The 72,089-nt window shown below is 33.4% G+C and overlaps 5 protein-coding genes, 1 non-coding gene and 1 pseudogene across 6 annotated transcripts; 2 read left to right on the top strand and 5 right to left on the bottom strand.

Moving 5' to 3' along the window:
* Nucleotides 1-7,660: 7,660 nt before the first annotated feature.
* Nucleotides 7,661-11,144, bottom strand: LOC105780621 (probable inactive purple acid phosphatase 28). Its single transcript, XM_012605050.2, has 3 exons — nt 10,795-11,144; nt 8,948-9,372; nt 7,661-8,383 (listed from the first exon to the last, which is right to left on the bottom strand). Exons 1-3 carry the CDS (start codon nt 11,114-11,116, stop codon nt 7,919-7,921), a joined length of 1,212 nt encoding a protein of 403 aa, XP_012460504.1. The 5' UTR covers nt 11,117-11,144; the 3' UTR covers nt 7,661-7,918.
* Nucleotides 11,145-26,753: 15,609 nt separating this feature from the next.
* LOC105779708 (glucan endo-1,3-beta-glucosidase 6) lies at nt 26,754-31,471 on the top strand. The gene is made up of 2 exons (XM_012603600.2): nt 26,754-27,696; nt 30,248-31,471. The coding sequence occupies exons 1-2, from the start codon at nt 27,353-27,355 to the stop codon at nt 31,356-31,358; spliced, it is 1,455 nt and encodes a 484-aa protein (XP_012459054.1). The 5' UTR covers nt 26,754-27,352; the 3' UTR covers nt 31,359-31,471.
* Nucleotides 31,472-31,709: 238 nt separating this feature from the next.
* Nucleotides 31,710-34,442, bottom strand: LOC105779709 (flavonoid 3-O-glucosyltransferase). The gene is made up of 2 exons (XM_012603601.2): nt 33,877-34,442; nt 31,710-32,848 (listed from the first exon to the last, which is right to left on the bottom strand). Exons 1-2 carry the CDS (start codon nt 34,355-34,357, stop codon nt 31,977-31,979), a joined length of 1,353 nt encoding a protein of 450 aa, XP_012459055.1. The 5' UTR covers nt 34,358-34,442; the 3' UTR covers nt 31,710-31,976.
* A 7,559-nt stretch (nt 34,443-42,001) lies between these two features.
* LOC105778776 (flavonoid 3-O-glucosyltransferase-like) lies at nt 42,002-44,439 on the bottom strand (annotated as a pseudogene).
* A 5,454-nt stretch (nt 44,440-49,893) lies between these two features.
* Nucleotides 49,894-51,912, bottom strand: LOC105778786 (flavonoid 3-O-glucosyltransferase-like). Its single transcript, XM_052629013.1, has 2 exons — nt 51,428-51,912; nt 49,894-50,951 (listed from the first exon to the last, which is right to left on the bottom strand). The coding sequence occupies exons 1-2, from the start codon at nt 51,906-51,908 to the stop codon at nt 50,068-50,070; spliced, it is 1,365 nt and encodes a 454-aa protein (XP_052484973.1). The 5' UTR covers nt 51,909-51,912; the 3' UTR covers nt 49,894-50,067.
* A 9,108-nt stretch (nt 51,913-61,020) lies between these two features.
* Nucleotides 61,021-61,633, bottom strand: LOC105779997 (pathogenesis-related protein PR-1). Its single transcript, XM_012604047.2, has one exon. The coding sequence runs from the start codon at nt 61,613-61,615 to the stop codon at nt 61,115-61,117; it is 501 nt and encodes a 166-aa protein (XP_012459501.1). The 5' UTR covers nt 61,616-61,633; the 3' UTR covers nt 61,021-61,114.
* A 7,727-nt stretch (nt 61,634-69,360) lies between these two features.
* LOC128040822 (small nucleolar RNA R71) lies at nt 69,361-69,464 on the top strand. The gene has a single exon (XR_008195628.1). It is a non-coding gene; the product is annotated as a small nucleolar RNA R71 (small nucleolar RNA).
* The last annotated feature ends 2,625 nt before the right edge of the window (nt 69,465-72,089 follow it).

Here is a 72,089-nt window from a genome sequence, read left to right as displayed (position 1 = left end):
ATGAAATGACATTTAAGGCACAATCCAAGCGTTATTATGCAATGTTCTAAAAATAACTTAAAAATACAAATATATCTACTTAAGTACAAGCATTTAATCAAGCATAAAGGTTCGAAATATAACTCTTTTCAAGAGTTATCAGTTATTCAATGGCTAGCCATCCACATGTTCCATACCACCCGTAGGAAGATCATCCATCCCTTACCACTCAATTGGGCCCTCCCCACAAGGGATCATTTAAGGACCACTGAGGTCTAACAACCTTGTATTACTTCAACAAAGGAAATGTCAGAGCCATACATGACATGAAACCTTATTCCAAGATTGCTGCTAACATGATGTAATTAGGCACGAGACTCCCCACCTATAAATATCCCAAGGCATAACACCGTTTTTGTAAATATTAAATAGGAATATTTATGGGGTTAATATAAAAATATATTGAAATTTAGTTAGTCAATTTAGCTAAAATTGTGGTTAATTAAGGTCTAAGGACTAAATTGTAAACGTTTAATCGCTACAAATTTTTAATTAGAAAAAGGCTCGGGGACTTAGATAACAATTATTCGAAGGGAAAAAATGATTAATAAACCATTTTAAATAGGTGTTAGTGGATGGTAATGATGAATGTCACTAAACTTAACTAATTAAAGATTAATTAACTAAAACATAATCAAATTGGTTAATTATGATTAATTATATATAACCATAGTATAAATAGCAACTAAAGTGGGAAGAAAAATGAAAAATCTTCTTCTTCTTCCCTCAAACCGTGGACATAAATAAAAAAAATAAAAGGAAAAGCTTTAGGCATTTTAACATTCAACCATCTAATTTTAAGTAAGTCCCTAGCTATTTTTTTATGGAAATTGAATCATGAGAACTTGATTTAGCTAGCCCATGTGTCAGTTTAATTAATTTGTGAAATTTTGATAAGTTATAATTGTTGAGAATTGGATGAATTAGGTATGAAATTGATAGAAATTAAGCTTAAATTATAAGAAGGGATAAATTGTATACCTTAATTGTTAGTTTTGTACATTAGGGACCAAATTGAGTAAAATGAAAAAATGTTATGAAATTATAGTAGGAATAGAAAGTACAAGGTCCCTATTGAGTAAATGTGAAATATGAAGCTCTATACTGAAAGTTATGCTTGTCTTGGGTTTAAGGACTAAATTAGATAAATTGCAAAATATGTTTGACTTTGTATTTGAATGTAATTTGGATAGAAATTGATGTTGTGTCATTTTTGAATTATTATTTGTAGCTTAAAATGACACCAAGCTGTCGAGAGGGAAAGGAAAGGCAAGAGCCGACAACGAGCGACGCAAGTTTTTGGTTTATATTTCTGTGATTCGAGATCAATTTAATTGTTACATATTGTGATATTTTGCATAATATGATATTGAGGTGAGTTTGTAATGATTATGTGAATGAAATTGCTATGTTTGAATAGAATAGAAATTTGCATGAATTTATTGATATTGAGGTGAGTTTGTAATGATTATGAGGTGAGATTGAATATTGAGATAGATGACTAAATTGAATAGAATAGAAATTTGCATGAATTTATTGATATATGTATTTGATATAGAATTGGGCTAAAATATGATATATGAAATTTTGAAATAGAAATTGGTGATGAATTAAGAAATATAGAATGTGAAATGAACTATATGATGAAATCAAAAATTGGTTACTCTATTGTTAAATATATGTGACCCAAATCCATATAGAAGTATGCTTTCTCAATTTGATGTTGATTAGAATAAGGTGTTTTAACCTTACTGCATTACTTCTATCTGACTTTGATTAGAATAGTTTTACAAACCTATAAATAGACATAGTCTTCTTTCCTATTGTATCATTCAAATTCGACATAGTGAATTTTCTTCTCCTCCGCCTGTGGTTTTTTTCCAAAAGGGTTTCCACATAAATCTGTGTGTTCTATTTTTTTCTATCTTTTCTTGCCATTATCAACATTCTATTTTTACATTTATTAATTGTTCGGGTAGAGTCGGATATAGTTGGCATGCCATAAGATAGATTGAGTACGGGTTGCTTTGACTATATGTCAATGAGCGTTAGGTGCATTTTCCTTTAGACTTTCTGATGAATGCTACACACAACCTTTACTTTGATTATATCAATGAGCGTTGGGCACAATTTTTATACTTCGGACATTCCGATGAGGCACTGGGTGCCAAATTGGTGTGTACTTAGGTTGATTTGGTTTTGGGCATAATAAGTAGTCATGATTATATTGAAGCTTGAAATGGTAACTTGGAAATGGTCAATGGTTGATTTGCATATGTGAATTTGTTACCTAGTTAAGTTGTATGAAAGGTTGCAATATTTGAGAGTTATATGTGAATGTATATGTCAATTTTGGTAAATGATTGGAAAATTGTCATAAGTGTCTAAGCCAGTATGTATGTTTAGGTAATACATACATATATATATATATAATGAGATATGTTAGGAATGAACAATTGAAATGACGCATTTGACTAAAATGGTGAATGGTTGTGATGAAATTGTTTTATAGGTGAATCATGTTGGTACCATTTAGAAACAAATGGTCACGTAGTGACATCGAACCCTTTTCATCGCGATGAGCTTAGTTAGTATATGGCGTTGCAACAAGGAACTCCCGTAGTTGCGACGTCAACCCAGTACTTTGAAATATTTAGAACTTGGTTCGATATCGGGTTAGCAAAAGAGCTTTTGTAAGCTCATGTAAGACCCGAAAATGATTGCATATCATATTATTCACATGTGTTACTTGTATTTGAATGTTTAATGGTATTAAATTAAATATAAATAATTGTAGTTACTCCGAAAATTAATGTGGCATCTTATAGCTCAGACCCGGTGATCAGGTTAGGTATCAGGGTGTTACATTTAGTGGTATCAAAGCTAAGGTTTAGCCGGTTTTCAAACTAAATTGAGCTCGAAATTAAGTGTAGAAGTACATGCCAAGATCAAGTCGAGTCTGAGTTGAGATTTAGATGCTGAATATTGATTATTTTGTTATAAAACTGATAATGTCAAGCGAATTGAGAAATGCTATTAGAGAGGAAATTAACAGCAGTAATCACTCCGTTGAGAGTGAGAGTAGAGTGGGAATCGAAACATGCAATTTGATCAAGTTGGTGCTTGACGCAAAAATAGAGTTATTAAACTTCGTCATGAGGGTTGAGGTGATGAGGATCTACTCTGCACAATAGCGGATGTACTCTTGAGAGTAGTAGGAGCTGCTCAACAAGTTGCACCAGTAGCTACAACTTGGAGAGCTTGATAAAAGAGTTGCAAAAGTAAGAAGCAATTGATTTCTAAGGGTTGAAGGTGTTGACCCTTCCTCGGCTAAATTTTGGTTGGAGTTAACCGAGCAAGTTCTTCAACAATTAGAATGTTCACCGCCTGTGTGTCACGTGTGTAAGATATCTTCTAAAGGGAAAGGCATATTAATGGTGGCTAACTATCACCCATCACGTGTCAGTAAATCAAGTCACTTAGATATTCTTCTAGTCTAAATTCCAAAATAAGTATGTTGGTGAGTTGTATTTGGGAGATCGAAAACAAGAATTTATGATGTTGTAGTAGGAAAATTTAAATTTGAGTTGTTAAGTATAACAATATATATGTTCCAAGTCTTTGTGACAAATTGTACTCATTGATCAAGTTAAAAGTGATGCTCATTAGAAATCCAAAATAAATCATTCCCAGATGATCTTTTAATTATGTCGTTTGTTGATTCTGATGTAATTCTGGGAATGAACTAGTTGACCGAGTATAGTGTGATTTAGGACTACAGTAAGAAGAAGTTCTCTATTCATGTCTTGAAATGGAAATTATTGAAGTCAAAGGCATAAGATTGAGTGATTCTACTTGTATCATATCATCAGTTCGAGCTAATAAGATTTTGAATTAATACTGTGAAACATATTTGGCTTATGTTATTAACTTGAACTCGGATGAAAGTTAAACGAGTAAGATTCGAAGAGTATGTGAGTTCCCGGAAGTATTTTCAGAAGCATTGTCAGGATTACCTCTTAACAGTGAGATTAAATTTGCAATTGAGATTTTCTCAAGTATAACCCTGTATATATTATTTCGTACCATATGATGCCAACGGAGCTAAAATAGCTAAAAATTCAATTGCAAAATCTCTTGGTCTATAACTTTATACGTCCGAGTATATCACCCTAGGGAGCTCCAGGGCTGTTCATTAAGAATAAAGATGGGTTGATACGACTTTACATTAATTATTGAAAATTGAATAAGCTGGCAATCAAAAACTGATATCCGTTTCTATGTATTGATGATTTGTTCAATCAATTGAAGGGTGCCTCAGTCTTTTCTAAGATTTATTTGAGGTCGAGATATTATCAATTGAAGGTCAAGGACATTATACACCAAAAAAATTATTTCGTACGCGGTATGGTCACTATGAATTTCTAGTGATGCCATTTGGGTTGACGAATGTTCTTATGGTGTTCATGAATATTATGAACAACATATTTCAGTCTTATTTGAACCAATTTGTAATTTGTTCTTCGATGATATCTTCAAGATCAGAGCCTGAGCATGATAAGTATTTAAGAATCATATTGCAAGTTGTGTGAGAAGCAACTTTTCGAGAAGCTTAGTAAGTGTGAGTTTTGGTTATTTGAAGTGTTCTTTCTAGGTTACGTTATTTTGACGGAAGGAATCCGAGACGATCCTAAAAATATTGAAGCTATTCTACAATGGAAAGTACCAATCTTAAGCTTACCTGAATTAGGGAAATAATTTGTGGTATTCAGTGATGCTTCGCTGAATGACTTAGATTGTGTTTTAAGACAGGATGGTAAAGTAATTGCGTATGCATCCCGACAGCTAAAGACACATGAATGCAATTATCTGACGTACGATTTAGAACTAGTCACAGTGGTGTTTCCTCTAAGGAATTGAATGCACTATCTATATGTTGGATCTGGTGCCCTGAGTGTACTATATTCACTTGTAAACTTGTAATTTTTTTCGAATAGATTGGTTAATAAAACGAATTCATTGATTACATTAATATAAATTTTATAATTTTCCTCATATGATTTTTGCACGTAAAGTAAAATGGAAGCAAATGCTGCTCATTGGTTGTCTAAAGTTTAAACTAATACTAAGCGGTATTACGTGGTTAAATCGTAATACAGAAAGACAACTTATATTAGTAGACGAACATAAACATGTCCTTAGTCTAATCGAAAATGAACAAATTAATTGAAAGACTAATATGTCGTCTATCAAGTTCAATTGGGGAGATGTTTTATCTTGGGCATCGAAGCGGATAACTCCCAAAAGATAGAGAAATAGATGTGACTAGCTGGATTGACAGTACATAATATTGGACCCAAGAAGAATAGATCCTGAATTTGTTTATGGATTTATTCATTTGTGACGTTTATGGTGTGACATATCTAAATCATGAGAGGATGTCAAACTATGTAGATGCGACTTGTACACTTTGGTATAAGTAAAAGCCTGAGTTCGAATAGATAAATAATTGAAAGCTAGTGCGTTAGGTGTACAACTTCTGCAATATGTAGCGTCATTCACAACAGTGAAACTCATAGACCAAGACATGGATAAATGATATCCTCTCGTTGGCATTACATGGTTGATGAAAAGTAAATGTGGCCACAGGTTGTTCATCTTTGTGATGGATGACTTGATTACTATTTGATAGTAATTGACTTTTCATTTTCATAAAAGAATATATAATGATTACCATGAGATAAAATAAGATCATATTAGGAGAACGATTATTATCCCAAATAGATTAATGATATCATATGAGGGTAACACACTTATGACAATATTATTGGACGAGAGCTGACCAAGTTGCTTTTGTAATGGTATGCCATTAGGGAAAGCTCAATCACGATACTATAGTGGAATGACTTCGTGACTAAATGAATTTATAATTAATAGGCGAAAAGTTAGAACTTAATTATAAATCATTTGAACTTCAGTTGCTTATGTCCAATCGGTCTTTCCACTAGCTCGTTGAAACTATAAATGAATTGCATGTTGAATCAAATGAACAAAAATGAATAGAAACTGTGAAATAGAGAAATATGAAACATTTGGAAATGATTATGGTTTTCTCTAAAATGAAAATGAAGAAATTGAATCATTTGGAAATTAATTTGATTTTCTCGAAAAAGAAAAGAAAAGAGAAAATGACTTGAAAAATGAATTTATGTTTTTCAAATTAAATAAAGTTCGAAAATGAAAATAAATCATTTGGTCATAGTGAACTGTTGAATGTAAAAATATTAAATATATTTTCTCATAAATTCTTTTACGGTAAAGTCATCATGATTTTAATGGAATTAGAATTGGGTTGAGAAAATTATTTAATTGGATATATATTGAAGTTTATTTTGGGGAAATAGAAAAATAAATATTGAGTTGGATAAAATTATACAGTATTGAGTTCAAAGCCCAAGAAGTACTTGTAATTGGACCCGATATAAAAGAGACCCAAAAGCCCCTTATGTTATAAGGTGGGAAGGCAAACCTTAGTATTATTAACTAGGGTTGTCGGCCCCTACATCTTAGTTAAACTAGGATTTTAATTTTTTAGTTGAAATAAACTTTTACAATTCAACAAAGGCTCTACCTTCTCTCCTTATAAATAGATGGCATCGGTAGGGCTATTTACACAATTTTAAGATATTGTTACACTACAAAAAAAATAGAGAGAATTTATTCTCAGCTATTAAATATTTTTTTTTTCAAAATTATAATTCTGTCAATTTCTATTTGAGAAGAGAATTTTCGTTTTCACTCAAAAGAAAAGAAAACTATTTGTCGTTCTATGTTTTTATTCGATTTGTTCGAGCCCACAGTTGAAGCAATTCGTGGTACGAGAATAGTGAATAAGTTCTGTCTACGTTTTGCACTAACGGAAACAATCCACTAAGCATTGAACGAAGTATAGCAAGGATAATAAATTTCTATAAATACTTTCTACAAAAATTCTTTACAGAACAATCTAGGAATATAAAAGATGGTGTGAGAATAGAAAGAAACTTTGTTTCTATATTTTTTGGTGTGTCATACAAATGAAAATTCGTTCTTATTTATAGGAGATCTCATGTCTCTTCATAAGGACATAACTATCCAAATGGACAGTCATATCTTTAGCAATAAACATAAGTATTCAATACAATCTACTTGAATAATTATGATTATTTGTTAATAATCAAGTGATATAACTTTTGAATTTAAGAGACATAACTCATCACTATAAATAGTGACAACTTTTCATTAATAATCGAGTGACATAATTTTTGGTTACTTATAACTTTTCATTTGCAACTATTGAAACACTGTATATTTCGAAAATATTTCAACACTAAGTGGTCCTCTTGGATAGACACTTAAGCATAACATTAACTAGGCATCACTCCAAATTATCAAAGCTAAGCTTAAGTCAACAATCAACAAATACAATCCCAAATAAACACAAATGATATAGGCTAAGCACTTAACCTATTAACTTTGAGCAAAACTCAACCACATAAACAATTAGCACATAATGGAATTAAGGAGTTAGAATATAAAATACGAAGTGCATTATAACAAGACAAATGTGTAAGCTAACTCATTGAATCACAAAGATCCTCTAAATCTTGAATGTCATTTATATATATTGAGAATATAATTCCTTGTATATTCAAAAGGTTTGAGAGAAAAAGGAAATAAATGTAACAACTATAAAATAGCAAATCTTAAACTATTTAAAAAAGAGGAAAATAAAGAAAAAGAGACTATAAAAACAATTAAATCAAAAGAAAACCACAGCACATATATTACAGCATGATTTGGTTACAGATATGAAGTACCTCACTACTTGGAAAGAGAATCATCTAGATGGCGACAACTCCCACAGGACTTGCTCATCAATCTTGCTCAGATTCTCGTCATCAAGACGCTTCCATGTCTTGATCCTCTCCACTCCCATCCATTCCTTATCACCCTTCCTAAGTTCAGCCAATATGACTCTAGCTCTCCTTGCCAAGCCAATTCTTCCATAGCCATGGTACCCAAAGCCTCCACCATAACAAAACCATATTCCCTCTAAATTCCCGCAAAAGTCATTAGTATGATCGTGGCCTATGAAAACAGCTTTTACATCTTTGATGGAGACCAATGTCTTTAAGACCCCTGAGTTCACCGATGAACAAGCCACACCCTCCCCAAACCGACCAACAAACTTTTGGTAGTATAATTGCCGAACCTCTGGAATTGGAATGTGGAAAAATGCCAGCGCTGCTGACGCATCCACAGGCTGAGTTTTTATTACATATTTGACCTCTTCATTTTGAACCTGTTAGTAAGTCAACTGCAGCATGTTATTGAAATCTAAATCTAATGAACCTCCTTTAGGAAATTGTAAGAACATGCCAAGTAATGGTGGTCAGGATTAACAACGGAATACATATGCATATGATAAGAGTTCTAGGAAAGCCAGTAAAGGATAATATTTGGCATTTATCATTTCTAATGGCTTAAAACATTTTATATTGGAAAGAAAAAAAGAACAAGGTTCGTCTTCTTTCTTCCTCTTATTTGGGCCAAGGAAAAAAAATCACCCTTCGAGTATTAACAAAACATACCCAGGTTATCATTTCAAGCTAAAGGAATATCATTTTACTTCTAATAATAATAATAATAATAATTAGGAACAATGTTCTTCCTCCCTTTTTCTTCCTCTTCTTTAGGAAAAGGAAAGAAAAGATCACCCTTCAATTATCAACAAAACATACCCAAGTTGTTTCTCAAATGTGTCAATAAAAATTATTTGAAATCCACCACATGAAATGAGAGAACTTTTAAAGAAAACAAATGAGAATTAAAGATTGTTTCATAATCATTGCTTAATTTATGCTACCTGAAGTTCCCGTGAAGCACTGCGAAGCCAATTAAGTTGAGATTCCTTAATCCATCCATAAGTTCGAACTCCTTGAACCGTCTCCCTGTCTCCACTATCAAGAAAGAAAAGGTTGAGGACACTACTGTTTGCCAAATGGGAACCTGGAGCACCATAAACACTGAGATTATAATTTCCAAAGCCATCAATATCTAAGAACATGCCTCTTTTGACATTATTGATATCTTTAGAAGGTGGATTAGTTTGTGACAGTGAGTAATCCATTAGTGAGATGAAAGACATCAGTTCTTCACGAGTCATCGAAGATTCTTGGTCATGGTTTCCTAATACAGCTGCCCATGGGATTCCTGATTCCATTACTGGACCAAAGGCACTTAGTAGAGATTCAGCAGCATCAGTTGTGCTTGGACCAAATATGTTGTCCCCTGGTTTAAAGAATACAAAGTAGATTTTCAGGGACTAACATGACCCAAAAAGAGTGGTAAAGAGAAAAGGTTTTAAGCATCAACCAAGGAAGGTCTCTTGTTACCATGCTTAAACAACAAAAAAGATTCAACATATATGAGAAAGGTATTTATACTAGGTATGTGATTGAGTTGGTACGTTCGCAACAAATAAAATTTTCTTTCATCTGAGTTTATTACATCCACTTTCTTTTTCCGAAAACATGAAATTAGCTTCTTTGAAGAACTAAAAACTTATAGAAAGCCAATTGAGCCTTAGCTCAGTTAGCAAGATGTGGGTTCGAGTGGGTTTTTCCTCTGATTTAAGGGTTAAAAGGATTACGGATAGAGGTAGGCATTGTATTAAAAGAGAAAAAGACATATAGAAAACAAGCGTCTTCGTTATTACATTAATTGCGACTTTCTTTTCAGAAATATAACAATTATTAAGATATTCCTACTTAACACAAACCTTTAAGCTTCTAACAATAAATTACATGCTGACAAAACAGAGAGAATGGTCAAAATCCAGAAGAAATCGAATCAAAGTTAACAAATTGGTATAAATAAATAGTTTTGAAAAGGATAATAATTCAGATGACTAGATTGAAGAATTGTGATTATTTCAATTTTGTATAAAACAGACGAGATCAAGAGAAAGTTTATGTTTTGCATTCATCTCAAAGTCAAAATTTATAGAAGCTATTGTATGCCTAAAAGGAAAGAATATAAAATCTCTCTAAATCCCTTCAAATTAGCTATTTAAATCAGCTATGTACAGGCTATTAACACTCCCATCAAGTTAGAACATAGATATTAATTATGCCAATCTCGTTATACAGATGTTCAACCTTAGCTTCAACCATATTTCAAACCTAAAGAAAATGGAATTAACATTATACTAGGAAATTTCATATTTAAATGTGAATCCTACTTAGAGTCAACAGTTGGTCAGATTCCAAAATATTACAACTTAGAGATTTCCAAATCTCAAAACATTTCCAATGCAAATTTGTATCCTATATTTAGATCAAGAGTTTTGTTTGAATCCAAACAAAGCAACTAACAAATTTCCTCATCAGTTTCAGCACTTAGATTGTGAAAAAAATTAACAACTATTAGATCCATTTAGAAATAGAATGAAACCCCAGATTAAGATTAATTCAACTGAGCTCATGAATGCTCATTTTACGATACAAACTTGTTAGCTAGTCGGGGAAATTGAATTAAATTCCACTTTCTAAGCACTCGACGTGTTAGCCTATTTTACTTAATTATCCTTTTTAAACTTCTTAAGTTGATAAAATTTTTGCTAAAGCATTCCAAAGTAAAGCTTAAATCAAAACTTATGCATAATCAAGTAAAAATAAAAATAAATTAAAGAAAGAAAGAAAGACAAAGTACCCGTAAAGGCAACAAAGTCAGGTTTTTCAAGCTGAATCATGGTTTTAAGAAATCGAGTTGTGTTGAGATCGGAACAGTAATGGAAGTGGGACGGCAGCACGTCTCGGCAGCGGGAGAGAAGACCAGAGCCGAAATGCATATCGGCGACCTGGAGGATCTTGAAAGTACCATCGTGGCGGAACCTGAGAGGAAGATGAGGCCACTTCTTGATGCGAATAGGTCGGTTGTTGAGCAGTAAATTGGTGTGGAGAAAGTAGAGGATGGCATAGATGAAGGCGAGATAGAGAAAATAGTGTTTCCATTTCACAGTTTGAGATTCCATGTATGTATGTATGTATGTCCACAATAATAGATCTTCGGACACAAATATCTGATGATCTTAGTTTTGACTTTTTACTTAATTTTATGTTTAATTATAACTATTAATTAATTAAACTCTTGAAATTATATTTTTCATTTAAGTTAGGGTACCTTAGGTTACGTTTTAGTCATTTATGTTTGAAATGTTACGTTTTAGTCATTTACGTTATCATGCTGTAACATTTTAGTCACTGAGCCGTTAATCGTCGTTAATGGTGTAACGGTAAGCTGACGTGGCACGTTAAATCATCATTTCAAACAAAATTTTAGGTTAAATTATACAATTAATCCCTATATTTTTTTCATTTTAAGTAGTTTAATTTTTTTTCTTTTATGTTCTTTAAACTTTCTTCTTTTTTTCCATTCTTTTTTGCTTCTCCCTCTGTTTTCATATCTTTCTCATTTCTTTTAACATATTAGGAAGTCGAATTGGCAGTGAAAAAAGAAGTAGGAAGTCGACTATCATCATTTGCCTATAACCAAAACCCTATAATCAAAACCCATAAACTCATACCATGCTTCTTTCTTCACTACCAATTCGACTTCCTGGTATGTTAAAAGAAATAAAGAAGGTAGGAAAACAGAGCGAGAAGCAGAAGAGAATGGAAAATAAAGAAAGAAAGTTAAAAGAACATAAAAGAATTAAATTGCTCAAAATGAAAAATTATGGGGACCAATTGTACAATTTAACCTGAAGTTTTTGTTTGAAATGATAATTTAACGTGCCACGTCAACTTACCGTTACACCATTAACGACAATTAACGGCTCAGTGACTAAAATGTTACAACACAATAACGTAAGTGACTAAAACGTAACATTTCAAACATAAGTGACTGAAATGTAACCTAAGGTAAACAAAAGTGACCATGGGTGTAGTTTACCCTTTAAGTTACTCATGATATTGTGCTGACTACATTGAAGACGTAGACGGATGATATGGTAATTAAAATATATATTTAAAAGGCAAAAAAAATTCCTAAAAACATTTAAAATTTACAAAAATTTCTTCAAAGATTAAAATTTATTAAAATTATTTTAAAATACAAAATATACAACTAAAAACTATAACATTATTATAAAATTATAAAACATGTAAATTAATTCAAAATTTAGGTTAATTTATGTTGAAAAAATTTGAGAAACTAGGCTGATTTTTGCAAAAAGTTATTGATTTATGATGTTTTTCTTCTCTTTCCTGAAAATGCGTATTACGGGTTGCGTTTTTATACACCAGTGAAAATGCGCCCCGTAGGATGCATTTTCAAGATAAAGTGAAAACACACAATTTTTTTCTCCTGAAAATGCGTATTACGGGGCACGTTTTTACACACTAGTGAAAACGTGCCCCGTAGGACACGTTTTCAGGAGAAAGAAGAAAAACACGTCATACAAGGCGTGTTTTCACTTATGTGGCAGTGAAAACGCACCATGTAAGATGCGTTTTCCTTTCAACGGTGACTATTCCAACGATAATTTTTCCAATGGCTCGAACAGCCATAAAAATTCATATATAAACCTCTCCAAACTTCATTCTTTTCAACCAAATACTCCATACTCATTCTTTCTTCCTAAATTCTCAATCCTCAATCTTCAATCTCCAATTTTATATTTTCAATCTTCAAATTTAAATATTCGATATTCAATTTCAAAATTTCAATCCTCAATTATTTTTAAATTCTTTTTTGAATTTTATTATCTTTGATTTTATTATTTTCGTTATAATTTTTAAATGGCAAATCAATTTATCCGTTTGGATGACAAGCATATCTCCGACGTTCAATTACAAATGGTAAGAAAATTTATTAAATTATTTAATTTTAAATAGTTAATTGTTATGCTATTTAGATTATTAATTTTTATGTTTATATACTCAGCCCGAAAATCGAATTTTGGAGACGTATATAAACAATTTAAGCGAAGGTGCACCGAATGTCATTCATGGACACTTGCGAGATGCAAGCCTTTTATATGTGACGAGCATGCTCGAGGGGACTAAATTGAATCCCCCACTTATCAATGCTTTAGTCGAGAGATAGAGACTGAAGACATACACATTCTATTTTCCCTATGGTGAGTGTACAATTACACTTGAGGGCGTTAGTTTACAACTTGGTATACCGGTTGATAAGGATGTTGTTACGAGGCCAGTTATTAGTGTCGATTGGAGTGCAACATGCGAGCAATTACTAGGGAAAGTTTGTAACACCCCAAAATTGGGCCTAGAAATTTTGAGGGTAAAATAGGAATTTTAGCTCAATCGTGTTCGAAATTTCGTAAACATTGTAACCGGTAATGTTTTCAATTATAGATTTTATAAAATTAAATCAATTTTTGAAAAAGATGTTCAAAGGACCTTTAATTTGGAAAGTGGATTAATTTATAAAAGAGTCTAAATTTTTAGCTTTTAAAAGGCAAATAAACCAAAGTTTAAAATCAGCCCATATTTGCCTCTTTTCACTCTAGTTTAGGCGTGAATAAAAGAAAAGAAAAGAACATAAGCATTCTTTCCTTTTTGTTGTGCCGTCTCTTTGAGACCCCAAACCTCAATTACTTATTTTGATTTTCCGAACTCTAATATTTTGATTTCTATCATCACCCAAGCCTTAAACTTCCATAAAATATTAAAAAAAATACTCAAAACACCATAAATTTCTCCATTGTCAAGTTTGTGAATTTTCTGAATTTTCGACAAAAGCTTCGTTTTTCTTCCATCGAAGGTAACTGTTCGTCTTTCTATTAGTTTTTAATGTTATTTAGTCTTTAAAATAGAGTATTTAGCCATTGAATTGCATTTTTTTTAAAAAGCAAAAAATTGGGTCGTTAATGGTAAATTTCGGGATTTTGGGTATAAATGTGGTTTCAAAGTGTTTTCAATTTTTTACGAGATTAAAAGGTTTCTAAACTTATTTTGAAGATTCGATAAGTATTTCTTGGGTTTTAAATAAATTTCGTGAAAATAGTTATAACTTATTGAAAAATTTTGATACCATCAATTTAGTAGTTTTTTATAGTTTAAAGGTTGAGAATCAATTGTAGGTGAATAATTAAATCAATGGAATCAGTTTTAGGCAAAACGATTGAGTATAGAGCGAGATATTTGGAATTCAAGTTTGTTAAGTCGAATGTTTTGGTTGCATGAGAATTTAGCTTAGTCTTATATTTTTTATTGTTTAAAGAGAATCCTTAACTGATTGTTGATTGCATTATTGTGTGAATTATTGTGTTGAAGCTTCAAATTCATTAGGACCTTCTATGAGTTAATAAAAGGCTACTTTGAGTTTTTGGCATTTCGATGAAAGCGTATTGGTGAGTGTTTAGAATAGCTGCTTTGTGGACACAATTCAATTCATTAATTGAGAATTTGATAGTAGCCTAAACCTCTACTTTAAATTTCGGCTGTAATCTTTCGCATACTCATGAATTTATACGTGAAAATGTGTTGTTAATTTATGGATTATAATATAACATTGTGATATGTGTGATATGTGTAATATAACAATGAATATGTTCTGCTTATAATATGATTATGCAGAGATAAAGTGCAGTGAATGATAAGTAAATGTGTGTTAATAACATATATTTTGACCTTGTGAACCTTAAGACCATTGGATATAGATGACATGCCATAGGATTGTGAGTACTCACCTATATGTGTTATGTGATTTGGGCATTAAGGCCTTGGGACATATTGGAGAGATAAGAGAATGTGAGCTAAGCTCCATTCAACGAGACATATTTGGTGTGATGAAGAGTGTTAGCTATATGCTTCACTTATTGGGATATGTTCGACTCTATGAGTTTTTTGGTGTGTTGGAGATCCGTGTATCTGATGAATGATGATAGAACTCACTTTTACATTTCATAGCTCAAGTGCCAAATTACTTATAAATATGTTTATGAGTATTGTGATATATGCTTAAATGTTATGTGATTATATGTATAATGTGATATATGTTTAAAAGTGAATGTGATTACCATGTAAATGAGCTAGTAAATAATGTATGAGTGAGTATAATATGATACTAGAGTTGAAACTACTGAGGTTGTGCTATATGATTTTTTCGTTAATACTTGATGAATTGTTTGCATGATAGTTGTTCTAGGTATTCACTGAGCTTGTTAAGCTCACCCACTCCTTTTTAATCCATTGCAGACTATAAGTCGTTCTGATGTGAGCAGTGTGGTTCCAAAGGATTGATCCAAACGAGACTCTAGTAATTCTTAATAGGTGATTTATTATTTGTTTATGATTTGGGAAATAAAGGCAATGTGGTAGACTTTTTGCTGGTATTTTTCATGATACTTTGGATGTTTTCATACCTTATTTGTTATTAGGATTTAAAGATTTGAATTGTGATATGTTGATTATTGCTCGGACTTATTCTCAATGTTTGAAACCGTTATTATAGTCGTTTTGATGTTTATTTGATATGGTAAAAGATGCATGTTGAATAGACTTGTGTTAGATTGACTTGTATGTTTAAATATGCTGTATTTTTGTGGTCTGAAGTAAATGTATCGATATTTGAGTTTAAAAAACGATACCTCTGTGATATTTTTTTATGCAAGAAGTCAGTTTTGTAATTTGATATCAATACCTTATCGTGAGTATCGATACTCGGGGTAAAATAACTGATATTTTTTAAATGTACCGATCTTTTCTTGTGTTTTGCTTTTAGGCGAGAAACAAAATACTAATTTGGTACCAATTTTATAGGCAGTATCGATACCATGTAAGAAAATTATCGTTACCTTAGTTTCAATATTGATACATATGTGGCTTGCTTTAGAATTTTGCTAAATAGTCCCTATGCATGTTTAATTATTGTTATAAGGCTATTTGTTGTATGTCTATCACGTATCAATGATGATTAGAGTAAGTTTGACTTAAAATTTTTATAAATGCTAAAATGGAAGATGTTTGCTTAATAATAAGACAATATGAATTGCATGTGATGTATGACAGTGGTGTGACATTCTTAATATTTGGGCTCAGTGATTGGGCAGGGTATAGGGTGTTATAAGGTGCTGAATAGGTTTAGGGTTAGCCGGGTCGAGATGAGATGGTTAGAGGATAACTTCCAAACTATCGAGGCATCTGCAAGTGACGTTGAAAAGGATTTAACTTCATGTTATAGGCTCGTAGAACAACAAAAGCTTCGGACAAATCCTGAATATGCTCCTTCAAAGTAGAGCTTTTCACCAACATGTCATCAACATAAACCTCAACACGCAACCAAGTTGCTCTCTAAAAATCATATTAACCAATCTCTTGTAAGTTGCACTTGCGTTTTTCAATCCGAAAGGCATAACTCTATAGCAAAACAAGCCTTCTTCTGTGACAAAGATTGTTTTATCCTAATATTCTAGAGCCATGGAAATTTAGTTATAACATGATAATGCATCCATAAAACTCATGAATTTATGGCCCGAGTATGCATCTACCAGCTTGTCGATCGAGGGTAAAGGAAAACTATCATTCGGGCAAGCTTTGTTCAGACTGGTGAAATCAATACACATTTTTCACTTTCCGATAATTTTCTTCACCATCACAACATTTGATACCTTGTTCAGGTATGCTATTTCCTTGATGAATCCCATTGAAAGCAGCTTTCCTACCACTTGCCTAATGGCTTCTACAACTTGTGAAGCAAACATTCTTCTTTTCTATTTGACTGGTTTGATATCATAAGACACGTTTAACCGATGAACAATCGCTTTAGGATCCACACTAGGCATGTCTGTAGCTGACCATGCAAAAATTCCTGAATTCTCTCTCAAACACTGAACCAAGTCCTCTTTTTCTTCTTTTGCTAACACTGATAAAATTCTTATCAACTTATTCATGTTATCATAGAACAACTGCAAAGTTTTTGTGACCTCTGCTGGTTTTGGCTTGCAAATTCTTTCCTCACTTCTAACATCCAAAATATCCAAATTTAAAATTTAACTAGCCATTTCTACCTATTCCGAACTTTGCCCTTGCGATCTCTACTTACGTGTTTGCTTAACTGACAACATATGACACTGTCTGACTGTCTATTGGCCAGACTTCATGAAACTTATTCTAATCTAGTGGGAAACTTAATCTTCATACAAAAATTTGCGATAATCATTTTAGCCATTCTCATAATTGGACTCCAAAAAATTGCATTATAAGCCATTGAATGGTCAAGCACAAAGAACTGAATATACTTTGTAGTGGTGTGCTTGCCATCACCCAATGTAATAGGCAGGTTAATACATCTTTTCACCTCGACTGGATGGTCTACAAAACCATACAAAGGGCTTTCCTTCTTTAAAGCTTATTCTTTCAGCCCCATCTTCTGGTATGCGTCCCAAGTCAACACCTCTACAACACTTCCACTATCAACCAAAATTCTCTTCATATCAAATATTACTATAATTGTTGACACGACCATTGAATCATTTCCTTCTCATCACATACGGAATCCTCATCCTCATTACTAAACTTTACCTTTCACTTTTCTTATTGACGCAACCTCTTCGGTGAATTGTGATGTGATCCGGCTTGATGATGTAGAGTCGAGTCATTTGTTTGCCCGATCGTCGACGAGAAGAGTCGTTTGTTTGGTGAGAAAAATGGATTTTGATTAACTTTAAGCGGAAGTTGGAAAAAGGGTTCAAAGGATAGGTGAAGTTTGATGATTGATGTTAGGTTTGGGTTTTATAAGAAAAATAAAGCTTATAATTTTAAAGTTAAAATGGAGATGGTAAAGTGAACTCAAGCTGAAGAACAAGTCAATACTATATGAAGTATTGCCCCGGGACTTATGTTGCTTAAGGTGAATTTGATGGATAGTCGAAGATGGATCTTGACCCGTTACCTATATGGAGGTAAGAACCAAATGTATAAAAAAAAGGTGGGGAACGCCACACCAGAATGGTGATAAGTTCAAGGAGTCGGGTTGACGCCACTAGCGAGCTAGATAAGTCAGAACGAGACTCGTACGAAATAGGATAGGAAGATACCTCTCAATCAAGTTTTCAATAATCAAATTCTGTAACCTTTTACAATAAACAAGTAAGCTATTTATAAGCCTAAAATGCCTATTGATATTCGGCATCTATGTTGTTCACATTAACTTAAACTGCTCACATAGGTATTTAACATGTTCACACAAAAGCATTAAAATTCGGTTCATGCTTGAAAATGGTACATGAATTGGCCGAACCATCATGATGCTTCACTTGATGCATTCATGCATCCTTAGCCTTGAAGAATCTCCATAATTCCATGAATGTGCAGCCCTTTAATGATCCTACATCTCCTTGGTGAATGAGGCATTAATGTGCCTAAAATACTTGAATGGTCATCTTGAAAATGCATGAATCATGCATGAAACGTCCCATGTGTTTTCCCCATAAATATGATCCATGAATCTTCAAATACATGAACTTTCAAGAACTCCTCTTGCATGAACGTCCCAAATGCATGTGCTCCTTTAAATGCCATCCATTGAACCTCAATTGTGCATGCACACTCCCATACATTGCACCAATCCATTCATGAACTCAGAGCAAATAACATCAAGAAGTTAAATGCTCTTCGACACATTAAATTAGTAGCATATGAACTCAATAATTTGCACATTAAATTGGCCCATACATATTAACAATTTCGACATATTTAAAACATCATAATTGATTAAATATTTAATTTAGATATAATTAAAACACTTAATTAATTATTTGTCCGATTTTAACAAATTAATTAACTTAAAATAAACAACTAATTCACCAAGACAAATTAAATGGTTTATTTCAAAGAAAATAAATGCAAGCTAAAGAAAGCTAAAAATAAGCTCATTGGGTTGAGGTTGAGTGAATTCAACTCGAATGAGTGACTTGAGCTCGAGCGAAATGGAAACGAGCTAAATGGAGCTCAATGAGAAGGAATTGAACTAATTCACTCGCATGGGTTTGCAAGCAATGCTTAGGGAGCTGGTCCAAAAGTGTGCCCGAGGCGTGGTCGTATCATCCCCTCCCTCTTTAAAGCGATTTGTCCCCAAATCGGGCCATTTGCTCGCGAAAAATCGTTCAAGATTTTGATAGCCACAAATGGCTTGGATCGAAAGAAGCTCATTCGCATGCCCTCCCTCTTTAGAAGGGTACCACCTCACATCGTTACCTATAAAAGAATAGAACGAATTAGTAACACGATGAAGGTTAAGCACAAAGGAACTTTCCAAAATTTGATTCACAATTCGAACAAATAAACCGATACCAGGGTCAAAAATAGAAATTGTTCTTACCATTTTTTCGATAGAAACAAACCTAAATCACAAAACAATCGAAGGCATAATCTCAAGGTCGAATTACAAAATCCAAGCCCTTTAACAAGAACAAAGAATAATAATCTCCGGTCAAAACAAAATTTTCTTTTGCCATTTCAATTTGATTTGGCAATTTCATGACACTTCATAGAAAGAACACTAAGCAACTCAAAATCATTATCATGCAAAACATGTTCGGATCTTTTAGACCACAGCTTGAGAACAACCTCCTAAACAAAATTTTGATTTTGACTTAACAAACCAACAAGATTCACATGTCTCATTTTCAAACTTAAAGACAAAGCATCATACAAACAAAGATTGTTTACACATTCATTCAAACAAAATTTACGATGCTTGCTTTCTTTCATGGATGATTCATAATAACAAACTCCGTGATTAAACACATGATTTTGACTACTCGATCCAAATGGCAACGAGGGTGTTAGCATACTCAAATTCAAACAAGCAAACCCTTTAAATTTTGTTCAAAAGATTTACGAAAACATGGAAATTTCACACCACAAATTAGATAATTCACATGATCAACACAACCAAACAGATGATATGTCGACTTTTGATCACACAATTCCATATTTTGTTGGTGTTGTTTTATTCGTTCTTCATCAAAATCTTGCTTGATGCCATACTCATCAATACATTTCCATTCCTTTTCAACAGATCGCTTAGAATGAACAATTTATACGGACTTTCATCTCGAGCATCCAAAACATGCATTCCATTGCTAGTTAAAGATAAACAACCAATACCATCAAGAAAATAATATTTTTCAAAACAAGAATCTTCTTATCATCGAAAAAACAAATGGATCATCATCAATCAAAGAATGACAAGTAGCCACGTCAAAGTTTAGATTTTTCTAAAGACCAAATCATCAACAATGTGTCCACCAACAATCGAGAAAGGCGAGGTGCTTTAAAATTTTCAACATTCATACCTTGCTTACCTTGAAACATTGGAAGAATGATATCTTGCAATTGATCGTGATGGAAATCAGTAGGAAACAAATGATGATTAGAGCATTGCAAGACTCCTTTCAAGGAAAAATCAACATTTCGATCCAAGGTTAAACAACAAAACAAATATTTGAATGGGCTTTCTCTAAGACCAACAAAATGGCCGAATTGATCGATAGAAAACAAATCACAATCAGAATGAAGACCAGAAAGATTCTTACCTGACTTACCTTCGAAAGTTTGAAAATTATTCACAACATCCAACTTACCTTTTTCAATTAATTGAAAACGTCGTATGTCAGAAAGATAATGAAGTTGGAACCAGTCCGTGGGTGAAATTTTGCAAACCTAAAACGAAGAAGAATCAAAAGGCAAACTCAAACAGGGGTTAGCAAAAATTTTCCTTACTTTTTCTTGCTTGCTTTCTTCACTCGTTTCTTTTGCGAACTCTTTTTCTTTTCCACTCGATTTCTTTTCAAGCTCTCTTTCAATTTCTTTTTCCACTCTTTCTTTTTCTTCTCTTTCAATTTCTTTTTCAATCTCTTTTTTCTTTCACTCTTTTATTTTTGAAATCTCATTTTCATATTTTTCTTTTTCATTTTCTTTATTCTTTTCTCGTTCAAAATCTTTTACAACCAAAATTTTCAATTTGATTTGGTCCTCATGGACTTGTTCCGGTGTGAGCGGTGCTAAGGTGATTTTCCTTCCTTGATGCTTGAAGGAATATCTATTGGTACGTTCATCGTGAGTGACCGTGTGATCCAATTGCCATGGTGCTCCCAGCAACAAATGGCAAGCTTGAATAGGTACCACATCACAAACGACTTCGTCTTGGTATCTGCCGATGGAATATGCAACACGCACTTGTTGAGTAACTTCAAATTCACCTTTGTCGTTAAACCACCGCAGCTTATAAGGTTGGGGATGCTTGGTAACGAGTAAGCCAAGTTTTTCCAACATTCTAGTGCTGGCCACATTTGAACTAATGTCACCATTAACAATGATGCAACAAATTTTATCGTGGACTCGACATCGAGTATGAAACAGATTCTTATGTTGCGGTTCGTTCTCCAATTGTTAAAGACTTGAACTCATTTTGATGTCAATGTTAACAGGTGTCAAATCTTCTTTATCTTTGTCGGATATTACTTGGAGTTCTCCTTTTTGTATTCGTCGGAATTCAGATCGTATTATCCTTTACATTTCTCGCTTCCATACTTGGAATTCACATTCAGAAAATTCTTCGGACATGTTTCAACAAAATGTTAGAAAACAAAAGATAAATTAGAAAGAAAAATAATCATCACCACAAAATCTCACAAGTTCTCTTGCAAAGAAAATAATAAATGGCACACCACTCGGGTTTCACTCTTATTTGGATTTTCTTCTCTCGAATGAACTCACGCTCTCTTGCCTTTTACCACTCGACCTCGCCTCACAAATTGTAATTGCCCTCAGAGACTTAATTTGTCGCTTGAGGGTCGGTTTCAAAATGGGTTACAAGGGATAATGTCAGGTGTAAGGTAGGCTGAACAAAGAAAAAAAATTGGTTTAAAGTGTGGCGTTGGGATGGATAAATAATGGTAGGAAGGGACACTTGATGATCGGAGTAATAAGAGATGAAAATAAAACTCGCAAGACTTTTCACTTCTTTTTTTTTACTCTTTTTTTTTGCTCACTTTTTTTTCTTTTTTTTTCAATTTTTTTTTAAATTTTGATTTTTTTTGTGATACTCCAATACAATAGTAAGGTAAATACAAGGAAGGAAAAAAAATTAAATTACAACTCGAAATTTTTTTTTGATTTTTTTTTCACGTTCCGAACCTACTTGCGGCCTTGTTACGAATGTCGGTGCTCCTCGTTTTGCAAGCTCTGATACCAAATGATGTGATCCGGCTCGATGATGTAGAGTCGAGTCACTTGTTTGCCCGATCGTCAACGAGAAGAGTCGTTCATTTGGTGAGAAAAATGGATTTTGATTAACTTTAAGCGGAAGTTGGAAAAAGGGTTCAAAGGATAGGTGAAGTTTGATGATTGATGTTAGGTTCGGGTTTTACAAGAAAAATAAAGTTTATAATTTTAAAGTTAAAATGGAGATGGTAAAGTGAACTCAAGCTGAAGAACAAGTCAATACTATATGAAGTATTGCCCCGGGACTTATGTTGCTTAAGGTGAATTTGATGGATAGTCGAAGATGGACCTTGACCCGTTACCTATATGGAGGTAAGAACCAAATGTATAAAAAAAAAGGTGGGGACCGCCACACCAGAATAGTGATAAGTTCAAGGAGTCGGGTTGACGCCACTAGCGAGCTAGATAAGTCAGAATGAGACTCGTACGAAATAGGATAGGAGGATACCTCTCAATCAAGTTTTCAATAATCAAATTCTGTAACCTTTTACAATAAACAAGTAAGCTATTTATAAGCCTAAAATGCCTATTGATATTCGGCATCTATGTTGTTCACATTAACTTAAATCCTGTTCACATAGGTATTTAACATGTTCACACAAAAATCATTAAAATTCGGTTCATGCTTGAAAATGGTACATGAATTGGCCGAACCATCATGATGCTTCACTTGATGCATTCATGCATCCTTAGCCTTGAAGAATCTCCATAATTCCATGAATGTGCAGCCCTTTAATGATCCTACATCTCCCTTGGCTGAATGAGGCATTAATGTGCCTAAAATACTTGAATGGTCATCTTGAAAATGCATGAATCATGCATGAAACGTCCCATGTGTTTTCCCCCATAAATATGATCCATGAATCTTCAAATACATGAACTTTCAAAGAACTCCTCTTGCATGAACGTCCCAAATGCATGTGCTCCTTTAAATGCCATCCATTGAACCTCAATTGTGCATGCACACTCCCATACATTGCACCAATCCATTCATGAACCTGTAGCAAATAACATCAGTAAGTTAAATGCTCTTCAGACACATTAAATTAGTAGCATATGAACTCAATAATTTGCACATTAAATTGGCCCATACATATTAACAATTTCGGACATATTTAAAACATCATAATTAATTAAATATTTAATTTAGATATAATTAAAACACTTAATTAATTATTTGTCCGATTTTAACAAATTAATTAACTTAAAATAAACAACTAATTCACCAAGACAAATTAAATGGTTTATTTCAAAAAAATAAATGCAAGCTAAAGAAAGCTAAAATAAGCTCATTGGGTTGAGGTTGAGTGAATTCAACTCGAATGAGTGACTTGAGCTCGAAGCGAAATGGAACGAGCTAAATGGAGCTCAATGAGAAGGAATTGAACTAATTCAGCTCGCATGGGTTTGCAAGCAATGCTTAGGGAGCTGGTCCAAAAGTGTGCCCGAGGCGGGTTTGCAAGCAATGCTTAGGGTGCTGGTCCAAAAGTGTGCCCGATGAATTGACTAACATTACACTTCTAAGATGAGTCTTTCTCTTCATGTTAGAGGTCGCCACTATTCATTTGTACCAATTATCACATGTATGTGCCTCTAACCTTTTGTTTTTCCTTATCAGCGCCCCATGAACCCTGACCTGACGTCAAAGTATTCTGAGTCACAAAATCTTTTAGCTCGCCATTTCTAACTGCCTCATTTATAGCATCTTTCAAAGTAAAATAAACTTCGGTTTTATGCCCCTTGTCATTATGAAAATTATATCTATCTCTCGAGTTGGCCATTGACTGGTTACGCCATATAGGTAGAGGGCTTGGAAAAATACCCAAACTCTTAACCTGGCTAAGAATGTATGTACACAAAGTATTTAAGAGAATATAAGTTTCAAACTTTTCATGGAACGTACCTTTTTGTGTGCTTATCCAGTGGTTTCTAAAATACCTTTGGCAATTCATTCTGTGAATAATTCCTTTATTGTCCCCCACCTTGTACATACAGACTCTAAAAAGGAGGGCTTTGCTGATTACGAACTCCTTGGCAACCCCTAAATTGTTTGTCATCCCTCTGAAGAGTATTGCAAGACACCTTCTTAATCTCCTCTGCCTAAGCGAACTTATTAACTCTCTCATACAGGTCTGCTAAACTCTGTGGCATATTATCAGTAAATGAATATTGCATGTGCCCGTTTTGGACTTCCATGATGAAGGTATCAATGACCTACTGGTCCTCTAAGTTCTTTGTATTTAATGTAGTTGCATGGAACCATTTGAAATAATCTTACAAATATTCTACATCCCTCTATTCCACTAACATCAAACCTATAGGAGTGCTCATTATTGTCCTATGAGCTTGAAATCTTCCCAATAACATCTGGCCTAATTGTGATAAACTTTAAATGGAGTCATGTGGTAAAGACAAGTACCAATCTTTCGCACTTACTCTAAGAGTCATTGAGAAAGTTTTACATTTTACTGTATTGGAGGCCCCCAACACGTTCATATATTCATTGTATTGCATGAGGTGAGCTTGAGGATCTCTCCTACCTTCAAACGTTTTTTTTTGGAACTTTAAACTCAGTTGGTAGGCTGATAACTGTTACTTCAAGAGACAATGGGTTGTTAGAACAAAACAACCAGTCCATGTCTTGCACATCAAGATGCAATGCTCGCACATCTTTACGCAAAACATCTATTTCGTTTTTTCATGGCTTTCCATGTGCCCCTATAACCTCCTATTGGGTAGGCGTGACGTTATCTTGAAGATAAAAGTTGTCAAACAGTATCTTCCTCCTCAATTTTTCGTTCTGTCTTAGTAGTTCCTACTAAAACACTTGCTGCTGTTCGAACCTAGCACTTTACTGATTCATCTATTTTTTCATCAACCTCAGCTACTTCTGTAACCCGAATAGTTGTTGCAGGGATACTCCCTGGTCAGAAGGAAATGACTGTGCTTGACCAAAGGGTGCATTGAGTTCAAAAGAACTGAAGGCACATGTTTGGCCCAAGTTACCTAGATTTTCCAGTCGATCAGCAAACTAACTAGTGAAAAGGTCTATTCTCTGGGTTGATTAACGATACCAGAACCTCTTGCTTGGTTTGATGAGAAACTATCGGGGAAATTTTTGTTTGGGTGAGTCATTTTGGTTTTTTGGTAATTTGAAGATAAGAAGTCTGTTTACACTTGTCGTACTAAATTGTTGAGTATTTCAGAGTGTGTGTCCTCTTCAGAAGGGTTAAGTTGTGTATTTATATGATATGATTACTGTTCATGGATGTGATGTCGTAGGTAGGCCCCCATGCATGCAGACACGTACTCTACTCTAGGGTTAACACATGTTTTCTAGATATAGGTTTGCTTAGATATGGGTTTGACTCTTTGATGTTGTGAACCCACATTGTGCGGTCCCATAAGGGTGGGAACACTTGACGTGCGAACTCAAAGTGTTAACAATGTAGAATGTCAAGACCTAATCGGGTAATCGGGTAGCGGATTGGTAATAGCGAGTACCATAACAAACATAATACATATGATGATTTGATTTTAATTTTTGTTACTTGTATAGAAATTTTTTTATCATATTAATAATTTTTTGTAGTAATCAATATTTTTAAAAAATATATAAATTATGTAATAATATAATTATAATTTGAACTACCAAATATAACCTGGGAATTACAATATAATTAGTCAACCAAATACGTTTAAAGAATTATAATTATGTGTAATTACAAGAAAAATATAATTACTACCTTAGTAATTAAATTTATAGTGGAAACAAACCGTAGGTTTTTTTGCTTGTAAACTTATTTCATCTATAAAAAATTCATATCAATAATAGAAAGAACAAGAACAAGAAAATGTTAATTACAACATAGGATGGGTTACACACCGCAGGATCGGATGGCAATTCAATGAGAAGTTGAGGGGACGATAAGCCTGCAATGGCTGTGTAATGGTGTACGCGTGAATGCAACGCAATGCAGGAAAGAAAAAGTGGAATCTGTGAGGTCCAAATGAGCAAAGAAAGCGCTTAAGCTGTACCATGGCCCAACCCCAACCCCAACCCCAACCCCAACCCCAACATAGCATAGTTTAGCTTTCTTAACCCAGCAACTAACGGGCGTCAGCAAATAAAGCTAAAGTAATATTGCATTCCATTTGCTCACTTGTCTTAAGGTCTCTCACCTCACCTCAGCTCTTGAATAAACGATGGGCGTGATGTCCCCGTCAAACCAGAGCTGCCAGTGCCAAAGCCAATACTGTGGCAGTGATTTTGTATTGTAATTTGTAACTGCAAAAAAAGACATATTGTTTTGGATTTCGTGCTTGTCTGACATTTCACATGACAACTAGATGTAGGTTCCACTACCCACCTTTACTTATTTAGCTTAACTTTTTTTTTTTTTGGCTCAACCCTTTACTTTTTATTTGCTTTTCTCTTTCTCGCTCACTCTGGCCTACTGTTGTTTCGCTTTTTAGAGGAGGGGCAGGTGGGTGGAGGCTTAGATTCTTAAATCCTCTTCGCAGTTCTCATTCCAACGGCTGGAAAGAAGGCCTTTTCATGCCGGCCCGCCCGCCAGCATCGCCTCTCCTGTTTCTTTCTTTTTATTATTACCTTTTCATTTTAGACCCCTTTCTTCCCACTTTTCTGATTTCCTTTCTACTGCTATCAAATATGAATCTGGGTTTCATTCTCACTGCTTCCTACCACTAATGTTTGTTTTCCTTTTTTGTTAACTCCGATAGAATCTCTGCCTGCCGGGATTTTGAGCTGTTCCTACTACTGCAGTGCAAATATTTGTTTTTTAATAAGGTTAAACCATCCACGGAGCCTTTTCCCATTAGCTGTAGAAGCACTAGTAGTTCTTCTTTCCCATATCAGTAATATGGTTTTGACTTCATTTTTCTGATATGGGTTTTTGTGGTGAAGATTTTTGCTAATATTAGGCCTCGGATCGAAACATTTCCAACCATTTTGTAGAATCTTCCCAGCAGAGTAGACATAGAGGAAGACAATGGGGTGGGTTACAGTAGCAGATAGAGTTAATATTGGGTTAGTATGTTTGTTTATGATGTTGTGGAGTGTGAGTGGAATTGGTGTGAACTGGGGAACCCAGGCATCCCACCCTCTGCCCCCAGACACTATGGTAAGGTTGCTACGAGATAATGGGTTTCAAAGGGTGAAGCTGTTTGATGCAGATTATGATACACTCAAGACACTGGGTAAGACTGGGATTGAGGTAATGGTGGGAATCCCAAATGACATGCTTGCTATTGTGGGTGGCAGCATGAAGGCTGCTGAGAAATGGGTTGCAAAAAATGTCACCCAACATATAACTTCCAATAATGTCAACATCAGGTCAGCTTTCTCTTTCTTTTTCACTTCCTATCATCATCTTACTTAGCTGCTTCATCAATGAATTTCAGCTTTGAAAATTACTTGTTTATATATGCTGTTGAGTTGAGACCCTTCTTGTCGCCTTATCTGTAATTAAAACTTTTCTCTGCTTTTAATTTCTATTGTGTTGTATTATTTGTCCTTGTGCAACAATGTTCTTAGTGATCGGAATTATTATTTTGATTGGGGTGAAGTCAGGGCTCTTGGGTGTGTAGGAAGAAAACAGAGTGTTCTTATAAAATATTGAATTTTTTTCAATAAATTTTAAATTTTCTCAGTGGATTTGACAACTCATATTAATTGATAATGCAAACTTTAGATAAAAAAGCATTGAATGAGACAAATTAGTGTACAACTACTCATCATCTGATGTAAAACATGTTAACTCAAAATTATTTATAAAATAGGTTAAAATGTGCTATTAGTCCCTGTACTTAAATAAAATTTGAAATTTAGTCTTTATAATTTAAAAGTTAAACATTAAGTTCTTTTGCTTTTTTTATTTAAAATCTTAGTCCAATCATTAACATTGTTAGCATTTTCCATCAAAATTTGTTAATTTAGTTTTTGATTATAGTGCCCTCATATGAGGATACATATAATTGACAAAAAATAAACATGTTAAGTTGACAAATTTTGATAGAAACTACAAACAACGAGAATAATTGAACTAGAATTTTAACTTTTAAAGTGCAAGGACTAAATCTCATAGTTTGGATAAGTTCAAGGACTAATAACATATTTTTGCCTTTAAAATATTCATATTTGAATCGTTTTTGTTCTAATGAGAATAGGGATTGAGGGTGTTTGAACCCGTCAAAATATAGTTTTTCAATTTGGGTAATGAAAACCCAAGGCTTATAAATAAGGTATTTATTTATATTTATTTTTAATAAAAGCATTTAATGAGATGATATTATCTAGTTCACTGATTTATGTATTGCTAGTATTCCAAATATAAACTCATAAAATTAATGAAAGGTGTGATAAATATGAAATATTAACTTAGTACCACCTCGGCCTGAATAGATCTGGCTTCAAACCGTAAAACGGATGAGGACACTTGTAGTTAATCTAGTACATGTAGCAAAAGGCTTTTAAGCCACCAAAGCATGTTTAGTTTCAATATATTAAAAAATTAATTAGATGGACTTTTGTTTCAAAATAGAAATAAAACTTCTAAAAAGTTAATTATCAATTGTACTTAAAAAAGTGATGGGGAAACTCAGGATTTAAAATTTGGAAGCCTAACAATCAACTCGAAGTTTTAGACTCTTTCTTGCTTCTTAAGCAACTTAGTGCAAGAGAAGTTTAAGCACCAAAGAACTTTGAATTCAACTCTAAAATTTCAACATAGAGTATAATTAAAATTCAATAGAAAAATTTCAAAATTGAAAACAAAAAGAATGCAAGAGAAGAAGAAAAGAGAATCCTTAAGAACTGGGTAGGCCAAAAGAGACTTCTTGAACAATAAGAAGGCTTGTGGCGCAAAGAGATTGGAGACTTTCAAAAATCTTGAAAATTCAATAAGATTAAGAATAAAAGAAATTCGCTGGTTGAGTCTTAGCTTGATTGGTATGGACATTATTGCCAATGCAGGAGGATGTGGGTTCGAGTGTGCTGAAACGCGTTATCTTCCTATTTATGGGGTAGGGAGGGGCTATGAGTAGTTCTAAGCATTGTGTTAAAAGAAAACAGATATGATTAGAAGAAACAACTCACTTGAAGTATTTTATATAAAAAAGACCTGGGGTGTAAGTTTCGGCCTGTGTGCAATATGTTTTACTAGAAGTAGCGGCCAAACTTGTTACGAAGTTCTCCAACAAGAAACTTGTAAATGACTACATTGAAACACAAGAGCATTCTTGTTGAATTTCTTTGAAGTTATTCGAAACAACTCTTGCATGTAGATGTTCAACTTTGATCTTGTGATTGGACCTTGAGGAAAAATCGGACTTGAATCCTTTGAGCCCTTTATGAATGCATCAAAAAGTTATATTTTAAAGACATGCAATACAAAGCATGAGAAGAAAATAAACTAGATTAGTGAATTGACAATAATCATGAAGGAGAAATATGAAGATAGAAAAATAACAAAATAAAAGGAAAAATAATGATTATAATTGTAGTAAACACTATAAGCATATATAGCATTAAAATGCATTTAAACCATAACAAATAATTTATTTTAATTAAGAGATGTATTCTTCTTTTTCTGGTCACTTTGATTAATAAATAAAAAGGAAAAACAAGTTTTATGAAGACAATTTAGTAAAATGTGTTTTAAGTAATCTTCCACTTCTTTAACCACTTCTTTAACCAAATAAGAATCATTATATTCGAGCTAAATGAACCTAACTGAATAATATAACATGCAAGTATCGGAAGTAATCTTACATTCCATGAATCAAAATTAAGTTTGAAGCTTCTTTTATCTCCATATTTACAACTTTTGGCAAACATCAAGATGTTGGATCATGACATAAATTTCTAGCTTTGGCTTTCCCTACAGATATGTAGCTGTTGGTAATGAACCTTTCTTGGAGACATATAATGGAAGCTACCTTGGAATAACCTTCCCTGCGCTTCGGAACATCCAGCTTGCGTTGGTCAAAGCTGGGCATAACAACCAAGTAAAAGTCACTGTTCCCCTCAATGCTGATGTTTATGAAAGTACAAATGGCTCTCCCTCTGGTGGGGACTTCCGTGCTGACATCCATGACATCATGCTTACAATTGTCAACTTCTTGAGTCTTAGTTCTGCACCCTTCACTGTGAACATCTATCCTTTTATAAGCCTCTATTCTGATCCCAACTTCCCAGTTGAGTACGCATTCTTTGATGGCAATGCATCGCCAGTAAGTGATGGTGGGACATTATATTACAATATGTTTGACGCTAACCTTGATACCCTTGCACATGCATTACAAAAAAATGGATTTGCAGATTTGCCCATTATAGTTGGTGAGATTGGGTGGCCCACTGATGGAGACCGAAATGCTAACACAGAGTATGCTCGGCGGTTCAATCAAGGTTTTATGTCTCATATTTCAGGAGGGAGAGGAACCCCGATGAGACCTGGCCCAATAGATGCATATTTATTTAGCTTGATTGATGAGGATTCTAAAAGCATTGCTCCAGGAAATTTTGAACGCCACTGGGGGATCTTTACATTTGATGGGCAGGCCAAATACCCTCTGAACCTTGGTACTACAAACTCGGGAGCTTTAATTTCTGCAAAAGGTGTACAATACTTGGAGAGGAAGTGGTGTGTGATGAAGCCTTCAGTCAGACTTGATGATCCACAAGTGGAACCAAGTGTGAGCTTCGCATGTGGTCTTGCCGACTGCACTTGCCTTGGTTACGGGACATCTTGCGGAAATCTCGATGCTTGGGGGAACATATCTTATGCCTTTAACAGTTACTTTCAGAAGAATAACCAGCGCGAAGATGCCTGCAAATTTCCAAATGTTTCGATGATCACAAAAGCAGATCCCTCCCCAAGAGATGGAAATTGCAAATTTAATATAATGATCCAGCCCTATTATGGATCTGCAGGATGGTACGCGCGGAAGCCATTGGGATTGACTTCTGTTCTTCTCATTTTCTCGTTGGTTCTGTGAATTCTAATGATTCTACTTGAGGTAATCTTGTGAGAGACTGAAAAGTGTATGAATTAGAGCCAAAGCCCTCCGAAAAAATCCAGGTGGCTTTGATCATGTTTTTTTCTGTTTCAGTTTCTTTTCAGTCCACGACATCATACTCCTGAGAAAGGATTTTGCTCTTCTTTTTCTTTCATGATGATGATGGTAGTAGTAATCACCCCCCCCCCCCTTTTGACATTTAATTATGCAAAGATTTCTTTTAATGAAGAAATTATGTTAAGAGCAATGGGGTCTCCCACATCTGCAGGAGGAAGAGCAAAATGTGCACCAGTGCTGGTATATGATAGATTATAGAGCAAGCACAGCATGTGGATAAGGCTTGGTCCGCAATTACCAACCTTGTGGTTTTTGCTCAAACCATTTGACAATTTTATTTAAATTAGATAAAGACGAGGACAACAAATTGGCAAACGATACCAAAACTACACCGAAAAGAAAAAACACAAATAGGAAGCCAAATGTGCTTTGGGAGAGAACCTCAAATGATGTTCATCTTTAATTCTCGACATGACATAAATCCCTAACAACTTTATCATCCTAGCACTTGTGTTTACTTGTTTTGTGTACTTGGTTCAATCAACTTGGTGGTAAGTGTTGGAGAAGTTTCACCAGTGTTTTGAAATCTTCAATAGAACTACCATTGGGTTTAACAGCCTTGCAAACCAGCTCTTTTTGAACTCTAATTTTCTCTCTCATTTTCTTCCCTTCTTGGCTGCACAATATCAACTTCAATGCTTTCTTTGCTCCTCCTTTTGTCAATGTTCCACCTTCTAAGCCCAACGCAAATCCCCATACAACCTCCACAGTACGAGTGTTCAATTGTTGGTCTCCAAAAAATGGCCTGCAGATCATAGGCACACCTCCATTAATACTTTCCAGGACTGAATTCCATCCGCCATGACTTACAAAAACCCCAACTGATGGATGTTCCAATATTTGTTGCTGAGGAGCCCATGGAACTATCTTTCCTTTGGAGCTAGTTCTTTCCAGGAATCCTTGTGGCAGTTGTTTCTCAGGATTTCCCTTCAAAGACCAAAGAAATGGAAACTCACATTCCTCCAGGGCTTCACATAATGCTTGTAGCTCATGGGGTGGTGGGGTTATCAAGCTTCCAAAGCTGATGTATACCACCGATGCTGCCTCATGCTTGCTTACCCAATCCAAGCACCCATGCGAGTCATCCACTGTGGAACTAGAAATTGATACCAAAGTGAAGGGACCAACGTTGAGGAACATACTGAATCTTAATTTCAGCATGTTCACCACTGTATTATCTAACTCTTCGTATGAATTTGCGACAATTGCCGTGGCGCGTGACAGTGACACTCCGATTTTATGCAACAATGCTGGCATGGGGGCATCAATGTCTCCAGAGGCTATTCCATTAGGTAAGTCAGTAACACGAAAGCCAGAAAATTCAGGAAAATCAAGTGGTTTGTCTTCCGGATCTGCAATTTTATGAATATTCATATAAATGACAACATTATATTTGGTCAGCACCCAGCTTTAATCATGGTAAAAGAGAATTAACATCATTACATCAATAAGATAGTATTACCTCATCAATTTTCAAATACAAAAAAAGCAATTTTATATACTTACTCATATTTAATATTAATTAATTTACCTAATAGAAAATTTTGAAATTTGATTAAAATTGAAAAAAATTTGTGTTAAATATTTATGTTTTGTTGTCATGGAATAATTTTTCGTCTCACACTAGAAAAATTACATCTTTAAAAATTTATGAGATGAGATTATTTTATTTAGTGAAAAACTCTTAAAATGAGGATCGATCTTTAAATTAAAAATAGTTTAGAAAAACTTAAAATATCTATGTTTTCGTTTTAAGAGTTTTGTAATTATCTCTACTTTTTAATTAAATTCTTTCTTATGTTTTTATTTAAGATTTTTTCAAAATAAAAACAATTAAATTAAAAATTTTAAATATATAAATTAATTAAAAAATATTAAATATAGATGAATTTATAATAATATTTAAAATCATATTGGTGACCATTAATATGCATCACAATCAATATAATTAATTTATAGTTCTAAGCAACAGTAGCATTGTTGTTGTATATTAAAGATATTTAATACCTTCCTACCTACCTAATAAAAACCATCCATATTTCCTAACAAAAAAAAAAGAGAGTCCATATCCTCCTACCTACCACTCAAGAGTGATTGAAATTTTCTTTAACTACAAAAATATTAAACTAGCAAATCACAATTTCTTAAAATTCTTAATTTGTTTCACATAAGTATTATTTTCAAGGTAAAAATGTGACTTGAGTGCATTAAAACGCATTATCTTTCTATTTATCAGTTTGTTTAGGAAGTATTAGGAACAAATAATGAAATGATAGGAAGGAAAAAACAACCATAGCTTATATTATGTTTAATTAACAAAATGAACGAGAGTGAAGTTAAGCATATTTTTTTGATAGAAAGAAAGCATAAGCATCCTTACTGTTAATTCCTACATGCTGGCGAATAACATCGGTCTGGAGATGAAGGAAGAGTGCCCTAGGGCCAGACATCCAAACCGCCACCCAAGGAATATTCAGCTCGTCCGCGATATCAGCCCCAAATGCATAAAATGCATCTGTTATCAAACAATCAACTGGTTTACCAGTTTCAGACACAACAGCATCTATAGCCTTTATAAAACTCCCAGGAACTGCCTTAAGGAAATAATCGACGGGCTCATGAGGATTCCCTCTAAAGCTATACCCCTCAGGTAATCCATCCCATACATTAAAAGGCTTAATTTTATCATGGTTTTTGCTAAAAGTTGAGTTGTTTGATTGTTGGGTGCTAAGGAAGGAAAACATGGTGTCGGGGCAAGCGTCTGATAGTTGACGGGTAATGTTGAGAAGAGGGGCCGCATGGGTGCCGAAAGGGAAAGCCAACACTGCTATGTGTTTAGAAGCATTCTTGTAGCCTTCCATTGGATGTTCTTTCTCTATTCTCTCTGCAAAGATAAGAAGGGACTTGTTTTTCTCCAAGCTTGTGAGTTATGAAAATAGATGAACTGTACTTATACTAGTAAAGGGAAAACAAGAAACAATTAAGGCCGATAGTTGGGACTTACAGTATGCGGGACATAAAATATGTGGTTTTACAAGCAACCGTCATTTTCACTCTTCAAAAAGTAGACTTAGTTGAAGGCCTTGTTACGTGGAAATTTAAGTTCCATTAATTGGTTAATGTAAAAATTATTATTTGATGTGGACTGAGTTTTAGCTCGATTAGTATGAGTATTGCTGTTAATATAGAAGAAGATGAATTTGAGTTATAGGTTGTGGAAAGACTAGTATTCTGTTAAAAAGAGTACAATATTATTTAATTAATGAGAAGAAATTAGAATTTAATTTGTTTTCTTTTTCCAAAAAGTTAATTTAGTTTATTTAAATAAAGTTAATCTAACTATATATCATAAGTGAAACTTTTATGTAATAAAATTTATAAAAAATTGGTATAATAATTAAATATGAATTTAGTTAAAATAGTATTGTATATTGGGTTTAAATCTTGTTACGTATATATTTTCTAGATTTTATATAAAATTGTAAAATAATAAAATGTCTTTAAAAATATATTTGTAGCTTTATAAAAAAATAGAGTAAATTCCATTCATAATTATTCTAAAATAGAGTTTGTCATATTTTGGTCACTAATTTTTTAATTTAATCATTCTAATTAAAGGAATTTACAAATTAGTCACCGTCGTTAAATTTTCTGTCACCCTCTAATAGATTGCACAAGAATCAATCCACCTAAATTTTTTCCATGTAATCCTCTATGATTATTTGCTTATTTATAAATTTGATGTGTTTTGTGCAAATGTTGATCGAAAATATATATATATTTTTTGTAAATTATAAAGAGGAGGGTAAAGCCTTAACCATACTCGAAGTGATAAACACTCTGATTATTAGGCCACCATACGAGGTTGAATTGAAAATAATTTTGAAACATGGTTCATGTGTTATTTTCCATAGATTGTGCCGTTTGAGGGTTTGTTTGTTATGGGTTTTGTGCGAATGTTGAGATAATTATTTTAGTTTAGGTTCTTGTTTGTTTTTGTTGTATTGAAAAGTGCATGTATTGTTAGAGCTTGGGAATGAAACTTTTGTTTAGATTGTTGAGTTAATTGTGGTCGGGGTTGTTGATGCACTAAAAGTTGATGAAATATGGACTGATATAACAGGAGATGGCCTGCCATTTTTGAATTATTACTGGTGTAAATTTTTGGTCTTTGTGCGCAGTGTCATTAATAGAAAATTAATAGGAAGTTGGACCATGTGGTCCATGGCTTTTTCTACTTGCAAATGAAGAAAAAGGTAAGTGAGAAAGTTTGTAATAATTAGCTTTTAAGTGGTGTTGGAAAAGGCGGTTTCAAAATTTCATTTTCGTAAATCGGGTATGGAGTTAGTATAAAAATATATTAAAGTTTGATCCAATAATTTTGTTAAACTAATAGATAATTTAGGTGCAGAGATTAAATTGTAAAATTTAATCATTATAGATTTTTAATTAGATAAATGTTCAAAATTGTAAATAAACTATTTTGTTACATCAAATAGCGGATGATACGTTAACATCCTCTAATTTTGATTAATGTTTAATTAATTAATGTTTAATGAATTAAGATTTAAACCAAGTATATAAAGGTGAGATAGTGCAAAATTGTCATATTTCTTTCTTCTTCTCCACCGTTTGAACATGAAAACCTAAGGGAAAGACCATTTTTTAACTCAAAGCAATTGATCCCTAATTGGTAAGCTTTTCCAAGTCATTTTTTTTATAATTTTTATGTGTTTGAGGTCACGGGAGCTCGATTTAGCTAGCCCATGTACCAATTTACAAAACTATTGAAGTTTTTAAAAGTTTTCATTGTTGATTTCTTGAATAAATTGGTGTTAACTTGATAGATTTTAAGCTTAGATTATGAAAAAGGACTAGATTGTAATGTTTAATTGATAGTTTTGTACATAAGGACTAAAGTGAATAAAATGTGAAATTGAGGTGGAATTTTGGTATAAATAGAGAGTAGAAGGTTTGTAATGAATGTAATTAAATTCAGATTTTAAAGTCAGGCTTAAAATTGAAAGACATTGTCATTTCGATTTTAGGGACTAAATTGACTAAAAAGTAAACATTTAGGGGTATCAAAAAATAAGATTGTATAGGTTCATTCATGTCATAGCATATTGTATACATTTTTTATTTTGACGGATTGGATGGAATAAGTGTATAGAAAAGAATTGGATCAAACCGGTAATAATCCAAGAAAAAACCAAAATTGTCAATTAGTCCCTGAAGATTCAACTTGTTTGTTGTTTTGGCCAAGTAAGCTCATATGGTATTTATTTATATAGATTGTTGTGTATTATTGTGATTATATAAGTGTTTGGTTGTGAATTTGATCAAAAGGTGAGATTTGGACTAAATTGAAAAGTAATGTTAATATGTGTAATAGGTGCCCATATGGACTTAGTAAAGGTTAGGATACGGTTGGCATGCCAATAGGATTTTGTGCACACCTTTACGAGATTGATTACAGATGTTACCAAGATCCAACATTTGTTATGGACTCGCAAATACATTTAACACAGGTTTAGCTCGGACGAGTAACCTGATGTCGTGTTAAAGGGTTAGCTCAGACAGGTAACTTGACATGTATGTATACTTAGCTTGGATAAACATTCAGATGTGTTGATATAAAGGTTTAGCCCAAATGGGTAACCTGACACGAATATATATATTCATCTCGGACAAGCAACTGGTGTGGTGTAATTACCTGTGTATCCAAGTCTGTTTTCTAGGGTTCATTGGGTGAAATAGTTTATATGAAATGAAAATTAATGATGTTGATGTTCACTTAAATAAATGTTGAATGGAACTTGAATAATGTATTGGAAAAATGTCATGAATATGTATATGATTACATTATCCCTTGAATGAATGAGTTTGGAATCAGTTATACAAAATGACATGAATTGGTATGGTAAGTGATTGAGTTGCCATGTGGTTTGATTACATGTTAATACTCACCTTATTGATGCTTTGCTTTGCCATGTTTAGCCAAACCATGTCAAGTTAAGGTTGTTTATTGTATTTAGATAAAATATGAGGTAAGTTTTGTTTAATGCCTATGAACAGCATCCTATATGCTTACCTAGTTTGTTTTCGTAACGACCCGATAGTCACGAGTGTCGGAAAGTACATTTCTGAAACTCCGTTACCGTAAATCAGACTCGTAAATATTTATTAAAAATATTGACGAAGTTAGTTGTGTAGTTAATTAGGTTTTGGTTAGGTGAAATTGCATGAATTAAGAGTAACTACGTAAAAAAAAGACTAAATTGTATAAAAGGTGAAAGTTGAATTATAGATTAAAGAAAAATTAAAGGGACCAAAGGAGCAATTATGCCAATGGTCATTATTAAGGCTGCATAAGTGTATATATATTATAAATATTTAAAGTTAAAATATATATATATTATAATATTATAATATTAAAACTTAAAAGTTAAGTATATATATTATTATATTATAATGATAAAGTAAAAGAAAAAGAAATAGAAAAAGAAGGAGAGAAAGAAACGAAACAGAGAAGGAAACGAAATAGAGAAGGAAAGAAAGAAAAGAAAGAGGGAGAAAAGTTAGGGTTTCAAGGGTTCAAAGCTCAATTGGTTAGTCAATTTAGTCCATTTTCTTGTAATTTTTATGTTTTTGGAATTACGGTATTAAATACTACTTGACCCATGTCAAAATTTTAGAAATTATTAAGTTTTTAAGTGATGTTTATGTTGAATAATTTTAGTATTAGATATTAAATTGATAGATTTTCAAGTTAGAAATGGAAAAGGATTGAATTGTAGAATAAAATGTAAATTTTGAGTATTAGGGACTAAATTGTGAAAATTAGAAATTTAAGGATTTAAGTGAAATTATGGAGTTAAATCTAGTCTAAAGTGGAATTTGTATGAAAATATAAGATTGATTGTGAAGAAATAAAATTAGTCTCGGTTTAGGGACTAAATTGGAATTTAGGCAAATATTGAGTAAAATTGAAATATTAAATATGAGATTTAATTGTGTTGTATTGATGAATTTTAATTGTTTTAATTCGTAGCTAACGCCATACCGTAATCCTTAACTAAAAGAGAAAAGATAAAGTCGACGAGGAATAGCTCGAAATTTCTAGTTTGTATTTCTATAATCCAAAGCTAGTTATTAATTGTTGTAATATTTATTTAATGTATATGGTAAGTGTTGAGGTGGGTAATTGATATTTTGATATTTGATTGAATGAATTGAATTGGTAGATATATGTATTGAATGGATTGATTTTTTTTTGAATTGAAATGAATATATGTGAAATTAAACCCTATTAACTGTATTGGGTTGAGTCGGATATAGATGGCATGCCATAGGATTGGAAGAGTTCAGGGATTTCTTCGACGTCGAGTCGATGAGACACTGGGTATCAATTTATTACTTCGTATTAATTTGATGAGGCACTGGGTGCCAATTTACTTCAGTTTAACCGATGAGACACTGGGTGTCAATTTATTACTTCAAATTATCCGATGAGGCACTGGGTGCCAAACTGGTGTGTTTTGGTTGGATTCGTGTATCCGCCTGAGTCCGAGTCATGTTAATAGGGGTAAATGAATAATAAAGTCTTATAATTGATATTGAAATGGAATGATATGAGAAATGAAGTGGAATAGTGAATTGAATATGGTATGGATAAAGCAATTGCATTATGGATAAAGCAATTGCATAAATGAAATGTGATTAAAATTGTGAAAAGTTATTTCTATAGCAAGTGATGGAAAATTTAGTATTGTATGGTTTTAAATGTTCAATTGTGCTTAACATTTTATTATACATATTATATTGTTTTATTTTTAAATATTCGGATTATAGAAATACCACTGAGTTTTTACTCAGCGTATGGTTTTATTTTTCGTGCGCAAGTTAGGTACTTAATTTTGATCGCCGATTCAGCATCCAACAACGACCCGAACTCAAACATGGTGATGTTTTTCCTTTTGTGTTGGCATGTACCTAGGGTGTCTAAATATTAATCATTTTGCGGATTGATTGTAAATAAGATTATAAGTTAATATTGGATGGTTATATACATATAAATATGTGTTTATGTTTATGTTTGAGGTCATATTATGGCAAATTTTAGTTAATGTTTAAATGAACATGAAATGGGTAAAATAAATTGAAATTGGCATGTTTACAAATTGGATTTGAATGATGTTTTATTGGTATGTTTTGATGATATAATTGTGGTACCTATGAGGATACATTGGTTAGGCACCTAGGATGATTGTTTTGACATATTTTGGATGTGCTTGATTGTGGTTTGAATTGGTTAAGCGAATGATTTTTGAGTTGCTTATTGTTCAAGCTTGCAGGGAATGGTAAACTTGTTGTTAAAGGTATATTTTAAGTCCACACGGCCAGACACACGGGTATGTGATTGGACTGTGTGAGACACATGGCTTGACACACAGGCGTGTGAACCTTGCAGCTTTAAAATTTTTTAATATTTTACGAAAAATTCTCTAAGTCTCCGAATTAGTCCCGATTTGTTTCTAACACGTATTTTGGGCCCCGAGGGCTCAAATAATGGACATTATGTATGAATTTAATTGGTTTTTGATCTGAATATTATATGATATCAATATTTAAATTTATGTCTATTTGATCGACAAGCTTCAGTAATGCTCTGAAACCTTATTCCGGTGAAACATTATGTGGGTTAGGGATGTTACATTTTTCCTTTTCCCTTGTAGGTCGTCACCTTGCAAAACTTGTCAAGCCAGATCGTTTTGAAGCTCACACTATCCTATCACAACAGCTTTTTATTTATTTATATTGAGTCAGTATTGTGGCTTGTATATTAGGTTAAGGTGTTAATGAAATGGTCACTCTCTAATTCATATGGAATGTATGATGTTGTGGCAAATGTGGAATGTATGAAAGGTTTGGTATGTAATATATGGTGTATGGATCAACTATGCTTGATGTGGTTTAGTACATGATTTTAAACTTGAACATGTCATGTAGATATGCTATAAATTACATATAGATGATATGATAAGTTGAATGAGTATATAAGCTTATATGTTTATGTCCTTATAATGAAAATGAGATGGTTTGTTTGAATATGAATTGACATAGTGAAGATTGGTATTTGGTTGGTTGGTTTGGATGAACAGATAGTTTTGTAATAGGTTGAGCTTATATCGAATTGGTTTTGATTAGAAATGTTTAAATGACTTGTTTTGGTATGAAATGTTATGAGTTTGGAATGTTTTTAGGTGAGCATAATGGTTGGTTTGATTGGAAATTGTGAAATAGGTACCAAATGACTCATTTTTATCATACAGGGTCTTCATCTTGATAACCATCTTCCCTCATCGCAACATTGGCTGACAGTATGTGACGTCACGACATCGAGTAGCCTGACGTTGTGATGTGACATACTATTTTGGCGACATAACGACGTGGAAAAGATGATGTCACAACGGTAATGGTGAATGGTGAATGGCAACAATGGTCATGGTGATTGATGACCAAAAACTGAAAAAAAGTTTCTAATTTTTGGGTTTTTGAGAGATTTATAGAGAGAATGAGATGTGAGAGGGGGGAGTGAACATTGGCAATTAAGTTTTATGTTGGCACATATCAGAAATTGAAAGCATGCAAGCAGTAGATGCCGACAAAAACAGTGGTGGAAGTCACAATAAATTCTTGTAGATTTGGAGTTTTGTGATGAATTTTAAGAAAAAACTAAGATGGGAAAGAAAAAAGAGGAGAACTGGATGATTATTTTGGTGAAGAATGACATGATTATGGGTTGTTCACCGTTGGGGTGGCAATCGTTACTGAAATCTGGAATTTAAAAATGATTTTTTTGGCAAACAATGAAGATTCTGTTTGAATGTTCTTCCCAAAGTAAAGAGAGAGGCAGCACATTTAACGCTTTTGGTTTTTTAATATTTTTACAAAAATAAAAACATAATTTAATTTATTAAGGGCATATTCATCATTGAGTACTTTTTTTGCTATTACATATCTATCCCTTTTAGTCAAACACACGAATACTATTACAATACTTATTCCATTATATCCAACTAAACCATTGATATGTTTATGATCTATTTCATTACAGTGTTGTTCTATTCCTATAGAATGACTATTCCATTACAACCTTTTTCCAATTCAGTGAACCGAACGTGTCGTAAGGTAAGTGATTGATTTCATTATGTGGTTACCATCAAAGATCCCCGGCAATATCTCATTCAATCCCCCCACAAATTTTCCTTTTCTTTCTTCACTAAAAACTTGTTACTATTCAAATATGCAAAAACCGATTTAGGCTTTTGTTTTTCTTTTTGTTTCATGATGATGATGATGGTACCGATCCCACATATGCACTAGTGCTGGTATATGTTAGGGCAAGCACAGCATATCAATAAGGAAATGTTGGTAGAGGAAAGCCTTGGACCGGAATTACCAACCTCAAGATGTTTGGTCAACAATATTTTAATCATCCACTAACTTGGTGGTAAGTGTTAGAGACAAGTTTCACCAGTGTTTTGAAATTTTCATTAGAGCTACCATTGGGTTTAACAGCCTTGCAAGCCAGCTCTTTTTGAACTCTAATTTTCTCTCTCATTTTCTTCCCTTCTTGGCTGCACAATATCAACTTCATTGCTTTCTTTGCTCCTTCTTTTGTCAATGTTCCACCTTCTAACCCCAACCCGAATCCCCATACAACCTCCACAGTACGAGTGTTCAATTGTTGGTCTCCAAAAAATGGCCTGCAGATCATAGGCACACATCCATTAATACTTTCCAGGACTGAATTCCATCCACCATGACTTACAAAAACCCCAACTGATGGATGTTCCAATATTTTCTGCTGCGGAGCCCATGGAACTATCTTTCCTTTGGAGCTGGTTCTTTCCAGGAATCCTAGTGGCAGCTGTTTCTCAGGACTTCCCCTCAAAGACCAAAGATATGGAAACTCACATTCTTCCAGGGCTTCACATAATGCATGTAGCTCATGGGGTGGTGGGGTTATCACGCTTCCAAAGCTGATGTATACCACCGACGCTGCCTCATGCTTGCTCATCCAATCCAAGGTCCCATGCGAGTCATCCACTGTGGAACTGGAAACTGATACCAGATTGAAGGGACCAACGTTGAGGAACGTACTGAATCTTAATTTCAGCATGTTCACCACTGTATTATCCAAGTCTTCGTATGAATTTGTGGCAACTGCCGCGGCGCGTGACAGTGACACTCCCATTTTATTCAACAATGCCGGCATGGGGGCGTCAATGTCTCCGGAGGTTAATCCATTGGGTAAGTCAGCAACACGTATGCTAGAAAAATCGGGAAGAAAATGAAGTGGTTTGTCTTTAGGACCTGCAAATTTATGAATATTCATATTTGTTCAGCACCCAATTGTTTTTTAAAGATTAAAGTATAATTTTAATTTAAAATTTTATAAATTATAAAGAGGAGTTAATTTTTAAATTTTTATTAGTTAATTTTTTATATTTTTTATTTAAGTTTTTTTCTTTGATTAAAGTTTTTAATTATGTAAGTTAATTAAAGAGCAGAAAGGATATATGATGAGTGTCTAAAATTAAGAATTTTAGAATCTTTCTAATATAAGTTATAGGTTAACATATTAAAAAATCCTTAAACTATTCTACTTTGTTTAAACAAGCCCTTATACTATTTTATTATTTTTGTACTTAAATAAACCCCTAAACTATAATTTTACCCACAAAAGTTCTTGATTTTAATACTGAAGGTAAAAATATTTAAAAATTTAAACTAATTTGCATTTTATATTGATGTGAATTTTTGAGAATATTTTATTAAATAAAATAAAAATATTTTAAAAATTCTTGAAAGTGCTTATATATAAAACACAATCAATTACTCTTTTAAAAATTTTGATTACTTTCTAAAATTAAATGTTGATGTTAAAATGTATATAATTTCTATTGCATCAATAAGAAATTAAAATAAGAACTTGAAATTTAAAATATATTTATTTTAATATTAAAATCAAGAACTTTTATGAGAAAAAAAGGTTCGGGTTTATTTAACTACAAAAATAATACTATAATAGTTTAATGGAGATTTTTTTAAATATATTAGCTTTCTGTAAATTCTTCAAAATACTATTGTTTGCAATTAATATGCTTCACAGTCAAATATTTAATTAATTGATTTTGGACCAACCAGCCTACCAAAAGTCTTATTGTTAATTGTAACAATAATAAAGTTTTTCTCTTTCATGCATGAAATTGGTAAGTTTACGAGCTAGTATGTTAAAACCTACCTACCTAATAAAAACCATCCATATCCTACCTCTCACAAAAAAGGGATTCAAAAGTTATTAAGCTAGTTAGGGTGAGTAAATTTTTTTTTTGAGATTAAAATTAAATTGTATAATTTTACCATTTTAATAATCTATATCGTATGAATCCTTACCGTTAATTCCTACATAGTGGCGAATAATATCAGAGTCGACATGAACGAAGAGTGCCCTGGGACTAGCGGTCCAAAGAGCCACCCAAGGGATGTTAAGCTCATCCGCGATATCAGCCCCAAACGCATAAAATGCATCTGTTATCAAAAAATCAATTGGTTTACCAGTTTCAAACACAACATCTATAGCCTTCATAAAATTTCTAGGTACCGCCTTAAGGAAATAGTCGACAGGCTCGTGAGGGTTCCCTCTAAAAGTATACCCCTTAGGTAATCCATCCCATACATTAAAAGACTTAATTTTATCAAGATTTTTGGGAAAAGTTGAGTTGTTTGATTGTTGGGTGCTAAGGAAGGAAAACATGGTGTGGGGGCAGGCGTCTGATAGCTGGTGGACGAAGTTGAGAAGAGGGACAGCATGGGTGCCGAAGGGGAAAGCCAACACTGCTATGTGTTTAGAAGCATTCCTGTAGCTTTCCATTGGATATTCTCTGAGGGAATTTCTTGTTCTCCAAGATTTGTGAGTTATGAAAATTAGATGAAAAACTATACTTAAACTAATAAGAAAAAACAAGTTTTGGTTGATAGTTTGCATTACGTTGGGACTTGAAATATGTGGTTTTGTACATGCAACCATCATTTTCATTTTTCCAGAAACCAATGTTAGTTGTAGGGATTGTTACGTCCAAATTTAAGTTCCATTAGTTAGTTAATTTAAAAGAATTCCTTTGGTGTGATGTAATTACTTGTATATCCAAGTTCATTTTCTAGGGTTCATTGGGCGAAATAGTTTATATGAAATGAGATATTTGAAATGAGAATTAATGACGTTGATGTTCACTTGAAGAAATGTTGAATTGAACTTGAATAATGTATCAGAAAAATGTCATGAATATGTATGTGATTACATTATCCCTTGAATGAATGAGTTTGGAATCAATGATACAAAATGACATGAATTGGTATGGTAAGTGATTGAGTTGCCATGTGGTTTGATTACATTTTAGTATCACCTTATTGATGCTTTGCTTTGCCATGTTTAGTCAAACTATGTCAAGTTAAGGTTGTTTATTGTATTTAGATAAAAGATGAGGTAAGTTTTGTTTAATACCTATGAACTTATTAAACATCCTATGTGTTTACCTAGTTTGTTTTCCCTTTCTCTTATAGGTCGTCACCTTGCGGAACTTGTCAAGCCAACTCATTTTGAAGCTCACACTATCCTATCACTGAATTAGTAGCTTTTTTGTTTTTATCATTTTGAGTCAGGATTCCGCCATGTATATATTGTAACACCCCTAACCCGTATCCGACGCCGAAATAGGGTTACGGAGCATTACCAGACTTAAAGATCAAACAATCATACATTTCGTTTGCATAACACATTTGATTTAGAAACCAATCAAATTCGTTCATATAGTCCCTAATATGAGTCCTCGAGGCCCAAAATAGACATTAAAAACAAGTCGTGACTAAACTGAGAACTTAAAGAAATATTTCGGAAAACATAGAAAATTTTCAAAGTGCAGGGGATACACGACCGTGTCTCAGGCCGTGTGGGTAATCGAAATAGGGACACACAATCGTGTCTTAGACCTTGTCTGCACCTGTGTAACTCACTGACTTGGGTCACACGGCCAAGCCACACGCCCATGTGCTAGACCATGTGAAAACTAGAGGGTATATTGACTTGTGTCACACGGCCAAGTCACACGCCCGTGTGCTAGGCCGTATGAGGCTACTGACTTGTTTTCTAAAGAGGTTACAGGGGACACACAGCCGTGTCACCTGGCCATGTGTCACACACGGCTGAGACACATGCTCCTGTCTCTGCCCGTGTGGACAAAAATAGGCCATGTTTCAAGCCATATTTCTCACCCAAATTTGAACCAACCTAAATCAATAATTTGCATATAACCATGACACATTTAGACATTTAAAACCAACCAACATCAAGCTTATAACATGATAACATCACACACAACTATGATACTCATAAGCACCTCCATTGGCCACTTTAAAACATAACAATTATGCCTACAAAATCCACATAAATGATCAAACACATATATGCATTTTCGTGCCTAAAACTTAACATGTATATCACTTATCAACCTCAACTATTTGGTACCCAAGATACCAATTCACAACTAGCACACACTCACATTATAAACATACACCCATATGATAAGGCCATTTACACATATATATATACATAACAAAATATACCTAAATACAAGCCAAAATCAAATGGCTAAAAACATGACAATACAAATAGACTACCATTAGCCAAAATAACCTATACATGCCATTAAAACCAAAATGCATAACCAAAAGTACCAAAATAGTCGATAGATAGTGTGATGAGATCTCCGACAACTTCCAATCCAAACGAGCTTTCGAAACACTATAAAACATGAAAAATAACACATAGTAAGCAATTAAGCTTAGTAAGTTTGTATAACTAACTAAAAATATAACTTACCTTTCAACCACAATTTAGGTAAGTAAATTAAATCATAACACAATTCAATTTGGCTTCATTAGCCTAACACATATCCAACAACCAAGTTAGCATGAATTCATTTGTCATATACATACCATTTCCAAGTAATTCACTTAAATACCTGTAATAGTTCATATCAAACTCATATAACTTCGTAACTGAATTGTTCCCGTTGAACCACTTAGAATAATATCGGATACGCGGGTATCTCGCACACTATGTTTCAATACGTGGTCAAAACCACCATGATCTCATTTCAATGCTCTCTCTCGAGCCATAACTAGGTCTGCTCACACAAGCTGTCAATCAAGACGTAGCTACACGGTGTTGCTCACACAAGCTGTAAAGTAACCGCAACACATGCTAGAAACTCAACCACCGGTAGGACGTACGAGACTAGCACCTAAAACACGGTAACCCCTAATGACATGTCATTTGTATCTTATATATTCCTAAGGTTCAAACGAGATCCGAAAGTCGCCGAAACTTTGTTGGATATTTCCGTAGAGTCATATCATCAAGAATATAACATAAAAGCATTTAAATCAAACATAATTTAATGCTATTTAAGTATACGAACTTACCTCAAACTTGTACGGAGAAAAACAATTGTTCAGTCCAAAACTTTATCTTTTCCCCGATCTAATTCTGTATATTGCTTTTCTTGATCTATATAATCAAATTTAACTAATTTAAACCTCATTCTAATCAATTCAATCCAAAAATCAAGTTTTGGAAAAATTACCATTTTGCCCCTATACCTTTGATTTCTTTACAATTTAGTCTCTAGGCTCGTAAAATGAAATTCATGCAATTTCACTCTTACCCAAGCCTAGAAAAATTCTATACATGCTTATAGCAGCTCATACATTTCACAATTTCACACATTTACCACACAATTTATCACATTTCTCAATTTAATCCCTAATGACAATTTCATCAAAAATCACTTAACAAAAGTTGTTTAACTCACCAAAAAGATTCATTTTCTTCCATTAAACTTCACAAACAACTAACATGCATTCATGGTAAAACCCTAGACATTCAACAGTTTTGCAAATTAGTCCCTAGGCTAGCTAGATTAAGCTACAACGATTACGAAAACATAAAAATAATTAAAAACAGAACAAAAATTACTCACATGCAAAGAGATATCCCTAGCCGAACCTAACAAGATTCCATGGAGTTTCTTTCTTTTATTTTTCGGTGGAAGAAGAAGAACTAAAGATGATATCTTTTGCTTTCCCTTAATTTACATTAACATATTTATTGATTTACTAAATTAACCTACTTAATTAACCTTATAATCACTTCATTTTATGTCCAACTTTTCCCACTAGTAATGTTAATGGTCTAATTATCATATAAGGACCTCTACTTTAAAGTTCTATAGCTATTTAATACCTTTAGCTAATAGAACACAACTTTTACATTTTACGTGATTTAGTCTTTTTCATCAAATTGAACATGCAAATGGTAAAATTTCTTATTGAAATTTTTATATGATAATACTATCATGCTTTAGATCATAAAATAATATTAAAATAAAATTTTTAATCTCGTATTTGTGGTCTCGAAACCACTATTTCGATTTCTGAAAACGGGTTATTACATATATGGTTAATGTGTTAATGAAATGGTCACTTTCTAATTCATATGGTATGTATGATGTTGTGGCAAATGTGGATTGTATGAAAGGTTTTGTATTTAATATATGGTCTATGAATTAGCTATGCTTGATGTGGTTTAGTACATGATTTAAAACTTGAACATGTCATGCAGATATGCTATGACTTACATATAGATGATATGGTAAGTTGAATGAGTATATGAGCTTATATGCTTATGTACTTGTAATGAAAATGAGATGGCATGTTTGAATATGAATTGGCATAGTTAAGATTGGTATTTGGTTGGTTGGTTTGGATGACATTTGATTGTTTGTATAGAAATGGATAGTTTTGTAATAGGTTAAGCTTATATTGAATTGGTTTTGATTAGAAATGGTTGCATGACTTGTTTTGGTATGAAATGTTACGAGTTTGGAATGTTTTTAAGTGAGCATAATGGTTGGTTTGATTGGAAATTATGAAATAGGTACCAAATGACTCATTTTTATCAAATATAGGGTCCTCGTCTCGATGAGCATCTTCCCTCATCGCAACATCGGTTGATAGTATGTGACGTCGCAACGTCAAGTAGCTTGACATCGTGACGTGACATACTATTTTGGCGACGTCACGATGCAGAAAAGATGATGTCATGACGGTCATGGTGAATGGTGAATGGCAACAACGGTCATGGTGATTGATGATCGTAAACTGAAAAAACAAGTTTTTAATTTTTAGGTTTTTGAAAGATTTACAGAGAGAATGAGAAGTGAGAGGGGGGACTGAATATTGGTAATTAAGTTTTATGTTGGCACATATAAGAAATTGAAAGCATGCAAGCAGTAGATGCCGAAAAAAACAGTGGTGAAAGTCTTGAGAATTTTTATAGATCTGGACTTTTATGATGAATTTTAAGAAAACTAAGATGGGAAAGAAAGAGAGGAGAATTTGATGATTATTTTGGTGAAGAATGGCATGATTCTGGGTTGTTCGCCGTTAGGGTGGCAATCGTTATCAGAATCTGGAATTTAAAAATGTTTTTTTTTTGGCAAACAATGAAGATTCCGTTTGAATGTTCTTCTCAAAGTTAAGAGAGAGGCAACACATTTAACACATTTAGTTTTTTTTAATATTTTTACAAAAATAAAAATAAAATTTAATTTATTAAAGGGCATATTTATTATTCGAGTATATTTTTTTTACTATTACATATCTATACCTCTCAACCAACCACACAAATACTATTACAATACTCATTCCATTAAATCTAACCAAACCATTGGTATGCCTATTTAATTCCATTATAGTCTTATTTCATTTCTACAAAATGACTATTCCATTACAGTCTTATTTCAGTTTAGTGAACCAAACGTGCTGTAATGTAAGTGATTGATTTTATTACGTGGTTACCATCAAAGATCCCCAAATTGGCAATATCTCATTCAATCCCCCCACAATTTCTCCTTTTATTTCTTCACTAAAAAGTTTTTTTCCCCTTCCCTTTTTTTTTTTTGATATTTTCCATTGGGAAGATGGTTTTGCTCTCTTGCTATCAAGAATGGAAGGTTTGTTCTTTTATTTTTGAAAATTAGAATTAAATTGTCTATTTTACGATAATAAAATGTAAAATCCGAAATTTAATACGAAATTTAAAGGATTATATTTTTAACATGTTTAAAAATCTGAAATTTTTGTTTATTTCTGGTAGAAAATAATTAGATTAGAGAATCATTAATGTTATTTATGGAAATTTAAGATTGACTATTCTTTATTAAAATATACAACTACTTGTTACAATTCAAATATGCAAAAACCGATTTAGGATTTTGTTTTCCTCTTTGTTTCTTGATGATGATGATTGTACTGATCCCACATATGCACCAATTCTGGTATATGTTAGGGCAAGCACAGCAAATCAATAAGGAAATGTTGGTAGAGGAAAGCCTTGGACCGGAATTACCAACCTCAAGATGTTTGGTCAACAATATTTTAATCAAGCATTAACTTGGTGGTAAGTGTTAGAGACAAGTTTCACCAGTGTTTTGAAATTTTCATTAGAGCTACCATTGGGTTTAACAGCCTTGCAAGCCAGCTCTTTTTGAACTCTAATTTTCTCTCTCATTTTCTTCCCTTCTTGGCTGCACAATATCAACTTCAATGCTTTCTTTGCTCCTTCTTTTGTCAATGTTCCACCTTCTAACCCCAACCCGAATCCCCATACAACCTCCACTGTACGAGTGTTCAATTGTTGGTCTCCAAAAAATGGCCTGCAGATCATTGGCACACATCCATTAATACTTTCCAGGACTGAATTCCATCCGACATGACTTACAAAAACCCCAACTGATGGATGTTCCAATATTTTCTGCTGAGGAGCCCATGGAACTATCTTTCCTTTGGAGCTGGTTCTTTCCAGGAATCCTAGTGGCAGCTGTTTCTCAGGACTTCCCCTCAAAGACCAAAGATATGGAAACTCACATTCTTCCAGGGCTTCACATAATGCATGTAGCTCATGGGGTGGTGGGGTTATCACGCTTCCAAAGCTGATGTATACCACCGACGCTGCCTCATGCTTGCTCATCCAATCCAAGGTCCCATGCGAGTCATCCACTGTGGAACTGGAAACTGATACCAGATTGAAGGGACCAACGTTGAGGAACGTACTGAATCTTAATTTCACCATGTTCACCACTGTATTATCCAAGTCTTCGTATGAATTTGTGGCAACTGCCGCGGCGCGTGACAGTGACACTCCCATTTTATACAACAATGCCGGCATGGGGGCGTCAATGTCTCCGGAGGTTAATCCATTGGGTAAGTCAGCAACACGTATGCTAGAAAAACCGGGAAGAAAATGAAGTGGTTTGTCTTTAGGACCTGCAAATTTATGAATATTCATATTTGTTCAGCACCCAATTGTTTTTGGAGGTAACGAAGTGTAATTTTAATATTAAAAACAACAACTTTTATACCTAAAAGTCTTAGGTTAAAGGTTTAAGTTTTTTTAATATATTAGCTTTCAGTAAATTCTTCAAAAATCCTATAGATTGCAATTAATATGCTTCACGGTCAATTTAATTAATTGATTTTGGACCAATTGTTGTTGTAACAAGAATAAAGTTTTTCTCTTTCATGCATGAAATTGGTAAGTTTATGAGCTAGTGTGTTAAAACCTACCTACCTAATAAAAACCATCCATATCCTACCTATCACAAAAAAGGGATTCAAAAGTTATTAAGCTAGTTAGGTTGAGTAGAAATTTTTTTAGATTAAAATTAAATTGTATAATTTTACGATAATAACAATATAATTTTATCATTTTAATAGTCTATATCATATGTATGAATCTTTACCGTTAATTCCTACATGGTGACGAATAATATCGGAGTCGACATGAACGAAGAGTGCCCTGGGACTAGCGGTCCAAAGAGCCACCCAAGGGATGTTAAGCTCATCCGCGATATCTGCCCCAAATGCATAAAATGCATCTGTTATCAAACAATCAAATGGTTTACCAGTTTCAAACACAACAGCATCTATAGCCTTCATAAAATTTCCAGGTACCGCCTTAAGGAAATAGTCGACAGGCTCGTGAGGATTTCCCCTAAAACTATACCCCACAGGTAATCCATCCCATACATTAAAAGGCTTGATTTTATCAAGATTTTTGGGAAAAGTTGAGTTGTTGGATTGTTGGGTGCTAAGGAAGGAAAACATGGTGTGGGGGCAGGCGTCTGATAGCTGGCGGATGAGGTTGAGAAGAGGGACAGCATGGGTGCCGAAGGGGAAAGCCAACACTGCTATGTGTTTAGAAGCATTCCTGTAACCTTCCATTGAATATTCTGTGAGGGGATTTGTTTTTCTCCAAGATTTGTGAGTTACGAAAATTAGATGAAAAACTATATTTAAACTAATAAGAAAAAACAAGTTTTGGTTGATAGTTTGCATTACGTTGGGACTTGAAATATGTGGTTTTTACATGCAACCATCATTTTCATTTTTCTAGAAACCAATGTTAGTTGTAGGGATTGTTACGTCCAAATTTAAGTTCCATTAGTAAGTTAATTTAAAAGTTACAATTTTATACGGAATTTATAAAAATTAAATATGATTTTAATTAAATAAATAAACTTAAAATAATAAAAATTTAAATTTAAATTTAAATCCCATCATATATTTTTTTAAAATTTAAATTCCATCATGGCATTGATTATATGTTGTTGATTGTTACTCAATTTTTTAAGTCATGATGGAGACCCGAGACACACATATTCCATCTTCAATACGGTGAGTGTACAATCACACTCGAGGACGTAACTTTAGAGCTAGGTTTACCGGTGGATGTGCCAGTCGTTACGGGATCAGTGGTCACTGGTGATTGGAGCGTTGTTTGCGAGCAACTATTAGGCAAGGTGCCAAACAAGTTTTACGGTACCCCGATAAAGTTGAAATTGTTGGAAGAAAATTTTGAATATCTCCACGAGAGATCAAGTGCCCTTGAAATAGAACAAGCCTGAGCATACAACCTGAAGTTAATCGAGGGTGTTCTAATGCTCGGTAAATCTTGAACTCTTGTACATTTAAGGTGGCTGCTACAACTTGTCGACTTGAAAGAAGTGGACCGACTTAGTTGAGGATCAGCCGTGTTGGTGATGTGGTACCGAGAGATGTGTCAGGCGACGCAACCACAAAAAATTAAAATCGGTGATTGCGTACTCCTTCTGCAGCCATGGGCATAGTTCTAATTATCATTTTTATGTCCTTGAGTCGACACCCCTTATACTTTCCCACTCGTAACAAGGTAAAATTAATTTGATAATATAGTTATCATAATATTAGTTCGTTATTATATTTTTGAAAAAAACATATTATTTGAATAGATGGAACTATAGCCCGAGTTATGTGAGACTACCCGAGGAGCTCAAAGATATCCGAATACTATTAGATTAACGTCGAAAGCGGATGTTGATTTTTTTTAAAAAATAATTATATAATATTTATCTAAGGATTTAAAAATTAATATTAAGTATATAATAAACTTTATTATTTCGTACTATAGTTTGAATGAATGTTATACTCCGGTTCAAGAATTCAAGAATGCATATTGTTCGAATTCGTGGTCAATCCCAATTATTGACACTCGAATGTGTCATTGATAGTTTACACCATAGTGGAGATGCACGAATTTGATCGAGTGATGCGGCAATTTGAGTTTAGGCAAACTATTCTGCTGCCACCCCAAGACATCGGAGCACTGCACAAGGTCGACTTGCGAGGGAGAACCGACAAAGATTGGCGTAAATTTCACTAGCAATATATCAACATTTGGGAGCATATATACGAATTCTTACCTATTCATGTACCATATTTCGCTCGGGAATTGGCCACCGCTTCGGAATGCATGTCACGCCGTACGAGGAGGCCAAATGACCGCACCGGAATCCAAGGCTTGAAGTAGGTACCGAGATAGGTTCATCAGCGGCTTCAACCCAACAAGTGGCTCCAATGGTTGTACCACACTATGTCCAAGTGGAGACCTTAGAAGTGGAACCGAATAACCTCTCTTATGAGGAAGAACTGGTTCAAATTTTGGTTGGAGAAGTGAAGGAACTCCGAAATAAAAGAATTCATTTGATGAAGGTTCTTTAGCGAAATCACAGGGTCAAGGAAGTTACCTGGGAAAGGAAGACTTCCATGAAGGAACAATATCCTCATCTTTTCGATAAGAAAAAAAATTTGGAGACGAAATTCTTTTATCGGAGAGAGAGTTGTCACACCCAAATTTTATTTTTAATGACCTTTAACTTTAGACGTCATCGAACCTAGATAAATTATTTTAAATTCAACACCTCTACAAATGAGAGATTAGAGTGATTTACATGTTGTGAATTATGGTATAATGAGGGGCTAGTTTTCTTCTTCTAATAGGTGCATGGCTAATAATATTAAATATTTATAATAGGATTAAAGAGGGGGCTAATAATAACCGTTGATTACAGCAAGTGTTTCTTCTTTTAATCCAAAAATTGATTTCATTAGCTAAGGGAGAAGAGGGAAGGAGCTCGCTTGAAGTTAGGGACGGTTGGGAGAAATTTTGGTGAGCTTTTCTTGGTCTTTGTCTATTCTAATTGCTCAAATTTTTACTGATTCAGTCTTGTTGTTTCGGTTGATGAATACCGTCCGTTTAGGACATGTTTAAGTTGTTTAACTTAGTGCTTTTGGTATACAAGATATTCGGTGTACACTCGGCTGTAATGTGTGTTGAATTAAGCTTTTAGTAAATTAACTTGCATGTTTCTCTAAGCTGCTATGCAGGAAAAAATTTCTGCTGTTCAGATAATAAAATGTGATGCTGTCCTAATGCTAGATTTTCAACATTTATTTTTATGCTAATGTGTCTAAATTATGTTGTTAATGTGTCTTGTTTATACCTTGCATTGCTGCTGATTTATGTTGTCCAAAGCTAGACATATTAGTGGTGTAATAACTATTTAATGCTTTGTTTTGTTTGTTGATTTATGTTGTCCAAAGCCAGACATATTAATGGTGTTGTTGTTTAATGCCCTGTTTTATTTGCTGATTTATGTTGTCCAAAGTAGGACATATTGATTTCGTTTTTGCTGCCTAGTGCCCTATTGTATTACCCTTACATTGTCCAAAATCAAGATGTGTTAAATGTTTTATAGCTGTTAAAATAACCTGCATTGTTGATGTATTATGCTGCCCAAAGTAGGAAATTAATGCTGTCCTGATGATGTGTATTCTGTGAGTTATCTGAAAAGTGGGCCGTGTGTCGAAAATAGCTTTGTGGAGGTTCGGAAGGACTGATAGAGGGAAGATAATTTAAGAAATGGAAAATGGCTTTGCAGAGGTTCAGAAGTGTTGATCAAAGTTTAAACAAAGGGAAGATATTTTGAAGAAGTGGAAAAATGGCTTTGCGGAGGTTCGGAAGGGTTGATCGGAGTTTAAGAATGAGGAAGTCATTAGCATTCTATAAGATGACAAATCATACCTTCTCATCTTTATGATTTGCTAATTTTCCCAAATGCACATTGTAATCGGTCCGACATCCTTGTATTTTGTATAGTTGTGCTAAATCCCATATCGTGTCGTGGGCTACTAATGTGGTGATGTTCATAAAATGTGCAAGAGCTACTATAAGATTGAACAATTTTGGAGAGAATTGTTGTAGTCTATACTGTTTTGTAGGAGGTTTTAAATTAAAAGTTTTGACTACCCTAACTAGTGGTTGAGAGTTCGATCATCGTCCTGAGTATGGAGTAGATTTAATGGGCCTACAGAATGCAGATAATTAATTACTAGACTCGCTCCAATAGATAACTTAAAAGATAAAAAAAATAATTTTGAACTTATGTGTTTCGTGTCTCCTAATTTTCAGATATCATCCTACACTCGAACTTCGGAGGGACTCAGCCAAATTGCGGACCCAATTTCTTTTTGAGGCCTTATTTTTTTTGTTTTGTAATGTGTACATATCGGGGCATCATATGCTTGACTACTCGTTGATCTTGGTATTCCCCTCTCTTTTTTTTATATGTCAAACTGTTGTATATGGTTGTTGAGTTAAGGAGTATCTTAGTGCGGTGATAGAAAAATGTATGAAATGTATAACAATATGCAACCGTATTAGTTAAGCCAAGTTCGTGATTCAAAACTCTCTGATGGAAGCTGAAATGGTTGTCGGTCGTTCGACTCGTTTTGGGGTTGTTACATTGCCAAATCCAATTGGAGAATTGGTTCGCGCATAGATAAGAAATTGTACCTATGCTACCAAATGTAGATATACTTGGCATGGAATTTCGCCTAATATTCACCGGTTCTTCCCCGCAAATTGATATTGTGCTGTTCTTTAGTGTCATGGGATGATGGTGGAATATTTTGCCTAAACCCTAACTGGCGCATCACTCGACCGGATTCGTGCATATCGACTGTCGCAAAAACTATCAATGGCACCTTGATATGCTATATATTGTGATTGACCAAAAATTTGGTCGAGATGCATTCTTCAATTCTCGGATTAACGTATGTCATCTATTCAAACTATAGTACGAAATTATAAATTTTATTAGGTACCTAATACTAAATTTCAAATACTTACGTAAATATTATATAATTTAAAATTCAAAACTAATGTGAGCTTCTTATCGTTGATCTTATAGTAGTCGGATATCTTCGAGCTCATCTGCTATACCTACATGACTCGTCTCATTGTTCGACCTATTCAAATAGTATGTTGTTTAAAAAATATAATAATTTAAAAAATATTATGATAACTATATTACCTATGGTAAATCTTTCCTTATTACGAGTAGGAATACATAAGGGGTGTTTACTCGGGGTTGTAAAAATGGTAGCCGGTACCATGCCCATGACTGAAGGAGTATGCAACCACCGATTTAAATTTTTTATGGTTCTGTCGCCCAACACATCTCTCGATACAATGTCGTCAATACAACTGATCCCCAACTGAGTCGCCCCACTTCTTTCAAGTCAACGAGTTTTAGAAGCCACATTAAATGTATTAGATTTCAAGATTTATCAGGCATTAGAAGACCCCCGATTAACCTTAGGATGAATGTTCGGACGTATTGTTCTATTTCAATGGCACTCACTGAGTTGTTGATATAATTGAAATTGTCTTCCAACCATTTCATCTCTACCCGACTACCACTAAACTTGTCAGACACCTTGCCTAATAGTTGCTCGCAAATTGTGCTCCAATTGCCAATGCTCACTGACCCCGTAATGACTGGCTTATCCACCAATAAACCGAGTTGTAAAGCTACATCCTCGAGTGTAATTGTATACTCATCGCACGAAAGATGGAATGTGTGTGTCTTGACTCTCCATCTTTCCACCAATGCGTTGATAAGTGCGGGATCCAATTTAATCCTCCGAGCATACAAGATACGTGCAAGAATCCCGCCTCTTGCAAGTGTTGTTTAATAACATGCGGTGCCCTTGTAGTTAAATTATGTGTGTAAGTCTCTAAATTTTGATTTTCGATCTGATTATATAAATATAAAAAAATATAAAATTAATAATGTTATAACAACTTAATAATGGACTTAATTAAAATTTAAAAATTAAAAATATTTTCTTACCAATTGCAATTGGACGCTGGAAATGTGTTTGTTATCCAAACGAATAAACGAAATTTCCATAATAAAAATAAATTAAAATCAAAGAAATTACAAAATATAATATTAAAACAACAAGATTTTGAGAGAAATTGAATGAAAAATTGAGAACTAAATAGTTAAGAGAATTGAGAGAATGTAATTTGAATGCAAATGACAGAAAATGACTTGGGTTTATATAGCAAATAAATTAGCCATTGGAAAAAAATTTTGCCATTGGATTTTTTACCATTGGGAAAAAGACGAGTTTTCAACTGAAAACAGGGCACGCTTTCTACCACCTCAATTAAAAACACGTCCCGCTGAACGCGTTTTTTATTTCTCTCACCAAAATCAACCTACTTTCCTATCTATATATATATATATATATATATATATATGATAAAATCGACCTAAATCTCTAATTTCTTTTTTAAATTGTCATAATCTAGTCAAAAACACTTTATACCTACTAATTATTTTATTTGTTCCATCCGGTTTTAAAATTTAACACTTAAATAAAAAAACCTAACTCATTTTATCTTCCCAAAAATTTAGTTAACCCTAAATCTTTTTCGTTGTTTATTTTAAATACCATTTTAATGAGTTAAATTAGCAGAATATATCAATTTCAAAAATATTAAGCAAAGTAGGTGGATTGTATATATAAATAAAAGAGTTATTAATTAAAACAATGAATTAAGAAACTAGAAAATAATATGTTTATTAATTAACAACATTAATTAAAATTTAAAAAAATATGAAATAAAAATACATACGTGAGTAGGAAAGGAAATAAACTCAGGGTTCAATTAATAAACCATAAACATTTAAGTATATGAGCAAAGGAGGTGATGGGTCAAATTATTAAAGAAAATACATTTTGTAGAATATGCTTTCCGACACCTCAACTGTTCCTTCTCTAAAATAAACTCATATCCCTAAATATGAGAAAAGACGACATACCTTACTAAATATTTTTAAAAGTCATATTTTATCTAATTTACCCCGGTTTAGTGTTTTCTATTTTAGAAAAATTGTACATATAAATTAGTATTATTATATTATTATTATTTCTATTAAAACCTACACGACTACACGTGGGAATTTAAGTTTTCATTTTATTATTTTCTTCTTGTCTCATACTCCTGTATCACCAGTAGCGTATCTAGAGGGTTGGCAGGGCTCCGATCCCCCTAAAATAAAAAATTATCTATTTAGGCCCTTTAAAAATTTAAAAATTTTAAATTAGTAAAGATAAAATTACATTTTGGCCCTCTAAAAATGACAAAATTTGATTTAATTCTTTAAAAATTATAAAAATATAGGCTATTAAAAATTACAATTTAATTTCGGCCCCCTTAAAAAATTTATCTGGCTTCGTCGTTACGTATCGCTAAAGTATTTAATCTCAGTGTTATTTTTATATTAATCGCACATCGCCCATCCCTTTCTCGTCTCCCCTCATTTTGCCATTTCCCCTTTTCTTTCTCCGTTTCCTCCGTCTTCATCAAGCAATGAAGCTTGTGGATCTCGTTGTTGTTTAACAAAAAGAAAAAAAAACACGAGGGTTAGGGTGCTGTCTTCATCAAGCAATGAAGAGGAAACGTTGTCACCGTCATTGATATAGCCACCACCGTCGTACTTTGATAGAGATTGGCATGTGGCGTTCTTGGAGATGATGTACAATTTGACGCTTCATCACTACCAACCGTAGGAGATCAATCGCCTCACCCTTTGAATGATACTCTTGCAGTTGCTGAGGATAACGATGACGATGATGTAGATCTGTTTAGTTAAGAGACCAAGTAGGAAAATAAGGTAGCAGAAGAACGCAGATAGAGCCACTGGCCTCCGCCAAGAAGAAAGAATGTGAGTCCTTTAACTTGTTTTTATTACGCATGTCAACTAATGCTTGTAAATTTTCTTTATGTTCTAAGTTGACTGTTTTAACTTGGGATTTTATTCTTCATTCTCAGCTCGCAAGTCCTCGGTACTGTTGGATATTAAACCATGGGATAAACATGAAGAAGCAGTAAGAGGTGTTATGATGGAGGGACTGCTTTGGGGAGCATGTAAGTGGTCTTTGAAGTTTTGAAGCATGCCATTACAGATCCTGTCAAGAAATCCAATTTTGATTTGGGAGTTCTTAACCTTTTATTATTATATATTATTATTCAGAATGTTGCACATGAGTCATTGAGGGAATCATTTGATAAAGGAGATTTTAGTTTAGATATGTTTTGACTATGAACACTGTTAGGGATTGTCACCAAAATCCTGTAACTTGTTGAATAAATAAATACAGCACAACTTGAATCCGTATAGAACTATTTTTCTTCTATTTAACTTTGACTAGAACAAAGTTTTTTAAACCCTTAAATAGAAGTAGTCGAAACTTTTTTTGTATACTTCGTTTTTCTCAACATTAGTGAATTTCTCCTCCTCTGCTTGTAGTTTTCCCCGAAAGGTTTCCACGTAAAAAATGTATTCTTATTTTTTTTTCTTATCTTATTACTTTTGGATCATTCCACCACCATTATCGGCGTTTATTATAACAAACACTTTATATATTACAGTTTTGAGCATTTATGCCACATTTGAATGTTTAATTCTAAAAGTGTCTGAATTCTGGCAACATGCCAACTAAAAGGGTAAGCCCGCTGCCTCTCATTTTATCTCCATGTTCTGAATCATACACACGATGAAGCAAATTAATGACATGAGATGGTTTGTGAAATGCGTTTGAGGTAAAATGCTGTGAACAAAAAGAGGTGTTCGATCATTTATGTAAAGAAATGTTGATGGAGGGCGTCGTCAAAGTGTAACCATTGTCTTCATCAGACCATTTATACTACTATGGTGTAATTATGTTCCATAGGAATATATGTAGACTATAATTATGTATTTGGACTATATTGGGTTGGTGTATTTGGTTTTGTTTGATTTTATTTAGATTATGTTTGTATATTGAATTAAGGCTATAAATAAATTAATATTTTAATTCTTCTGATGAAAAATTAACACTATTAAATTAAATTACAATATTAGCAATTGGACCTATGCTGATGGTCCACACTATTACCATACGTTCCAGGATATAATTGGAATTTCACTTTACACTGATGCAAGAACAACCGTCGGTATATCTGAATTAATACACTCTTTACTAACTATTCACGCTGTCATTGTATGCCTAGGGATAATAATTGGAATTTCCTAAGAGCTATTACTATATGTTTGATGTCTATACCAACAAATGATATGCTTGAACTGTCGATATAGGCCTTGGTGCCTATTCTATGGTCACATTTTCCGATGGTAAAATCTATACTGACGTTACATTTAGTAACGGTTATTTTCCTGTTGGAATAGCCCATTTGTTTGTCGGTATAGAGTTTCTAGATCTATTAGCGACAGTTTTTGAGTCGTTATTTATGACAATTTGTTTGAAGTGATTTCTTACATTAAGCGACAATATCATCTCATACTTAACATATAACAATTTACCATTCAAAAAATTTAAAATAAATGAGAAAAATAAAAATAAAAACGATTTTTCTGTACTAACCATATTGTAACTAGTATGATCAAAATTTACACAAAAAATGGAACCTAAAATTTGTTGTTCTGATTTACTATCGAAATATGTATTTCAGTAGATACAATCAATAGCAATACAAATTTAACTTCTTTGTTACACACTAATCTGATAAAAAAAATCTATTTGTTTGTTGCGAAGCTCAAATTTGATATAGCAAAATGACTAAAAAGGTGTAGCATATAAAAGTACACACTAAACCCCATATCTGTAAATGTGAAAGCTCATCAATATTCCAGTTTTTATTTCACATAAGTCGCAGTTACAAAAATTTCATGAAAGCAAATCATTAATGAAATTCAATAAGGTCTTTCTCCGATGAAATTCCCAGGAGGATCATAGTTGCAAGTCATGAAAACACCCTTTCCTCCATCACAAACCACCCTGGCACACCCAACTCTTTTGGTACTGCTCCACACTATCTGCGTATAATGCCCACATTCCTGCCCTCCGGCACAGGAATTAGACCAGTAATTGTACCATTTACTCTCGGACACCCAAGCAGCAACCGCGTCGGCAGGCATCCAGCCATCACCACCACCCCAAAATATGTTTTCTCCGTAAGGTCCATTGGAGTGCCTCAAAGCACAATCTTCACGCCTTTGGTTAGCATACCATTGAGCATAATGTGCGAGCCTTTCATCCCACACCAATGGTGGCATTCTATTGGCGGCACGAGCAGCATTTTGAGGAGCCATGAACTGGTTAACCAGGCTGAGGTAATTGGCCTCAGGGGTTGAGAATAACAATACGAAAACAATGATGGCGCCATTGCAGACTCTCATTTGAGAATTTTCCATCAAGGACTAGGAGTGTTAGTGGAATGTACAAATTCTCACAATATAAAATACGAAAGAGTTGTTCTATTTAATTTGTTTGTTTTTCTTATTATATAAATAAGGAGATAGCTTGTGTATGGGATATGGCAAGCATGTTCGATTATGATTGCCACATTTGTTGTTGTGGAGTCAAGGTTTTTAAAACAAAATTTTCAGTTTATAATTCAGTTTTAGCTTGATTTGCATAAGTATTGCTGCTTATGCAGGAGGATGTGGGTTCGAGTGTGTTAGCGCATATTATCATCATATTTAAATATTTCACCTTATTCTAAGCAAAAATCAAATTTTAAACCTAAAGTTCTTATAGGATAATATAATATTAAATAAATAAAATGAAATGGAATTAATTAAAAATATTCTACATTAAGTGATAAGTAGCTCTTATCTACTTATTATTTCCCACGTTTTTTTTTATAAAAAATCCTATCAGATTGTTTTTATTTTGGATTATCAAGTGTAAAACTTAAATCATTGAAAATATTTTCAATGGTCAATCAAACAATACCTAAATTTCCTAGTGCTAAATTAAATATTCAAAATTATCAAAATATTTTTGAATTAATTATTCATAAGTTGATGGACATTGTTAGGAAAAATTAGTAACTTTAGAAAAAATTAGTGATTTAGACGGTTGGTTCTTCAGAAAGCACTTTACATTAAATAAGTTTTCTTTTGATAGCTTAACTTCTTTGGTTTGTTGGTTAAATGCTTGCATTTTTACCCTTGGTCTTAGATTTGAATCTTCTCCCATGTTTATTTATACATTTTTAATGAATGTTGCTTCAAGCTCATTTTTATTTTATTTTTAAAATTTTTAATTAATAAACACGTTATTTTCAAGTTTTTAATTTTATTTTTAATTAATAACTTATTTATTTATATAGAAAAATAATAATTATATAATTATACAATGAAAATAATTATATATATATATATATCATTATGTTAAATATATTTTGTTTTAAAAGCATCAACGGGTTAAATATATTATGTTAAATATAATTTTACATACAGATGGGTTATGAGTTAACATTAACAGGTTAGAGAAAAATGTGTTAGGATCAACGGGGTTTACTAAGGGTTAATTCACTAGGTAAGCTTTTTACAGGTTAAGTGGATTAAATCCTAAGTGTCTCTATCATCTCAATATATCAATTCAATGGTGTGGTCTCGACATACATAATCGAAGTAAGTTCTAGAATTACAAATCAACCTGACATATGCACAACCAAAACTAAAATGAACAAGACAATATATGCTCTATAGGTTCAAAAGCTCACAAAAAAATTATGGTTTTGATGTCAAACTTGCAATTTCAAAATTGTAAGATAATAATTCAATTCAGTGAGACAACCTAAAATATAATTTCTGAAAAACAACTTATCATGCTTGAATCTCTCGTGTCTTAAAGTATAAATCAACCAATACATAATAATCCACAAATTAACACAAAACAATATCAATAAAAATTCCAAATAAATAATAATAATCACTCTAATGGAGGGTATGAGAAATTACTTAAACACAACAAATAATTTAGGGATTTTATCACAGATATCCAAACAACCTCCCCACACTTAAGATGTACATTGTCCTTAATGTACGAACATATATAAGCACAAAATAAGCACAATATCAAAAGAGAGGGAGAAACCATCCTAAATTTGGATGAAATCTCGAGAATAGGAGAAACCGAAATTGTGGCAAGTCTATATGAAGTGCATGTTTCTGAGCAAACTAATAAGAAGATAAAGAGATTACAAACTCGAACAAAAACAACCATCAAAATAAGAAAAACCCACATAGTTCAAAATAGAAATAAAAATAAAGAAATCTCACAAACCAAAATAAAAAAACTAAAAATAAAAATAAAAGTACAATTGCAAATAATATAAATAAAGAAAATAAAATGAAAAAGATCAATGATCGTCGTGAGAGGCATCAGGATCCTGAGTCGCATAATCGGGTGGAGAGATATAGAGATGCTGACAAATCTAATGTAAAGTCGCGTCGATGCCATCAAACCGCTTAAAGCATCATTGCTTAAATCGATTGAACCATTCGGAGAGGTTCTCAAGTGTAATAGTAGGAGTAGCAGTAGGGTAACTTGGTGGTGGAGAACGATGTGGGTCCGCACGGTGAAGAGGATCATCATCAGGAAACTCCTCATGTTTATCCCGAGGGTCTGAATGAGATAATATGTATTGACATATGGGCCTAAATAGATAAGACCCTTCTTACTGCGGTCAGTCTGATGGCGGCAAGCGAAGGTAATGAAGCAGGCAAGATCAATGAGATGGCGCTGCGTCATACACCAAAGGAAATACACATCATATGTACCCACAACACTAATACTTTCTCTTCGATCAGTTAATGTGTGGGCCAAAATGGCATAGACATAGCGCAATGCCGGAGGTAGAGACATTGCCTTCAATTGACTTGGGTCATATGGTGTTGCAGTCGTAGCAATGCCAGTCCAATAGAGAGAAGGGGGACTGATGGATGTGCTGATATAATGTGAAGAACCCCTCGGCACTCATGAACTCCTCAGAATAGAGTCCAAGGGTGGCTCCGAAGCCCATGACGCTCAAATAACATGTCGTACCACCGAGTTAGAAAGAAATAGTGCGTGATTCATCATGTCTCAACATCACTTGCTGCAGAAAAAATGTCGAACAAAAATCTAATGTAAGCTCCAATTAGGTGGGCTCGATAATAGAGAAAAATCAATCCGAATGAGTTTTCTCGATTAGTGTACGCACTCTATCGATCAAGTGTACCGCCTATAGGGTTTCCCAATTGATACAACGACATAATCCCAAGGGTTGCTGTTGTAAGTGCTGATATAGATCCTCTTGAGGACCCAAAAGGGAATTGGAGATATGAGTATCTCGTAACTAAGGTGGGGCCCGAAGATGAGGTTACGCCCAGAGTCTTCCCCTTTTTCGAAGCGGGAATGGCAGGCTTAAATTTATCACGAGTGTTTGTCATGATGTACCTAAAATAAAAGATAACATCAAATATCAGATAACCAAGAAAAACCAGTATCACCATCAATTAATTGAGCAAATAGATAAATTAGCAGAATAAATAAACCAATCAACATGCAATTTATCTCAAAACGACCACCGAATCATATAACTAAAAACTAACACTCATACCTAAAACAAAAACCAAATCTAATACTAAAATAAATAAATTAAAGAATAACATAAACTAAATAATAAACAACTAACTATTGAAATCTAACAGGAGTGCTAAACTAAATAGATAAACTAATAATAGTAAGGATAATAATAAATAAAATAATAAAACCAAATATAATGAATATAATAAAAATAAATAAAATAAATAATAAAAAGAAAAAGAAAATGGGCCAAACGGTAAGGTTTTGGGTAGTTGTTGACGACGGTCAATGGAGGTGGTTAGCACGAAGGTGGATCGACAGTGACGCATGGGGTAAGGGAAATGAGGGGTTAGATTGAGCATCGTTTAGGATTCTTTGTACAAACGAGCGTCGTGGCGTCGCTTTGTCTCTTCTTTGTACAATCTCAAGCTGTCATAAGCATTTACTCACCATTCATCTAACTCATTTAGTTGCAACAGTCTCTTCTCACCTGCAAGTTTAGGATCCTAGTTCAAAATTTTTATTGCCCAAAATGCTTTGTGTTCGAGTTCAATTGGTAAGTGACAACTCTTCCCATAAACAAATCTGTAGGGGGATGTTCCTATAAATGTTTTATACACAATCCTATATTCCCATAAAGCATCATCTAATTTTAAAGCCTAGTCCTTTTTATTCGTCTCTATGGTCTTTTCTAGGATACGTTTGAGTTCTTAGTTCAACACTTTAACTTAACCACTAGTTTGAGGGTGATAAGAGGTAACTGTTTTATGATGTACACTGTATTTCTTAAGGATCCTATCAAATTGAGTATTGCAAAAATGTGTACCCTTATCACTGATAATGACTCAAGGTGCTCTAAAATGAGAGAAAAGTTTCTTAAGAAATTGTTCTAGGTAAAGCATGAGCTTCCACCCATTTCGAAAATCATAAGAAGCAACATACCTATCAGTGTCTTTGAACACAGTGGGCTAATAAAAACATGATTTAAGGACCTTATGTGTTGTTCTAAGTTCACTATAGTGTCTTTCATCCGTCTAAAGTGACAATGCTTTAAGATTCTATTTCCTTCTAGTTCCGAAACACATCTTCGAATCATTTGATCTACACACATGCAAAAAAGAAAAGGATCCTCCCAAAAATAGTTTTTCACATCAGCAAAGAATCGCTTCTTTTGGTGATGAGTCAAATCTTTTAGTAAGACATTAGTTACCAAATTATTCCCAATATTTTCAAACCAAGGGTTTTCAAAATCAGTTACCACAAAGAGTTATCCTTCAGGAAACGAGTCGTTTATCTCCCTTTCATTGAGCTTTTCAATGTAGGGTTCTCGAGTCTTGAGAGGTGGCTGCTACAAGATTTTCAGCTCTTTTCTTATCTTTAATTTCCAAATCAAATTCCTGTAACAATAAAATTCATCTTATAAGTCGAGGTTTTACATTTGGTTTAGTAAGAAGATAACATAGGGTAGAGTGGCCAGTGTATACAACAACTTTAGACAATATTAAATAAGGTCTAAATTTATCAAATGTAAAAACCACAATTAGCAATTCTTTTTCTGTAGTGGTATAATTCTCTTATGCGTCTGTCAAAGTCTTGCTAACATAATTGATTGGTTGAAAATGCTTATCTCTTCGCTGTCCAGTAACTGCACCTACTGAAAAATCACTCGCATCACACATTAGTTCAAAGGGTAACTTCCAATCAGGTGCAACCATAATGGGGCATTAATTAATTTTTCCTTAAGAACATTAACTGCCTATAAACATTCTTGACTAAAATTAAATGACATGTCTTTTTCTAGCAAATTAGTTAAAGACTTAGCTATTTTAGAAAAATCTTTAATAAACCTCCTATAGAACCCAACATGTCTTAGGAAACTTCTAATAGCCTTAACTAAATTAGGGAGAGGTAATTTTTTGAGAGTTTTAATTTTCGCTCTATCGACTTTAGTCCCTTTACTAGACATTTTATGGCCCAAAATAATTTTTCTTGAACCATGAAGTGATGATACTTTCCCAATTAAACACAAGGTTCGTTTTCTCACATCTCATTAGAAAATGTTTTAAATTCTTAAGGTATAAATGGAAAAAATTACCAAATATCCAAAATTCGTCCATAAATAATTCTATAATGTCTTCCACGAGTTCATCAAAGATAGCTAACATGCAACGCTGAAAAGTGGTAGGAGCATTACATAGTCCAAAATGCATTATTTGATAAGCAAACGTACCATATGGACATGTAAATGTCATTTTTTCTTGATCCTCAAGAGCTATCCAAATTTGAATGCAGTCAGAAAGTCTATCTAGAAAGCAATAATACACGTGACCAGATAATCTCTCTAACATTTGATCTACAAATGGAAGAGGAAAATGGTATTTCCTTGTAGCATTGTTTAACTTCCTGTAGTCAATGCAAACTTTTCATACCATGACTGTTCTTGTCAGAATCAACTCGTTCTTCTCATTAGCCTCAACAGTCATGCCTCCTTTCTTAGGAACAACCTGCACATGACACACCCAAGTACTATCAGAAATAGGATAAATAACTCCAACATCTAAAAATTTAATTACCTCAATCTTAACAACTTATTTCATGTTGGGATTTAACCTTCTTTGAGCTTGATCACATTGCTTATACTTATCTTCCATTAAAATCTTGTGGGTGCAAAAAGAAGGACTAATTCTTCGAATATCAAAAAATTTCCAAGCTATAGCTCTTTTGTGTTCCTTCAAAACTTGAAATAACTCATCCTTCACCTTCGGTTTTAAGTCTGAAGCAATAATCACTGGTAGTGTAGAATTATTTCCAAAGAATGCATACTCCAAATGATTCGACAATTGCTTCAACTCTAATTTGAGAGGTTTTTCAATAGAGGGTTTCAACTTTAAATCTTTACTTACCTCAATGTCTTCAAAATCTTTTTGTCTGAATGGAGACGCATTGCCATCCAAATTAGTTTTCATTTCACTTATCACAAATTTATCTTCATTAGCCTCTTCTCATTGAAGAAAACACAATTCCAATGTGTCATTGTGAATAATTTTCTGTAATGAATCTTGAATAGCATGATCAATAGAATCAATAAAATAACAAGAATCTCATTGCTCTCTAGAAAATCGCATAGCATCATAAATTTGAAAAATGATATCATAATCACCTACGCTAAGCACAAGTTTACCATTACCCACATCAATAATAGCTTTAACAGTGGTTAAAAAGGTTTGACCTAAAATTAAAGGCACATCAACATCCTCATCCATGTCAAGTAGAACAAAATCAACAGGGAATATGAATTTATCTAATTTCATGAGTACATTTTCAATTATGCCCTTAGGATATTTAACAGATTTGCTAGCTAATTAAATACTCATCCTAGTGGATCAAATTAATACTAGCACCCCAATCAGCCAATGTTTTTTCAATGTTTAAACTACCATAAAGCAAGAAATAATAAAACTTCTTGGATCTTTCAACTTAGTGTGCAGTTTATTTTGGAGAATGGCTGAGCACTCCTCATTCAGTTCCACAATGGATAACTCTTCTAACTTTATTTTATTTTTCAATAGCTCATTTAAAAATTTTGCATATGTGAGCATCTACGAAAGAGCTTCAAGAAAACATAAGTTAATATGCAATTGCTTAAAAAGTTTAAGAAATTTACCAAATTGTTCATCCATGTGGTCTTTCTTCAACTTTATTGGATATGGGATCAATGATTTGTATGCTTTAAGCACTGATGTTTGAATTTTTTTGGTTTTTGTCACCCCATCATCTTTATCATCAGTTTCTTGTTTCAACTCTTTTTCAAGCTCAGGCAACACTTTTCCATTCCTCAATGTAATTGCATTTATATGTTCCTTTGGGTTTGGTTTAGTGTTGCTAGGTAAATTATCTTGTTTTCTTTCTAAAACTAATTTAGCAAGCTGTCCAATTTGATTGTCAAGTCCATGACTTGATGCTTGCTGATTTTTCAAAGTTGTCTCAGTGTTTTGAAATCATGTTTCAGAAATTGAAATAAATTTAGCAAGCATCTCTTCAAGGTTTGGTTTCTTTTCTTACTGATAAGGCTACTGAAAACCAGGAAGGGGGTTGTGACCTTTGATTTTCTTGACCACCCCAAGAAAAATTTGGGTGATTCCTCCATCCTGCGTTATAAGTATTATTATAGGGGTTATTTTGAGGTTTAGAATTATTACCCATAAATTTGACTTGCTCATGCTTCATGTTAGACTTGAAAGGTGAATATTCTGAATAAATCATCCCCATTCCATTCGCATCGCATTGCATCACTGGATTTACCTGCTTAAAAAAATTTAAACCATCAATTTTCTTACCAAAAGCTTCAACCTGATTTGCCAACATAGAAACTGCATCAACATCAAAAACTTCATCTGCTTTGACAGGTTTTACTCTTGTAACTTGTCATTGATAATTATTCAGTGTCATCTCCTTAATAAACTCTTGAGCTGTCTTAGGTGTTTTGTTGTTCAATGTTCCTCCAGCTACTGTATCAATTATCTGTCTGGTTAAGGGATTCAAAACATTGAAAAAAGTTTGAACTTGGAGCCATAAAGGTAGTCCATGGTGAGGACACCTCAAGAAATCTTTAAATCTTTCCCATGTTTTATAAAGAGTTTCGATATCAAACTAAACAAAAAAAGAGATGTCGTTCCTCAACTTAGTTGTTTTTTTCCACTATTTTACCTTGTTCTTCAATGAAAATGGGAGCAATTGTAAGCGTATGCCATCATCAGTAATGCCATTGATCTTGAAAGTGTCGCAAATCTCTAAAAAGTTTGTCAAATCAGCATTTGGATCTTCATCTTGCAAACCATCAGACTAAACATATTGTTGCACCATCTGAATTGTGTTCGGCTTGATCTCAAAATTATTTGCATTAATAGTCGGTTTGACAACACTCGATTTAGCCCCAATCAGAGTGGGCTTAGCATACTCATACATAGTTCGAGGGGCAGGATGTGTAGGAGGTAGCTGATTATTTTTATTATCACCCATCTCCACAGTAATATCATTTTCCTCTTAATTGTCTACTAAATTCTGTTGACTTTGCCTTGCTTCTCTAACCTCTCTACGATTTTTACGAGCAGTCTTTTCAATCTCACTATAAAAATAATAATGGATCTGACAGGTTTCTTCTAGTCATAAACCAAAAGAACTTGCTAGAAGCAAACAAACAAAAAATTAGAATGCAAAAATTAAATAAATATTAAAAATATTAAATTAAAAATTAAAAATGGCTAAATAAATGAAAATAAAGTTTTCCTAATATTTTAATCTCGGTAACAACGCCTAAAACTTGATATCCACGAAACTAACTAAAAATTCGACAAAGGCAAGTGCATCTATCAATTAATAGTATAGCTACGGTAAGCACAGGTATCATTCCCATGAAGATTAAAAATACTAGTAATTACTGTCTTTCTATTATTTAACCGACAAATTAAAGTGATTAATTAAAACTAAAATTAACTAAATTAATTAACTAGAGAGCACGATAAAGAACAAGTCAGGAAAACAAATGATTAACAATCAAGAAGCGAAACAACACCCAGGAAAGAATCCACCTATATTTCATCTATCATTATCAATCTGAATTAAACAAATTTTTCACTTAGTATCTTGATCCGTAGAAATTCCTAAATTATGCTAATATCTCTTTTGAGAATAGGAGCAACTAACCCTAGGTTGATTAATTAAAATTTCTCTCTAATTAAAATTCCATTAACTCGATCTATGGATCTACCTATTAGACTTGACTCTAATCCGATAGATTTATGTTATCCTATTTCTAGGATTGCATGCAAATCTACTCAATTATGCTAGATCTACTCTTAAACAAAGACTTTTCGTCCTCTATTCAAGCACATCAACCATGGATTAATAATCCGAAAATATTAAATCAAGAATTAAGCACACAAAATTGAGAACAAGGTCCAAGTATTTATTGCGTAAAACAGAAATCAAAGACATAATTCATCATAGGGTTCATCTCCCTTAGGTATTTAGAAAATTAGTTCATAATCAAAAAATAAAAATATCTTAGAGACAGTAAAACCACAAGAAATAATTAAACTCATATAAACTTTAAAGAAATCAAAAGGAGATCTTCAATCTTGATAGAAATTTACTTCCGATTCGATTTCAATGGTGTTTTCTAAATTGTTTTCTTCAAAAATCTCTGATGGCTTTCTCTCCTCTTTTTATATTTGTTATATATAGGTCTTAGAATGTCTGAAAAACCTAATAATTACATTTTTCCATGTGTTCGGAATGTGATTCGTGGCAGCCCATATGGATCACACGACCGTGTACCCAGCCTATGTGGCTCCTAAAACTTGCTCTGATTTCGTTCTTTTTTCGCTTATTTTGCTCTCAAATGCTCTCCTAAGTATAGAAGCATGAAATTAAACGATTAGGAGCATAAAATTCACCATTTTAAATCGAATAATCATCCAAAAACGCAATAAGAATGAGGCTAAAATGTGTTACTTTTATCACTTATAATGTGTTTGTGAATAGTAAATTGAGATGAGATGCTATAACATGTGATATGTGGCTATGATAACCGTTGTGAAAGTGCAAATGTGTACAAGTTATGTATATGTTAAATGTCAATGACAATATTTTGCAAAAGATGCAAATATGCAGTGATAGTGCATGGATAATCAATAAGTGACATGTGTTTGATTCCGGATATTTTGGCCTTATGATCTTGAAAGCGTTAGATATAATTGGCATGTCATAGGACTGTGAGTACTCACCTATATGTACAGTGATTTTGGGCATTGAGGCCCTAGGATATGTTGGAGGGATAAGGGAATGTGAGCTAAGCTTCATTCAACGGGACATATGAGGGGAAATAAGGAGAGTGTTAGCTTTATGCTTCATTTTTGGGACATGTTTGACTCCATGAGTCTATGTTTGGTGTGTTGGAGATCTGTGTATCTGATGAATGATGATAGAGCTCACTTTTACGTTTTATAGCTCAAGTGCCAAATTATCTTAAATTATGAATATATGTGTACTGTGATATGTGTTTATATGACATGTGACCATTATATAATTTATCTATAAACATGTTTTTGAATATTGCGAAATATGCTTGAATGTTATGTGATTATATGAGTATTGTGATATGTGCTTGAACATTATGTAATTATATGATTATTGTGATATATGCTTAAATGTTATGCGATTATATATGTAATGTGATATATGCTTAAAAGTGAACATGTTTACCATGTAAAAGAAGTAATAATGCACAAGTAAGTATAATATGACACT

The sequence above is a fragment of the Gossypium raimondii genome, chromosome 4 (genome assembly GCF_025698545.1).
Source record: "Gossypium raimondii isolate GPD5lz chromosome 4, ASM2569854v1, whole genome shotgun sequence".
NCBI classification, from domain to species: domain Eukaryota; kingdom Viridiplantae; phylum Streptophyta; class Magnoliopsida; order Malvales; family Malvaceae; genus Gossypium; species Gossypium raimondii.
Note: the sequence above shows the minus strand (reverse complement) of the source record. Positions and strands in the feature narration are given on the sequence as shown.

Coding starts and splice junctions, on each gene's coding strand:
- LOC105780621 (XM_012605050.2), bottom strand. CDS start 11,116: ATGGAATCTCAAACTGTGAAATGGAAACACTATTTTCTCTATCTCGCC. Junction 9,373..10,794: donor TGACTTTGTTGCCTTTACGG/GTACTTTGTCTT, acceptor TCTTTAAACCAG/GGGACAACATATTTGGTCCA. Junction 8,384..8,947: donor GTGCTTCACGGGAACTTCAG/GTAGCATAAATT, acceptor ACTTACTAACAG/GTTCAAAATGAAGAGGTCAA.
- LOC105779709 (XM_012603601.2), bottom strand. CDS start 34,357: ATGGAAGGCTACAAGAATGCTTCTAAACACATAGCAGTGTTGGCTTTC. Junction 32,849..33,876: donor CCAGCATGTAGGAATTAACA/GTAAGGATGCTT, acceptor ATAAAATTGCAG/ATCCGGAAGACAAACCACTT.
- LOC105779997 (XM_012604047.2), bottom strand. CDS start 61,615: ATGGAAAATTCTCAAATGAGAGTCTGCAATGGCGCCATCATTGTTTTC.
- LOC105779708 (XM_012603600.2), top strand. CDS start 27,353: ATGGGGTGGGTTACAGTAGCAGATAGAGTTAATATTGGGTTAGTATGT. Junction 27,697..30,247: donor TCCAATAATGTCAACATCAG/GTCAGCTTTCTC, acceptor CTTTCCCTACAG/ATATGTAGCTGTTGGTAATG.
- LOC105778786 (XM_052629013.1), bottom strand. CDS start 51,908: ATGGAAGGTTACAGGAATGCTTCTAAACACATAGCAGTGTTGGCTTTC. Junction 50,952..51,427: donor TCACCATGTAGGAATTAACG/GTAAAGATTCAT, acceptor ATAAATTTGCAG/GTCCTAAAGACAAACCACTT.